At 44.6% G+C, this 60,948-nt stretch overlaps 1 pseudogene; it reads right to left on the bottom strand.

Moving 5' to 3' along the window:
* Positions 1-15,254: 15,254 nt before the first annotated feature.
* On the bottom strand, positions 15,255-15,581 carry LOC125117950 (DNA-directed RNA polymerase III subunit RPC10-like; annotated as a pseudogene).
* Between the last annotated feature and the right edge of the window lie 45,367 nt (positions 15,582-60,948).

The raw sequence follows: 60,948 nt of genomic DNA, 5'->3' as shown, positions 1-60,948 counted from the left end.
CCTCGCGGCACATGCGCACTGAAGAAAGGCTGCGTGAGAACCCCGTGAGGAGCCGACTCTGCACCTCAGCGAGAGGGTTCTCACCAGGACCTCAATCAGCCAGTGGTACCTTGATCATGGATGTCCCAGGCTCCAGAACTGTGAGAAAAGGCCTTTCTGCGAGGTCAAGGCACTCAGTCTGTGGTATTTTGTTACAGCAGCCTGAGCTAAGACAGCGGCCACATGCCAGGAACTTGCCACACATTGTTTCAACCAGTCCTCTGAACCCCTAGGCAAGGTGGCTGTTTCTACCCGGCGAAGAGAACAGAAACAGGGGCGTTAACCACTTGGCCCAACGTCACACAGCCTGTGGGAGAAAAGAATAGAAACACAAGTGCTTAGCATGGTGTCTCGTACAGAATAGACACGTCCTAAAGAATCTCATGACTTAAAACTCATGGTTTTTTTTTTTTCTGTAACGTTCATTCAGGCCCCCCCCTTTGTCCCAGCAGGTCAGCGGTCTCTTAGCCTTTCTCCGCCATGGCTGCCCCCCAACACAGGTTCTGACTCCACTGTGACAGAAGGGAAGCCACTGGTGTTCAGCCAAAGGTGGTTCTGAGCGTGGATGGAGACCCAGCCTCACGGTTCCTTAAAGTTTCTCCTCTGAAGGAAGACGCCTTTGGCCCAGGATCCAGTAGGGGCGGAATGCTAGTCAGGAGCCTGGGGTGTGTGTAGCGGGGGAGACTTTTCTGGAGGCGCTCCTCGCCCAAGGCCCCAGGCAGCATCCTCTCCTGCCGCCCACAGGGCGTCCTTGGAGAGAAGTCCAGGCAGTCAGGGGAGCAGCCAGCTGAGAGGATGGGGCCCACAGAGGAAGCTGGGTTCACAGTGCCAGGGGCCAGGCGCAGACTCCGTGCCCCTCCTTGGAGTCATCCCAATCCCAGACCTCACCGCCAAAGAAGGACCAGAGTACAGGGCCTTTTGTTCCACGTCCCCTTCCGAGGCGCACACATGGGAGGTGTGCACCGAGCGAGGCACGTTGCCCCCAGCTCCATGCCTGGCATTGCTGTCGGTCCCCATCTGCGGTCCAGGGGCAGGGGGGGGGGTGAGGAGGACAGGTGGAAGGGAGGAGGTGAAAGTGGAGAAGCCTCAGGACCTGGGGACAAGTGGAGGAAGAAAGGGTTTCCCAGTAAAAGCAAGAGCCGCTGGAGCCATGGATCCTCCCTCCCTTCCCGGGCTTCCTGCTTCCCTTTGGGGGGTGGGGTGGGGGAGGCTCGATCGCTGCATTTTCACGCACTCATTTGTTAACAGCGATGAACAATTTTAAATAGGTTTTGAGTTTTAGAATCCCTGCAAGACTCTTCCTGCCGTCTTGAAGGAAGAGCTCCGGGGACTGGTTGAGGAGGCACCAAGGAGTCTGCGAAAGCCAGCAGGCAAGAAACAAAGCCCGGGGTTAATAACGAGCAACTTTATCATAGACGTTGTCTGTGAAAACTTCAGAACTAAATGTCCTGGGCAAATTTTCATTTCTCTTTCATGCTAGGGACACGTCAGCTCCTCGCTTCTAATTAGCATTGCTCAAATGCCACAGCAAGATGGGTGATGAGAATCAGGCTTTCATCTCCTGTCACATTTGTCCATGGAGCTGCCATCGCCATCAGCGTCTGCGTAGCTTTATTCCTTCACTTCTTGGTGTTCTCTCTGACAGTAAGAAATTCACTTCCTCCATGGAACAAGTGTCATTCTGTTAAAACTGAATGCCTGTCATCTCTTCCTTGCGAGTAATGTGCATTTGATCAAAGAGTTTGGATGGCTCACACAGATGTCCCACAATGCTCTTCTCCATAGGAAGCCATTTTTCTTTCCTGAGGCTATTAACTGGCTTACAATAAAAACCTTTAAGCACGCCTCTCTTTTGAGAAAATTGCTCCCAGAATCAGTAGGATGGAGCATAGATAATAGAAAGAGACAATAAGATCATCTTGCATGTAACCAAGCTCCCATTTAGACCTTAGTTTGCCTGTCTACCCTGGGAGATGATGGGGTGCCCCATGAACCATTCCTGAGATTTAAGTGGCACAGAGAGAATTTAGCATTGTTGCCTAGTCATTGGTTCTTCTCAGAGGGGGTGATGGATCCAGCCATGTAATAGCCGCAGGCAGGGCAGTGGGTACATCCTTAGGATGAAAGAAGGCTTACTTTGAACTAACACAGAGTTTCTCAAACATGGCTGTTGACACTTTGAACTGGATCATTCTTTGCTACAGGGGCTGTCCCATGCATTATAGGATATTTAGCGGCGTCCCTGGGCTCTACCCACTAGATGCCATCACCCTTCCTCCAGTGGTAACAACCAAAAATGTCTAGACACTGCCAAATATCACATGGGGGAAATACTGCCCTCTGTTGGAAGGCGCTGACCTAAAGCACACACAATTGTTGTAGAAGGCTTTGAACACTTTTCTTTAAAGGTCTGCAGAACTTTAGGGCGCCGCTAGAGGGCGTGCAACTTTAGAAAGGTATCCCTGAGGGACCCGACGGAAGTGTGGGAGAATTGGAAAGGCGGAAGGAACCATTGATGAGAGCAAGGCCTGGGATTCTAAGAGCTTGAAGGAAGCAGCCCCCAGTGAGAACACACTCCTCACCCCAAGAGCTGAGAAGACCCTGCATTGAGAGGTGACTGTCAAATGGCAGGCTCCATCACCCAGGAGGAGTGTTCTATTGTGAGGAGGTGGCAGTCAGCCTCTTCCATCTGCTTGATGCTGTGTCCCTCATGTCGAGAAGGAAGAGATTGTTGGTCTTATTTTGATTTTTCATGAGGAAGAGACAGCATTCGATTCACTGAGCATTTATTTTGTGCTTACTCTTTATTAGGGTCTGTGTTACGGAGCTATTGGTAGATTGCATAAATGGCCATAGACTACTTACCCCCCTGCATCCAGCCTTTGGGTAGTCCCTTCCTACACTGTGAGCTTGGCCATGTGATTTGCTTCGGCCAATGGGTCAACAGCAAATGTGATGCAAGCGGAGACATGAAAAGCTCTTGCTCACTGGGGCTGATCCTCTCTTGAGGCTCTTGGGATTTTGCCACTGCTGCATGATCAGAGACCTGCGGCCCAGGGGCTCCTATGTCCCATCTTAGAGCCAGCTAACTTCCAGCAGCAGAGACATCTAGTGGACCAGCAATTAACCAGCATGGCCCAGCTCAGCAATGCAGAAGACCGGCAAAGAATGACCAACCAAAATGCCCACCCATGGAATTGTGAGTGAGACCGACGGTTGTGGTTTTTAGGTACTTGAGTTTCGAGGTGGTTTATTATGCCTCTGAAGCTAACTGGTAGAGGAATTCCCATCGTGGCTCAGCGGTAACGAACCCAACTAGTATCCATGAGGATACGGGTTCGATCCCTGGCCTTGTTCAGTGGGTTAAGGATCCGGCGTTGCTGTCACAAGCTGCAGGGTAGTTTGCAGATGCGGCTTGGATCTGGCGTTGCTGTGGCTGTGTGTAGGGCGGCGGCTACAACTCCAATTCAACGACTTGCCTGCGAACTTCCATATGCCGTGGGTGTGGCCCTAAAAAAACCAAACCAAACCAACCAACCAAACAGACAAAAGCCTAACTGGTACAGAAATACAGATGAGGAGTTCCCGTCGTGGCGCAGTGGTTAATGAATCCGACTAGGAACCATGAGGTTGCGGGTTCGGTCCCTGCCCTTGCTCAGTGGGTTAACGATCCGGTGTTGGCGTGAGCTGTGGTGTAGGTTGCAGACGCGGCTCGGATCCCGCGTTGCTGTGGCTCTGGCATAGGCCAGTGGCTACGGCTCCGATTCAACCCCTGGCCTGGGAACCTCCATATGCCGCGGGAGCGGCCCAAGAAATAGCAACAACAACAACAACAACAACAAAAAGACAAAAGACAAAAAAAAAGAAAAAAAGAAATACAGATGAATAAGATGTAGTTTTTGCTTTCAGGATTCTGCAGTCTAATAGACCACCAATTTCTCCCAAGGGAGCCTGCTTGTGTAATTGGACTCTTGAAGTCATGGTAGGTGGTACAACCAGCCACTCACATCCTGTCCCCTTGGAATACTCGTTAATAGTGTGAACTCCGACACCAAAGTGCTTGGCTTCAAGTAGCAGCTCCATCACTTACTAGCTGTGTCACCCTGGGTAGATGGCTTCATCTTTGTGCCTCTATTTCCTCATCTCTAAAAAGGAATGAAATATTAACACCTACCTCACAGCGTTGTCAAGAGGATACTATATACAAAGTTCTTCCAACAGGGCCTACTGCTTAGTGTCTTGAAAGTGGTTGGTCTAAAAATAGAATCAGCATTAAAATTTTCTTCCTTTCTTTTTTGTCTTTTCTAGGGCCACTCCCGAGGCATATGGAGATTCCCAGGCCAGGGGTCCAGTCGGAGCTGTAGCTGCCGGCCTATGCCACAGCTACAACAACTCAGGATCAAGCCGCCTCTGCGACCTACACCACAGCTCACGGCAACGCCGGATCCCTAACCCACTGAGCGAGGCCAGGGATCGAACCTGCAACCTCGTGGTTCCTAGTCGGATAGGTTAACCACTGAGCCACGACGAGAACTCCTCTTTGTTTTTTTTAAACAACACTCCCCCTAAATGTAATAGCACGATATGTTCTTTGGGGAAAATTGGAAAAAAAAAAAAGTATAGGAAAAGTATAATGACAGGGACAAATGTCATCCCTTAGATTCTGTGCTGACTTACCAATAACACAAGTTTTTGTCTTTTTAGGGCCATACCCAAGGCATATGGAAGTTCCCAGGCTAGGGCTCGAATTGGAGCTACAGCTGCCGGCCTACACCATAGCAACACCCCATTCAAGCTGTGTCTGCGACCTACACCACAGCTCAAGGCAACGGTGGATCACCAGCCCAGAGAGTGGGGCCAGGAATCGAACCCACATGCTCATCCTCATGGATCCTAGACAGATTCTTTTCCATTGTGCCACACTGGAAATTCCCATGACACGCTTCATTTTAAATTAGGCTGCTGTGATCAGCTGTTGGAGAAAGATCATTCGAGACACTGAGGGAAAACAGAACTCTGAGTCAGAGGGTGCCCTTTATACAGACTTACTCTGTACCCACATCTCCTGTTGGATTGAAGGAGATCAAGAGCTTCTTGGTTCTGCAGCAATGGGGGGATAACTGGCAGATCTCAGTGGCCTAACTGAAACGTAGGGCAAAGTGCAAGAGGAAACCAGCAAGGAAGGTACTGCTAAGCAACTCTGGACCCATTTTTAACTCGACCACATTCTCATACGCTGCCTCTCTTGATGGGCAGGCCTGCTCGGTAAGTTCCAGTGGGCAGTTTTTTTTTTTTTTTTTTCTCTCTCTCTTTTTAAGGCTACACCTGCAACATATGGACGTTGGCAAGCTAGGGGTCGAATCAGAGCTGCAGCTGCCGGCCTACCCCACAGTTCACAGCAACGCCAGATCCGAGCCGCATCCGTGACCTATGCTGCAGCTTGTGGCAACGCCGGATCCTTACCCCACTGATCGAGGCCAAGGATCGAACCGGCATCCTCATGGATAGTAGTCAGGTTCGTACCCCGCTGAGTCACAACGGGAACTCCGGGCACGTATCAGGAAACCTGCTTCTGCAGAAGCAGAAGGTGCACCTTATAATGTGGTCACATGGGAAGTGATAGGTGAGGCTGGGCTCCAGTGCCTTCCTTGCTTCGCTGAAATACCTCATACGGTCTGGAAGCATGGCCTGCTGAGTGCAGAGGACGTGGGGGCCAGCACTCGTTTCAGGGGTTGCTTATGAAGTTGGTATGATTTTGTTAGGGCAGGAAAGTTAAGATCAGAACACGGTGTGGTTTCTGAGACATTTGGACGCCTACAGGGCTCCTGCTAACCAAACTGGGCCACCGCACCAGGGAATCTGGGAGGGGTTCTCCAAACTCTCTTCCAGACAGGCTTTTAAGGCCTTGTAGATGAACTGGCTATTCTAAGTGCAGGCACGGGTGGGGGCAGTTCATTTGGGGTGCAGTGGGAATCCAAGGGCAGGAATCCCGGCTAAGCACCCTGTGGGTGTTTGTTGTGTGGGCACCAGCAACACTCAGGCATTCCAAAGACCCAGAGCCGTGCCTTTCCAAATAAGGAAACAAGCATTTTAATCCGGGACCCAGCGCTTGGGCTTCCTTTTGCAATAGCTTAAGGAATTAGGGAGTTACAGTGCGACAGGTTGATCCACTAAGCTGCAGTTAAATTGCCTCACATGCCAGGTGTGCGTCTGGACATGAGTGGCAAAAGCTTGGATGAGGCGGTGCCCTCAGGGACTTAGGAGTCTAAGGAGGGAAAGACCTCTAGAGATGGAGCAGGTCCAGAGCGCGTGTGTTTGGCGGTGGGGGGTGGGAAGTGGTGACAGAGAAAACTGGTTTGGGGATTTGGGAGGAATAAGACCATCACAGAAAGGTTATGTTTTGTTTTTTCTTTTCTTTTCTTTTTGCCCTTTCTGGGGCTGCTCCCGCGGCATGTGGAGGCTCCTAGGCTAGGGGTTGAATCGGAGCTGTAGCCACCGGCCTGTGCCAGAGCCACATCAGATCTGAGCCGCGTCTGCGACCTACACCACAGCTCATGGCAATGCTGGGTCCTTAACCCACTGAGCAAGGGCAGGGATTGAACCCACAATCTCATGGTTCCTAGTCGGATTCGTTAACCACTGTGCCACGATGGGAACTCCAGATGGGTTATCATGGAGCTAAAGGTTTTCCCCCCCCAGTTTTCCTGAGAAATTGACATATAGGCATTGCTTTGTAAGGTTAAGGCATACAGAGTGATGGTTTCTTTTGAAAAATTGTATTGAAGTGTTGTTGATTGACAAGGCTGTGTTTGATTGACATACATTGTGAGATAGTTTGTTTTTTAAGAAGCCACTTTATGGGGGTTTAATGTCCATACCGTGCTCCAGAATCCCCTGAAGTGTACAGTTCAGTGCATTGTAATGAGTTGACAGCACTGTGCCATCATCACCACCGTGCCATTTCACAATGGCTCCATGGCTAGTGCCCCTTGGTGTCACAGCCCCAGGCAGCCATGACTCGACTCTCTGAGGTTCTGCAAAATCAGTAGGTGCCCAGCTGTCAGGGCGGGGCAAGGAGGTTCAGGAAGGGAGGGTGCAGAGGCACGAATGGACACTGGCCATGAGGTGCTTGGGGCAGGGCCACCGTTTAATAGGGCTGGACCCCAGAGTGTGTGGGGATGATGTGGAGGGCAGTTGGGGAAGGCAGAGGGGCAACTTTCTGAGAAGGGAGAGCTGGAGTGCCATGTAGGGACCAGACCATGGGAAGCCTTGCATTTCCTACTAAAGAACTAGGAGACTTTTTTCGTTTCTCTCTCTCTCTCTCTCTTTTTTTTTTTTTTTGCTTTTTAGGGCCGCACCTGCAGCATGTGGAGATTCTAAGGTTCTAGGGGTCGAATTGGAGCTTAGCCACCGGCCTACACAACAGCCACAGCAACATCCAATCTGAGCCGTGTCTGCGACCTACACCACAGCTCACGGCAATGCCGGATCCTTAACCACTGAGCCAGGCCAGGGACGGAACCTGCAACCTCATGGTTCCTAGTCGGATTCGTCTCTACTGCACCATGACGGGAGATCCTAGGAGGCTTTCTTTATTAGATACTTTTTTTTTTTTCTTTTGCTGTCCATGCAGCACATGGAAGTTCCTGGGCCAGGGATCCAACCCACACTACAGCAGCAACATGAGCTGCTGCAGTGACAACGCTGGATCCTTAACCTGCTGTGCCCCAAGGGAACGCCTATGAAATAATTTTTTTATTTTTTACCAGAGGTATGTACTTTTTAAAATGGAGATATAATTTGTATACAACATACACTGATTTTAAGTGTACAATTTGATGAATTTTGCCACATGGACACCTATAAATGCCCTTCCGGTTAGCACATTTTCATCACCCTTGAGAGTTTCTTTCTACCCCTTCCCAGTAAATGCTTGCCCCCTGCTCCCCCAGGAACCACTGTTTCAGCTGTTCTGGAACTTTATCAGTGGAATCATTTAGTGTGTACTCAGTGGTTTCTGGCTTCTTGCATAATGTTCTTCCATGATGTTAAGTGTCTTTTATTGCCAAGTAGGATTTTTTCTTCTTTAAATTTTTATTTTTTATTGAAGTATAGTTGATTTACAATGTTGTGTAATACACACACACGTACACATTCTTTTGGATTCTTTTCCATTATGATTGATTACAGGATCTTGACTATCTGAATAGGATTTTTTAAACTGAAATAATGCTTATTATATTATTATAGTTACACTTCCCATACAGTTCTGAGTAGGATTTTTTACAAGTTTTAAGTGTCTTTGATTTTTAGAAAATTGCTCAAGCAATTCGTTCACAATATCTTCAACAGCTGTTTGAGCCCCTGCTATGTGAAAGGCGTAATGAGGATATTGGGGCTACACAGGGAGCGAGGGCGTTAAGGGGTCCCCCTGCGTGGAATTTATGATATGGTGGGAGGAGGCTGGGAATATGAAAAGTTTGAAACATTTACAGCAGGCTGTAAACATTCAGGCTGGTGGTTTTTGTTTGTTGGTTTGGTGTTTTGGCTGCAAAAAGCTTTCTTGTTTCGCATCTTGGGAGAGGGCCCCGTGGTGGTTAAAAGGCTGCTTAGTGGCTGCAGAGAGGGGCTTCAGGCAAAAGCCCTCACCTCAGACCTCTAAGGCCACTGGGCTTGGGAGGCTCCTAGTCCTGCTTGAGGGTAGCCTTTGGAAGAGACACCCGCCTGGCTCCACCCAGGGACCAGGCGGGCTGCGGAGGTCGGTCAGGTGGTCACCCATCTTCTCCATGAGCTTCACCTGCTCACCCAGGAAGCTGCTTTGCTTCCCTGGGAAGTGGACAACTGGGGGTCTGTGCTGGCAGAACCGGGCATGTGAGTCCTGAAGCAGGCAGCTTCCAGGGCGTCCTGGGTTTCACCCATGCATCCTGAGATGGCTCTGCACATCCTGGAAGAGGGCACTGCTGGCGAACTAGTTTTGCATTTTCAAGAGTCGCTGGGTGCCCTCACACTTCTCCTTGGCCAATTTGCTGGAGAAGCGGCCCAGGCGCTCCTGAGTCATGTCATCGCAGTGGAAATAAAAGCCCAGACAGAGGTGGGTGTTGGGGGCCAAAGGTGCAGGTTGACCAGGTGGCTGACGATGGCTTCCACCTGGGCGGAATAATTCTGATGAATCTGGGAGTTCATGGTTGACAGGCAATGAGGAGCTAAGCTCAGAAAGTGGGTATTGGCTGGTCCCAGGCTGAAGATGGCTGAGTGGTTGGTCCCAAAGTTTGCAACTGGAAAAAAGGATGCAGGGTGGTCGGAGGTCGCAGGAAGGGGCATCCCCGAGTCTGTTCCGTCCAAACACTGGGAAGTAAGGGACTCATCTGTGGGACCACAGAGCACACTGCCCCAAGTGTAGTTTTCAATTCTTGTGAACATTTTATTTTTCATAAAAATAACTTTATGTAGATACGTATTTTATGCCATAAAATTCACTCATTTTCTGTGTACAATTCAGTAATTTTATACAGTTATGCCATCACCACCATGACCCAATTTTAGACTATTTGCATTGCTCCTAAAAGGTCCCTGTGACCATTTGCAGTCATTGTTCATCCCCATGCCTCACGCAAGGCAACCGCTTATTGACTTTCTGTCTCAATAGATTTTCCTCTTCCAGACATTTCATAAAAATGGAATTAAACAATATGTCCCCTTCTGTGTCTGGCTTTTTTCCCTTAGCGTGATGTTTCTGAGGTTCATCCACGGCTGTCGCATGGATCAGTCCTTTGTTCTTTTTATTGCTGAATGGTATTGCCTGGTATGGATAGACCTCATTTTGTTTATCCTTTTACCAGTCGATGCACATGCTTCTATGAGTCTGTTATGGACATGTGTCTTGTGTAGACATTGCTCTTGAGTAAATACCTGGAAGTGGAATTGTAGAGTCTTACGGTGACTCCGTGGTCAACATTTTAAGAAACCCTCAGGCTGTTTTCCAAAGCAGGTGCACCATTTGGCAGTCGTCCAGCAGAGTATGAGAGTCCCAGTTTCTTCGCATTCTCCTCTACACTGGTTATTGTCTGTTTTTTTTTAATTATAATTATTCTATCGGGTGTGAAGTGGTATCTCATTTTGGTTTTCATTTGCATTCTCCTAAAGACTGTTGAGTATCTTTCATCTGCTTATTGGCCAATTGTATATCTCCTCTGGGGATCATCATTCAAATCTTTCGCCCATTAAAAAATCTGGTTATTTGTCTTCTTTCAAGCTATTTGTTGTATGAAGCTCAACATGTATAAAGGACGGGGAAAGTTCAACGTGTTGGATTTTGAGTACCTGAAGGTGAAATAGGTCTATAGCCTGAGAAGACTGCAGAGGTGGGCAAAGTCCTGACCTTGAGGAGCTGCATTTTCTAATACCGCGGCTCCTAGCCACATGGGGCTGTGGAGCACATGAAATGCCTCTTGTCCAATTCGAGATGCGCTGTGAGCATGAAATACACACCAGAGTTCAAATGCTGAGTAGGAAAAACGAAATGTCATGTGTTTCAGTAATTGTTTAATGTTTTCCTGAGCTTTATTGAGGTATACCTGATACATAGAACATGGTGTAAGTTGAAGGTATACCTTGTGATGGTTTGCTACATAACATGTAGCAAAATAATAACCCACAATAAGGTTCATTAACACATGCATCACCTCACATGACTATGTATTTTTGTAATGATAACATTTAAGATCTACTTGAATTATTGATTACATTTTGAGGTAATATTTTGGATAGATTGACTAAAATTAAATACAGTGGTAAAATTATTGTTACTGTTTTGAAACTTTTTGAAAAAAAATGACTGCTCTAAGATTTAAAATTCAGGAGCTCCCATTGTGGATCAGAGGGTTAAGGACCTGATGTCATCTCTGTGAGGATGTGGGTTCAGTCCCTGGCCTTGCCCAGTGGGTTAGGGACCTGGCATTGCCACAGGCTGCAGTGTAGGTCGCAGATGCAGCTTGGATCTGGTGTTGCCATCACTGTGGTGTATGCCAAAGCCGCAGCTCTGATTCGATCCCTAACCCTGGAGTTAACACATGCTGCAGGTGCAGTTGTAAAAAGAAGTAGAAAAATTGAAAATTCAACACGTGGTTCCCAATGTGTTTTCATTGTATAGCATTGTTTTAGAGCATTGACCATGAGGAATTTGGATCTTCATTTGTAGAGAAATGGAATGTGTTGGTAGATTTTAAGCACAGGGAAATTATGACTTTTTTTTTTTTTGGAAAAAGAATGGGTGTAGTGTGGGGAATAAATTAGGTGGACAGAATAATTAGGGTGGTCAACTTTGCAATAGTCCAGGAGAGACGATCGTTGCTTGATCGCAGTTGGGAAAATCAGCTTTCTGCTCAGTATCTCTAATATAATTACAATTTTGGAAAAAATAGCTTTAAAAAGCATGTAGGAGGGTGTCTTTCTAGGCAAATATCAAAGAGAATGTTCTTCAGAAGGGAGCTAAGACCCTAGGTTCTTCTGTGTCTCAAGCGAAGACCACAGGTTCCTTGGAGCACGTACACTTGTTCAGGGAAGAGTCGGTTAAATGGCAACTCAAGACTATGCAAACTGTGTACTAGAGTGTGATAGAGATTTGGTTTTGACGCTGACTGAGAGGAAACAATGGACTGTTTTGAGCACAGGAATGACATGACCATCAAGTCATTGCTTTAAAAAATTTTTTGTTGTGAAGTTCCTGTTGTGGCTCAGTAGGTTGAGAACCCAACATTGTGTCTGTGAGGATGTGGATTTGATCCCTGGCCTCGCTCAGTGGGTTAAGGATCCAGTGCTGCTGCAAGCTGTGGCGTAGGGCACAGATGCGGCTTGGATCTGCTATTGTTGTGGCAGTGGTGTAGACTGCAGCTGCAGCTCCAATTGGACCTGTAGCCTGGGAACTTCTACATGCCGTAGGTGTGGCCATAAGAAAAAAAGAAAAAAAAATGTTGTTGTTGTTGTTGTTGTTAAGGTATAATTAACATATAGCATTTTATTAGTTTCAGGTGTACAACATAGTGGTTCAGTATTTGTATATACTGTGAAATGATTGCCACAGTAAGTCACATGAATGTTCAAGTCATTGCATTTTGGGGTTCCTGTTGTGGCTCAGTGGAAACAAACCTGACTAGTGTCCATTGCTGCAGCTCTGATGTGAGCCCTAGCCTGGGAACTTCCATATGCTGCCAGTGCAGCCCTAAAAAGCAAAAAAAAAAAAAAAGGGCAAAGCAAAACCGTCATTGCATTTTAGTTTTAAGATGATGTTGGTGCTGTGTTGGGAATTGACTGAAGGGGACAAGTGTAGGAGAAGAAAGACTATTTAAACAATTCGTTATTGATAAGCGTTCACATCGTTTCTAATTTTCTCTGATTTTAAACAACAGAGTAATTCATGTGCAATAACAAAATTAAGATAAAATAAAAGGAATAGCGTAGTTGTATTATATCCTTCCTTTATTAAGACAAATTTGAAGAAATGGAAGTTGTGGTCAATGAGGACATCTCTTGTTGGGGTTTTTGCTGTATATTGCCAAATTGCCTTCCATAAAGTTGGATGCAATTGCTAATGCTGCCAGCCGTGTATAAGAGTGTCTGCTTCCCTCTACTTGTGCTGGCCCTCGGCAGTATTACTCTTTCTTAATCAAACAAGAGCTCCAAGTATGCCTTTAATAACTCTTATATAAATTTGTTATTTTTTTTTAATCTTAGGAAACACCTCTCCCCCATGTTTCCTAGTTCAGCCATTCCATTAAACTTTGGATAAATTGTATAGTCAATCTTTTCTGGCGAGTGCTGACAATGTATTAAATTTTTCTTGTTTCTAAAGGTGGAAGAACCTTGTCAAATTGGTACATTATTTGATTTCCACTTTCATATTTTTAAAGTAATTAAATGACAAACCCAATATAACTTTAGAAAAGGAAGTCTGGGTATTTTTTTAAACTTACTGTTGGATATTAAACTTTTGACGAATTTTTAATCAAGAATCTCATAATTGCTAAAACTCTAAAGAAAACCCATTTCAAGTTGGCTTAATAATGAGGGCAGAATAAATACTACATTTTTTGGTGAAGGCTTTTTCAGAAGTACGTCAAGATTTGACATTAATCCTGGAGTTTTTCAGAAAGGGGCCTCTTTTCCAAAGATTCATTTTTTTTTTTAAGCTGAGAAGCCTTAATAAGCAATCTAGAAACTCTGTTGAGAGAAAAACCATAAAGGTAAATAAACCACGGTGTGTTTATAAATGCATATGCATAGATTTAAGTATAAGTTCTATTTCTCTTTGTTCCCTCGAGAATCACTGGGTGAAATTAATTTTAAGAGACCCATGACCAGGCCCCTCAAAGAATATATTAAATTGAGAAATGCTACTGCCATTGGATTGCGTTTTCATCTTTTTGGATTAGTCATCTAATATAGATTGAAGTCCTATTTTCATGTGTCTGTATAGGTCACCTAAAAGCCTTGTTCGCAATTCTCATTTTTTTCTCTCCCGTGAACAATTTCTCTCAAAAGGCAACCTTTGTATTCTGCGGACATGATCGAGGTGTTTATATAGAAATGGCAAAGGGAAATGGATTCTATTTTGTGACATACCGAGTCGTGAAATAGAATTAGGCTTCCGTACTCAACAGCTGTTCTTTCCTTTTTCCCGCTGTGGAGGGTGAGACGAGGGTTGACCTGCTCTGGTTTGGCGGAGGCGGTGACCACAGGCAATGGTGAAGGTGAGAGCTAGTCAACTACGAAGATTGCTGTCACAGACCTGGCCCTGATGTCTCACATTTCTGACCTCAGCCCATTCCTTGTGTTGAGTTGCTCTTCACTGATGCTTGTAGAATTTTCTTCCTCCCGACTCTGAGCCTCCAGATTGGCACCTCATGGCATCAGACGTTATGGCCTTCTCCGCTCTTGTTGCGGTCATCCCTGGAGGCGCGGGTCACTCTTCTTCCTTGACAAAGTGTATCTTCAGGCTGTGTCTGCTGTTCTTGGGGATGGAAATACAGTCGAGTCTCATTACTGGTGGTGGCGTCCTTCGTAGCTGCCACGGTCCAGGGAAAGCACGTACTTGGCCTGTGGGACGGGCCCTCCTTGTGTCCACAGTTCGAACAATGACACATTCTTCAAAGGTAGGATGGCATTGGGATTAAAGTGTGAGGAAAGGGTTCATTTGAGCCCCAGGCTAGTCCAGGCCTGCTTGTGAGAGTGAAGTGCAGAGTCCTTTGTCTGTGCAGACTGCAGTGAGTGTGGAATATTGTGTCCGTTGTGTTTGTCATGAGGTCTGGGTCTGTGGGACAGCTCCTGGATCCAGACTGGCATGCAGGTGTGGGCTCCATATCCCTGGCACCGTATGAAAGATGGTCGAGAAGCTGAAGCTGCGGCTTCTCTGTGTCCAGGTGACCTAGCCACACCTTGGATGTCGTTCCGGGGTAGCCTTGCATGTCCCGTGTAGGGACGAAAGAAACCGTGCTGTTAACAAACGGCCGAAAACTTGGTGACTTAAAACAACATAAACATGTTACTTGATGGTTTTGTAGGCTAGAAGTCTGACAGGGATGCCTTGGGGCTAGGGTCAAGGCGTCAGCAGGTCTGCGTTCTTTTCTAAGGGCGAGTCCATCTCCTGGTCTTTTCCAGAATCTAGAGGCCACCTGCATTCCTTGGCTTGTGGCCCCTCCTTCCATCTTTCAAGTCAACAGTGGTGGATTGAGTCCTTCTCACATCTGCTTCCAATCTCTCGCACCGCCGTCTTGCATTTGACAGGACTCCTGTGATTGCTTTGGGCCCATCTGGACAATCCAGACTAATTGCCCTATTTTTTTTTTTTTTTTTAATCTCCCTCTTTTAAGGTCAGCTGATGATCAGCCTTAACTGCATCTACAGCTTTAATTCCCTTTCCCTCTCTCTTTTTTTCTTTTAACCGCAAGGTTATTGCGATCTCAGGAATCGAGAACAACCATCATAAACTAAAATCCATGTTATTAGCAGTTTTATAACAAGTTTGGCCCCAAGTAGAATAGTTTTGGAATCCTGTCTGGGGGTTTGATGTCTCCTTAAGGCATTTAAAACATGAGAAGGTGATATTAGACTTAATTTTAATTAAATATTCAGAATAAATCTTGATCAAATAAGGTTGCAAGTACCAGTTAAATACTTAGGGACATCTGAGCAGATGCTGGCGCAGCTGGGCCAGCCTGGCCCTAGTCCCTCCATCCGTGTCCACACTGAGCATTGCAGCCCTGGTAGAAGGTGGTCCTGGGCTCCTCTGCAGAGCGGGTCTGAAGCTGCAGGAAATAGGCAGGAGGATGCCCACATCTGGGACACGGCTCTGCCGTAGAGTCAACATTCTCCCAGGCAGCTGCTCCACCAAGCACAGCATCCACTTCTTTCAGCTTTGGGTGCTTCCCGTGTGTTACCTTGCGGGTGACGCTGTGCGTGTAGGAGCAGGTGTTGCAGGCGACGCGGTGTCAGTGCTGCCCCTCCTCCACGACCGGCCCGTTCCTGCAGCCTGGGCAGAAGAGCAGCATCATGACCGTCCAGCCCGGGGCTCCCGGCAGCTCCCCCTGCACCTCTCCCCCCCCATTTAACGTAAGATATTGACAAGGTTTGGGATTCGGATGTGGACATCTTGGGTGGGGGCTGGGGCGTGAGTCTGCTTCCACATGTTCCTCCTAAATGAAGATGGTCTTTGCTGTTCTCTAGCCTTCGACCAAGCCAGGTAAACGGAGATGGAAACCCGCAACAGATCTTGAATCTAGTTGCCAATTAATTTTTTTATAAAACCTTTTTTTTATTATAGTTTATTTACAGTGTGATTGCCAGTTTAAAACTGCACCCCTTGCTATGTCAGTGCCCATTAGAGCACAATTTTGAGAGGGCAAATTTATTTTATTTGTCTTTTTAGGGCTGCACCTGCGGCTTAGGGAGGTTCCCAGGCAAGGGGTGTAATTGGAGCTACAGCTGCCCGTCTACACCACAGCCACAGCCACGCCAGATCCGAGCCGCGTCTATGACCTATACCACAGCTCACGGCAACACCAGATCCTTAACTCACTGAGCGAGACCAGGGATCGAACCCACGGCCTCATGGATCCTAGTCGGTTTGTTAACCGCTGAGCCACAATGGGAACTCCCAAGAGGGCGAATTTTTACTTGGAAGATTTTCGCATATTCAAGAACAATTTATTAAGTCTGTACAGGAGCCTACCGTTATTCTAAAAATTGACTAATTTCTTAATTGTGTAGCTTCCGGGATATCTTCCCTTTCTAAAACCTTTGAAAAAAGACAGAATACTGGGCCATGGTCTTTGGGACTCAGAGCTATTGAAATCTGCAAAGCTTTAGGACTTTACTTGGCCTACAGAATTGAAAGCTACTGTTTGCTTCTAGAGGGAATTTTTTTTTTTTTAAACCTGTGTGATATACAATTCAAATAAAGCCAACATGCTAAGCTAGATTGCTAAAACATTATTTTCATCATTGAATTTATTGCATCACCCAGATCTTTGGCTCCAAATATACTGTTCTTGTAAAAATCCCCTTTCAGCTGTCACGGTAATCAAAATGGTCCCAGAAGTTTTCCCTGAATACTGAATTGAAAGGAAATAATAAAAAACACTATCAAATGTCAGAGTCTATGGAAGTTCCCAGATATGTGCAGGTTTTGCCTTTTTTTTTTTTCCCCAAAAGTCAATTTCATGAACTTCTTTACTTGGATATGATTTTGAAGAAACTATTCCGGACGTGCATACAATTTCTGAATCAATCAAATGGCTTTCAATCCAGAATCAGATTTGGGAGTACATAATTAAACACACAACGTGCAGAACAATATTTCATTTATTGAACATATTTTTTGATGCCACCGTGTATGTAGTATAATGGGTTTTTTTTTTTGTTTTGTTTTTATGTTGTTGGATTGCAGAAGGAGAGAAATAAAATGATGGCCACTGGATTTCTCTGTTAAAATTGTGATACTGCAGATCTGCGTTTCTAAAACACCACAAGCTGCAGATGGCTGTCAGCTACACGGTGTTGTTATTCTTGATGTTGTGGATGAGACAGATGTTGAGATGAGGATCCAGTTTTTGGAGAGAACTCCGTGAGTAGTCCAAGTGCTGGGCAAAACATTGTTCAAAAGAAGCTTGTATTTTAAAACGTTACCTTGCAGAGTCACAATTAAAAATGAAAACAACCCAAGATCTTAAGTCCCCGTCTTTTTAGAGATACCATGGGGATAAAAATATCAGCTTTGGGAGTTCCCTGGTGGCTCAGTGGGTCAAGGATCTGGCCTGGGAATTTTTATATGCTGTGAGTGCAGCCAAAAAAAAAAAAAAAAAAAAGTAGCAGGTTTGCTGTTGTGTGAGTTTGCTGGTCCAGAGTAGCTGGGGAATGTTTTCATACTCTCCACTTCGGTTCTTCAACAAACGCCTCTGACTCCTGCTGTGTTTGCCCCTCAGAATTCCTTCCTTGGTGCTGATGTGTGCATCCAGCCTTCTATCTAACAGCCTTGTGTGGAGTGCCACCTTGTAAGAAGTTAATTATAGAAGAATCAATGACGTTGGGAATGATATCAATCTGCATTACCTCATCACTCCGATAGGGGGAAAACTTCCGGGAAAAAGTGTAATCGATCCACTCACTCATTTCCAGGGTCTGGGTCCTGCCAACATTCATTCGTGCTGACTCCCTTTATGAGTTGGTCACTGTGGCAGGCCCTGGCCGGGCAGTAAGACAAAGAAGACACCAACTAGCAAGTTGCAAATGGGGCTCCATCAATTGGCATGATGGCGGCGGGGGAGGCTGGGGAGAAGGGGCGTAGACGAAGTTGTGAGGTGGCTGAGATTGTCCATCACTGCTTCGTGTGCCGACTCTCTATTAGTAGCGGCCCCCTCAAATTTCCAGGACATTTTATTGCTCGGTAACTAGTGAGGGGCCCCTTCCCTCCCAAGCCCACTCCCATTCTCCCCTGAAGGACCATGGCTGTTTTCTGTCTCCAATCTCTGGATTCAACCTTTTTGATCTGTCTCCACTACATGTCTTAGGTCCCACTCTGTTATGCCAGAGACTTCTTCTACGGGCCAGCTTCTGCTTGATTAGCCAGATAATGAAGATCTATAAAAGGGGACATTCTCCCTGGAGGCCATACAGCAATGCTAGTGGCTCTCATGGAATGGAGCAGAGAGGCACGGCTTTCACCACCAAACACGTGCCGCAGGTAGGTGGTTACTTTTCGGTAGTCTTAAGAGAAGCTTTTCCAAAATAACTGCTCCCAGTTAGGAACAGCCAGTAAATGGTTCTTGCCCAAGTTGTGCTACCATGGCTAGCAGGAAGCATGCATGAAGCTTTTGCTACAAGCCTCACTGTGGTAGGGGACACTGAATTCAGATCAGGTTGCAAAGAATGGCTTCCATGCCTTTCAGTTCCTCTCATCAAGAGCTGGACTCTATTTCTCTATCCTTGAAACTGAGGCTGGCCGTGGGACTTGGCTTTGATTAGTGACATAAAGTGAGTTCCAAACCAAGGCATCAGAGCTCATGTGGCTTCTCCTTTCATATGTCTTGGGACCTTGTGAGCACTGGATGAAGGAATCAGGGCCATCCTGCTGAATGATGAAAAACACACGGCTCTGTCAGTCCAGAGTGATCCCACCTCAATCATCCAGCCATCAGGTGTCTGCAGCCTGACCCCAGAAGCACACTGAAGCCCAGGAGGGATCTACTGAGCCAGCCCCAATCAGAAGAACAACTAGCTAACACCCAGGACCATGAGCTAAATAAATGGTAGTTGTTTTAATCCACTAGGAACTGATAGGAGCAGTCATAGGAGATGGTTTTGATCCCATTTTTAATTTATTTTCTTTTTTCTATTTAAATTTTTTTTCCCCTGCTTTTTAGGGCTCCACCCACAGCATATGGATGTTCCCAGGCTAGGGGTCGAATTGGAGCTGCAGCTGCCAGCCTACGTCACAGCCCCAGCAATGCAGAATCTGAGCCTCGCCTGCGATCTACACTGCAGCTCATGGCAATGCCAGATCCTTAACCCACTCAGTGAGGCCAGGGATAGAACCCACATCTTCAGGGATGCTAGTTGGGTTTGTAACCCGCTAAGCCACAATGGGAATTCCTTGACCCCATGTTTTAAATGGAGAGAATTGATGGATTCAGCAGCAGAGTGGAGTGAGATCTCTAAAATTCGACTTTGTGGTCTAAAGGGGACAATAAGGGAAGGAGAAAAGGATATGAACACGCATCTATCTACAACTACCCGGACAGCACAAATCTATTGCCAGCATTTGCTCGGAGAAATCCAGAGTATTTGAATGGGTCTGAGCGGCTTACACACACCTAGGTATGAAGGAAGAGAGCCCTGATTCTAGGTGGTACCCAATATTTATGGCATATGTCCTTGTTAAGATAAAACTGAAATTCACAAGTTGGTTGGAACCTGTTTATATGTGCGATATGCCTGACAGCCATGTTTTTCCCCTGAAAAGAGAGGGAGTTCTTTGGTACTTTGTATAACCTGAGTGTAATTAGGGCCCCAGGTGGCTCAGTCTCTGAGCAATGTTGCCTTCAAAGGAACAGTTTTGTGGCAGAAAAACACAATTGACAGTGATTTGCATCTTAGTCTCTTGAGAAGAAAAATGCCAAAGGGGGGAGTTTATTCTTGATGCTAGCAAAGCTTAAAAGAGCATCTTCTTTAGACATCTTTATTGTTTGCCATCTTTCTATAATGCCTTGTAAAGCATGCCTAAGAACTCTGTTTCTGAAAGTGGCTCATGAAAATATAAAATGTTTTCTTCCCGTTTTCTCTTTAGTCTTTGAAAACTCTTCCCTGAAACCAAAAGGCATGGCTTTTTGGTCTCTTTACTATGAGTCCCTGTTCAATTATATAAGCTAAAATCTTTCTCTTGTCCTGTCATCTAGACTTTCCCCTCCCCACTGTGATGCTCCCTCATTGACTTCCTCTCTCTTTTCCCTCCCTATGTTGTTCATACAGAGTGACACCTTCCTAAAGCTAGTGCTCCCCACATCTGACCCTCTGTGATACCTTTGGGCCTCTGGCGTGGGTAATCTGTTTTGATTTGTCTGAGAATCATCTCATTTCCCAGATTCCATACTCCACAGGAGAAACTTGGTGCTTAACTCTGAAGATTCCTTCCCCTTTAGAAATGGAGGGCAAGTGGGAAGGGCTGAAATATTCATATATTGATATAGCCTTATGGGAATTTGGATTATGTAAATATGAAATAATGTGATTAAAATATACTTAGTCTCATTCCTAGAACACAATTTGAAATAGTGTGTACCTCCCCAAATGAGAAAAAAAATCAATAATCACATATTGTTTTAAAAAACAGATCAACTGTATTTAATCATTTTTATTTTGTAATTAAACCAACATAAAAGCATCCTAGGGAGTTCCCATTGTGGTGCAGTGGAAACAAATCCGACTAGGAACCACAAGGTTGCGGGTTCGATCCCTGGCCTCGCTCAGTGGGTTAAGGATCTGGCGTTGCCGTGAGCTGTGGTGTAGATTGCAGATGGGGCTCAGATCCTGCATTGCTGTGGCTGTGGTGTAGGCTGGCAGCTATAGCTCCAATTTGGGAACCTCCATATGCTGTGGGTGCAGCCCTAAAAAAAAAACAAGCAAAAAAAAAAACCCCCAAAAACCCAAAAAACAAACAAGCCAAAAAAGTATCCTAAGAATTAAGCTCAGGATTCTTATGCCTTCTTATTTTTTAACTGTTTTTTTCCCTTTTTAAAAAAATTGTAGGTGATTTACAATGTTGTGCCAATTTCCGCTGTACAGCAAAGTGAAACAGTCATGTTGGTGTGTGTGTACACGCATGTGCACACACACACACACACATTCCCTTTCTTATATTCTCTTCCATCATGGTCTATCCTAAGGGATTGGGTGTAGTTCCCTGTGCTGTACAGTAGGACCTCATTGCTTATCCATCCTAAATGTAACGGTTTGCATCTACTAACCCCAAACTCCCCATCCAGCCTCCTCCCGCTTCCTTGGCAATCACAAGTCTATTCTCTATGTCTGAGTAGTCACATGTGTTTAAAGCTAGTGGGCTGAGTAAATTGAACACTCTATTTATGCCATTGCTACAGTAGCTAATAAACCAAACCACATTATGCTATTCTTGGTCAGTCCTATAGGAAGATAAACCTTGAATTATAGAAGTTTTTTTCTTTTTCTTTTCTGTCTGCCTCATGGCATATGGAGTTCCCAGGCGAGGGACCAGATCCAAGCTACAGTTGCGACCTAAGCTGCAGCTGTGTCAATGCCTGGATCCTTAACCCACTGTGCTGGGCTGGGATCTGACCTGTGTCCCAGTGCTCCCAAGCCGCTGCCCATCCTTTGGTGCCACAGCAGGCACTCCACAATTATAGGAGTTTTAATTGTGAAAGTTAATTAAACACCCTAGTGTAAACTGTTTTCGATGTTCTGTCCTGTTGTTTCTGCTTTTGTGCCTGAGGTGAAAGGAAGGCGATGGGGGAAAATTGGGAAGGGAGGGCCGAATTTTGAATTCTCATAAGGAAGGGAAGAACCAGTCACTGGATGAGCTGCTTCTCGGTCCAGGTAACAAGGGACATCACTGTGAAAGGACAGAAGCTAGTGTCCCCACTTCTCCATGGCACCCAAGGACCACTCTGGCGTTTTCAAAACTGGCAGCTCTGGGACAGGAAGGAGATAGGAGCAAGATTGTTCCAAGATGGCCACCAGCTGTGTCAGCCTTGAGTCTCCCCCTAGTGGCTGCATTAGTAAAGACATCCATGAGGGGAACTATAGGAGAGGGTGGTGAAAACCCACCGGTGCTGACTGTGGCTGACAAGCTGGTCCATGGACACAGGAGAAGCATCTTTTGCAGGCTTTTACTGATATTTTGGGGTGGGAAGACCTTTTTTCTGAAAGGTCCGTGTGAGCAAGAAGATTCAAATACAAGATCTTTGAGATGCTGATAATAACCTGGATTTATGGACAGGCTGCATTAACCTTGGGATTCCTGTGATACCTGTACACACTGGTGTGGTGGCTTTGCCCCGTATTCTCTTTGTGGGCTTCAGTTACTTACTGTACTCCTAAACCTCTGATACCCTGCTTGTAGAACAGAGGCAAATAGTAGCACTTGCTTTATGAGAATTTTGTGAGGATTCAATGAGCTGATGCAGGGAAAGAGCTTAGCACGGCGCCTAGCCTGCATTGTCAGTGCTCAGTAAACAGGAGCGGTCACTGTGTGCTGACCACATCCACAGCCTTGAAGCAATGCTGTCAATTTCATAGAACCTTTGGGGTTGCTAACATGGCTTGCTGACCACCCTATCTTGATATCACTGGTAACTTCAGGGTCATGGATCCATCTTAATCTGTAATGATTGCTGTGACAGGAGGACATAGCCAATGATGCCTTCTTAATCTTGGACCCCCTGTAAAGGGAACTGCCATTGCAGTTGACATTTTCTTATTTTCTGCCACATCTGGGAAAACAGCCACTCCTTACTCAGGAGAGATGATTTTTTACCAGGCAAGATCAAACTATTGTGAGAGGGGAAAAATTTTCCTGTATGTTCTCATTCCCTGACCTTTTGGGAAAGTTATTGCTGTTTGCTCCCCCCCTCCCCTCCTCCCCTCCTTTTTTTTTTTTTTTTTATTAAATGGCAGAAAAATTCTGTAAAAGCAATTAATGGAAGTATTTAATTTTAACTTTATTAAAAGCCTATTTTTCTGTCTCTCTTATAGTCAAAATGGCAGGTCAAATGAATCTTTGAAGGTATGACTGGGGTTTCCATGGCAACCAGGTAGGACTAAGGGAGGACACCAAGTTCTGGACCATAGGTACTTGTCTCCCAGTCATGGGGGACCCTAGAGAATCTGTTGGTGGTTGGCTCTGGGCTGTGGCTCTCGGTGCACCCAGGTCTATAGCTCCAAGTGTCCCCTCTCTGCTCAAGGGGAGGTCAGTGGAGGTTGGGGTGATTCCTCGTAGCAACAGGATCCCCATGAATTACAGCGTCATACACTGGGTTGTGTTTTTCAGCCCAGAAAACATTTTTATTTACATTGTTTTATGTAATCGTGTTTCATGGAATCCAAAGTAAGTGCCCTCCATTCTGAAGGCAGGGCAGGTTCAGAAAGGTGAGGTGGTCTGCAGGGCAGGTTCAGAAAGGTGAGGTGGTCTGTTGGAGTCACGTGACAGAGCCACGGTCTGGATCAGCCAACTCAAAGAACAATGTCCATTCCTTTGGGCCACAGGAGGTGCCAAAACCTCCTTCCCAGGGTCTTCCCTGTGCACTGTGGCGGGTTGCAAGGTGGGAGAGTGAAGCTTTAGTTGTGTCCTCATTGGAGGCTGGGCTGTGATGGAGGATGGGACACAGCTTTGCGTGTTTCCATGACAGGCTCAGGTGCTGTAATAGGAGACCAATACTCTGAAGAAATGCACATTGCCTTTCTTTCATGGTTCCTGCTTCCTTGCCTGCTGGAGTGTGAAGGTTCTCATCCATTGCAGTCCTGAAAGACACACTCTTACTGCATCTCTTAACACAAGCCTGCCGCAGTTTCCTTCTATGACACTGATTATTTCTTATTATGACTTGATTCTTTTCTGAGCTTTTTTTCCTTAAGCTTCTGCAATTTTAGTCCCAATTATTATATTAAGAAGTGGTTCTCCAGGGACACAATGGAATGAATGGGGGTTGTGCCATTTCAGCTTCTCACATAAAGCATCCTCCAATTTTTGTTTGGGACGAAAGTGCTGGTTGTTAATTGAAGCTGGATGGACTGCCTGAGTATCCTAAATCTTAACTTATGATGAGATAATACTGCAATTCTCTTCCAACTTTAGAAGTATCGACCTCCTTTCTGCTTTAAGCCTGCCGCTTAGCATTTTTTCCTCTGGAAACCTTCCTGGCTCTCCCACTTTGTTTTCATTCCCACCATAATCTCATAATAAATCAGTGGGCGTCTTCGATCCCCAGTTCATCCTCTGCCTCCTTTCTGATGTCTTAGTTTCTTGTTGTTATGCCATTGCATCCTGCGACTTCTATTTGCATTAGGTCACTCCCATTCTGAGAAGCCCAGAATAACTCAATAACCTCTTGAATAAAATTAAACCTCCTAATGATATACTCTGAAGTCCTCAGCCTGTAAACTCCCCCACTTAATGTCCCCTGGCCTGCCCTTCTCCACTGGGACATTCAGTACTCCAGCTACATAAGCCCATTGACACGTTTCCACCAACCCATTAACCCGTGCGCCTTTGAGCATCTCATCTCTCCTGTTCACACTGCCTCTTCGCTTCATTTTGCCAGGAATATAATTGGTTTAACTTTGTTTAACCCAGCGTTTCTCCATTTTACCACGGGACACTTGTGCTCACAAGACGGCTGTTAAAACTGTGCTGGATCACTCCTGTCTCGTCTTTGCCCCTCCAGGTCCACCCTCAACCCCCTCTCACTCTGCTGTGTGCTCACTGGGGAAGCTGACCTGTATGAACATATCAACAGGTCCCCGTTGACTTTTGTCATCATCACAGTGAATCTAGGGGTTGCTGTGCAGGTATGTGGTTAAAGTCAGTGCCCTTAAAGAAAAGCGGATTATGCTTCATAACGTGGGTGGGCCTGATCTAATCAGTTGAAGGCCCTGAGAGTAAAGAGTGATGTTTCCTGAGGAAGCAATTCTAGTTCAAGGTTTCGGTCTCAAACACCCCCACCCTATGAGCCAATTCCTTAAAATTAACCTCTGTATATTTTTTTCTCTTTATCAATATTGGCTTTGTTTCCTTGGAAACCCCTGACTGATGAATGCTCTAACTTCTGGGTTGGTTTGGCCATGAGGCTAATCTGCATGTGATGGGAGGGAAGAGGGAGAGTGGGATTAGGGTGTTCTCTGGGTCACACTGCTGGCTCACTTACAGTTGGCTATGTTTGTGATCGGAAATCGCAGCTCCTATCTGGAACCTTCTCCCTGTGACTCCTTCCTTCTTAGCTGTGTAAGTCATTTCACCCTCTTTCCCCTAGGGATGGTCACAGCTCTCTGCTGTTGCTAGGTTTAGGGGTCCTGCACTATCTCCTGTGGTTTTGCTACATTGTGCCCTCATTTCATGAAGAGCCCATTTTCACCTCCCCTCAAGTCATCCAGTTGAAGTGCCATATGTTTCCCAACTTCACCTTGACCAAATGTTCTGAGGGACATTCTTTGGGAAACTATTCTTCAACGTCAACCTTTCTCCTATTAGGGTGGCAATGTTGTAGGGTTCCTTGCTTCCCACAGCAGACGTAGAGGGGTCAGGACAGACTTGATGGAAAAAGAGATTCATTCATGGGTTAGGAGTTGAATCATGGCTAAGTTCCACTGGGCATAGTGACAGAGTGAAAACTAACATTTGTGGTGTTGACAATTAGAAAATCCTTCTGCACGCTTTCTCTCATTTGATCCTCTCAACAATCCCTTGAGGTGGGCAATTATCCCGTGTCACAGATGATGAAGGAGATGAGCCAATGAGCAGGGTGTGCTGGGGGATGCCGGTGCAAGCTGTCTAATTAAAGTGGAGGTTGTTGATGAAAAGTCGGGAAGAATAAGCTTCCTATAGGTCAGGCAGGGCCAAATTATGCACGGTCCTGAGGGTGGAGGTGAGGAGCTGGATTTGATGTAAGAGGCTGCAGAGAGCTTTTGAAGGACTATTTAAAAATTTTTAATTGACTTTATGAATAATACATGTTCATGGGAGAATAGTTAGGAAAGTAGAGCATAAAGAAGAAAGTAAACTTGACCCATAATTTTATCACCAAGTGACGTCCTTGTTTTTTTCCTCGTAAAAGTTGAGATGGATCAACATTTGTAGTTTTATTCGTCTGACAGAGTTTTTCAACTGTGCCACTATTGCCAGAATCATTCTCAGTCATAAGGGGAGGAGGTTGCCTGTGTATTAGAGGATGTTCAGCAGCATCTTTGGCCTCTAGGCACTAGGTGCCAGTAGTGTCCCTACCCCCAGTTGTGACCCCCGTTGTGATGACCTTGGGTAGACAGAATCATTTCTGGCTGAGAATCTCTGTTCTAATTTTATATTCTGATCATTTTCTCCCATATTGTTAATAATCATAGATGAATCCTTGTGGTGGATATACCGTACTTTATTTACTCATGGCTTTTTGCGTTGGATGTTTAGTCTGTTATATAAATATATATTGAAATATGTATATATTGCCATGACGAACAGCACAGTGATGCGTGTCCTTGCATATAAGTCTTGAGTTGAATCTCAGATTATGTCCTTAGGATCAATTCCTGGTCCTGCATTTCTTTTTGTTGTTGTTGTTGTTGTTGCTATTTCTTGGGCCGCTCCCGCGGCATATGGAGGTTCCCAGTCCAGGGGTCGAATCGGAGCTGTAGCCACCGGCCTACGCCAGAGCCACAGCAACGCGGGATCCGAGCCGCGTCTGCAACCTACACCACAGCTCACGGCAACGCCGGATCGTGAACCCACTGAGCAAGGGCAGGGACCGAACCCGCAACCTCATGGTTCCTAGTCGGATTCGTTAACCACTGCGCCACGACGGGAACTCCCTGGTCCTGCATTTCTGACTCAAAGGGCATGAACATTTCAAGCCTCCTGGTCTATTTTTCTGAACAAGTGCCTTCCAGCGTGGTTGTACCGATAGACTCCCCCACTAACCTGTGGTGCACGAGTGTTCTCATCTTACCAACCCTCATCGTCACTGCTGATTATCCTTAGAACCACTCCTGGTGCGTTTACAGGTTAAAAATATTAATATCCTGATACTTTAATTTGCACTTCTTGATCTTTGGTAAAATCTCCTTGTGTGTTGCTTAGACATCTGTTGACTTTCTCTTACCTAACTTGTTAACTTTTTATTTGCTTAGGTTTAAAATTTATTGGCTTCCTCTTAACTCTCTTGTAAAGTACGGAGTGTTTTAATCATTATGAGGGCAGAGTTTAGAAAAACACCAGCTGGCTTGTGTTTAGGGGGATGATACTAGTTTTAACTTCTTTTCCTCACATGTCTTGTTTCCTCAATTTTCAGCTCAGACTGAGTTTCCCGATCAGGTGAGAAAGTCATTCAACTTAGCGAAGAAACTCTGTCTCTTTTCTTAAAAGAGGCTTGGCGAGAAAGAAAGAAAAGAATGCGACTTTCAATGGACTTGCATTTTCTAGTTTACAACTCAACACTGCGCTGTATGCGGTCTTGTCTGCCACTGTTTTCATGTTAGTGCTATAAAGTCGATTGTTACTCACTGTTGTGCTCTCCTGGAGATGTAAAACTAGAACTGGAATCCAGTCTAGCTCTTCCCCCAACCATGTCTGTAATCTTGGGCAAGTTGCTTCATATTTCTTTTTTTTTTTTTAATTTATTTATTTATTTATTTTTATTTTCCCACTGTACAGCAAGGGGGTCAGGTTATCCTTACATGTATACATTACAATTACATTTTCCCCCCACCCTTTCTTCTGTTGCAACATGAGTATCTAGACAAAGTTCTCAATGCTAGTCAGCAGGATCTCCTTGTAAATCTATTCTAAGTTGTGTCAGCTTCATATTTCTGAACCTAAGTCTCCTCATTTGTAAAACGGTGAAAGAAGACATTGTCTTGGGGCCTTGAGAATTCTATATATTTGTGTTCATGTGACAGGAAGAAGAGAAATAACTCAACCAGCAACAACCTGGCAGCCCAGAGTCTTGTTTGGAATGATGAGGGAGGAAGGATGGGGTTCTAATATAATATTTAAAAAATGGCAGACTATAGCACTCGTACTTGTATTCTAATCATGAATGGACTTGACTTTGTTACCTTTGTTATGCTGCAGCCCTTTCATTCACCAATGGAGAGAATTTTCCAGAAGGCCTGAAAGCTAAAAAGGCAGAGGTAGAATGTGGGAAGGTTTATATAGGGCTGGTGCTGAGATAGGAAAAGTCACAAAATTGGCTTTGCCAGTGGTAGAATTTATATCATTGTTCTCTATAGATGTTACAATTAAGATAGATGTAATACACCTATAAATATCATATATAATAAAGTCCACCCATCCGCATATCTGCTTATGGAGTGTCTTCTCCACAGGAATGGAAGTTCTGTGAGGGGAGAGTCTGCCTTGTCCATCACGGGTCCTCAGCTCCTAAGACAGTGCCTATCACTGGTACCTGCTCCATAGGTAAGTGACAGATGGAAGCAAAAATGAATAAATAAGAATGTTTCCAATCACAAAAACAAGAATTAAATATTGATGAGGATATAGAGAAAAGGGACCCCTTGTGCACTGTTGCTGGAAATGTAAACCAGTGTAGCCTCTATGGAAAGCAATATGGAGGTTCTTAAAAAATTAAAAATGGGGAGTTCCCGTTATGGCGCAGTGGTTAACAAATCCGACTAGGAACCATGAGGTTGCGGGTTCGATCCCTGGCCTTGCTCAGCGGGTGAAGGATCCGGCGTTGCCGTGAGCTGTGGTGTAGGTTGTAGACTCGGCTCAGATCCTGCATTGCTGTGGCTCTGGCGTAGGCCGGCAGCTACAGCTCCGATTCGACCCCTAGCTTGGGAACCTCCATATGCTGTGGGAGCGGCCCTAAGAAATGGCAAAAAGACAAAAAAAAAAAAATTAAAAAAAATTAAAAATGGAACTACCACGTGATCCAGTAATCCCAAATGGGCATAAATACGAAGGAAAGCACTATCTCAAAGAGATACCTGCAACCCTATGTTGATTGCAGCATTATTTACAGTAGCTAAGCTATGGAATCAACCTGTATGTCCATCAAAGGATAAGTGGATAAAGAAAATGTGATGTATATATACAATGGAATATTATTAATCCATGAAAAAGAAGGAAATTCTGCCACTTGTAACAACAACGATGAAACTGAAGGGCATTATCCTCAGTGAAATACATTAGACAGAAAGACAAACACTGTATAGTACCACTTGTATGTGGAATCAAAAAAAAAATACTCATGCAAAGACAGTTTATAATCGTGGTTGCCAGAGGCTGGGGGTTGGGGGAAATGGGGAGATAGTGGTCAAACGGTAAAAACTTTAAATCTTAAAACAAATGAATTCTGAGGGTCTCATGTACAGCATAGTGATTATAGTTAATAATTCTTTATTACATACTTGAAATCTAAGAGAGTATATCTTAAGCTTTCTTGAAAAAAACGGGGAGATGGGGGAAGTAACCATGAAAGGTGATAGATGTGCCGATTAACTTGATCGTGTTGATCATTTCACCATATACATGTATATCAAGTCATCATCCATTGTATACTATAAACATTACAATTTTTTGTTAATTATACCTCAATATAGCTGGAAAACATAAATGCATGAATGAACTGGCTATTTGCGCACCACGTACAAATAAAACTCATGAATACATCTTAGTCACAAGAGCTCTCTGCTTGTAGTTGTGTGTCTATGGAGCGTGAACCCTAATCATGTTCCCCAAAATGTCCTTTGAAAAGAACTCTCGGAGTTCCCGTCGTGGCGCAGTGGTTAACGAATCCGACTAGGAACCATGAGGTTGCGGGTTCAGTCCCTGGCCTTGCTCAGTGGGTTAACGATCCGGCGTTGCTGTGAGCTGTGGTGGTAGGTTGCAGACGCGGCTCGGATCCCGCGTTGCTGCGGCTCTGGCGTAGGCTGGTGGCTCCAGCTCCGATTCGACCCCTAGCCTGGGAACCTCCATATGCCGCGGGAGCGGCCCAAGAAATAGCAACAACAACAACAAAAAAGACAAAAAAAAAAAAAAGAAAAGAACTCTCATGGATGCAACTATTTTTCAGCTAGCTATAATGATGGAACCATTCACATTTGTGAATGATGGACTGAAGACATGAACGGAGAGATAAACAAATGAAGGAACAAAGCAGCTAACACACAAGTAAAATGGACTTGGCTAAAAACATAATTTAGTTTGGATTATGCAATTTTCCTTTGCCATCATTTAAATGCTTTTATGAAGACCATTTTGGAAATAAGTTCTACCAGTATGATTACCATTTATTAGGACAGAGATTCTTGAAAGCAGATGCTGTCAATTTTTTTTTAATCACTTAGGATGTAGATGAATGCATGTTCACAAATACATTAACAAGAAGGATGATGAAACTGCAGATGCAGGTTGTCTATCTACCTACCTGTCTATGTCTATCTGTCTGTCCGTCCGTCCATCCACCCATCCAGCCATCCATAGACAGACAGGAGAGGGAGCCTAGTTGGGGAATGCAAAATGATGAGAACTTTTGAGTGCCATTTGCTGCCTCACTTAGAAAATGAGAATGGAAATTCTGTCACAGACGGGGAAGGAACAGCTCTGATTGCAATGATTGCAAGGCATTTGCAAAATACAAATAGATTTTGTGAAATTATCATTGCAATAGCAAGCACTTTCAAACTTATGTGAGAGAACTCCATTTTGCTGTGAAGTTGTAGACAGGCAATTCCAAAGCACACCAGATTTCAACACTATGGAGTTACATGTAAAATTCGTTCCAGAAGTTTGGCAAGGCCTAGGCCTTGGGCCATCACTTTGCCAGTTGTTTTCCAATGGGCAGTCCGGGTATATGGGCCATCAAATAAGTACTCAAAAGTACTTACACCAAGTAAACCAAAGAAGGAACGGTTTGAATCAAACTTTTTTAGTCCCTCAACAAGTTGTGCTACTCCTTTTTAAAGCGAATTAGCAACTCCCCTGGTAATCAAGGGCAATTTTCATCATTTAACAAGCACTCTTAACTAATGCGCATTTGGCAGTGAGCTTATACTTTGTTTTTTCTTCTGAAAGCTTTCCTTCAGCCTGTTTGGAGGTTCTAACAACTACAATGACTCTGTCTAATAGTCATAGATGCAAGTGGGCTGTTGACCACACTTGTTTTCTCTCCGCCTGGACACACAGCTGGACTACATTTCCCAGCATCCCCTGCAGTTAGGGAACGTTAGATACCACTGAGGGCTGGTCTCCTGGAATGGAGGTGAGAGCTATGTGGGTCACTTCCAGGTCTGACTTGTTACCACTTCCCCTGGGATCTTCTACTTAGTCTAAGGTAGCAAAGCCTTAGTCAACCTGAGTCTTGGTGATACTCAGGAGCAGAGACCCAACCCGCATCCCCAGCCTCCAGCTGACTGGGCTTTATTCGAGAGAGCAATCAACTTTGATTGTTTAAGCCACTGAGATTTCTGGGCAACTAGCATTATCCTGACTCACGTACAGGATAGAGAATGGGAACATTCTAGAACAGAAGCAACAGAAACATGGAACAAACAACAGAAACACAAATTGTGATGATCATTACAATTGTAAAAATAGAAACGACCGAAGTATAAAGGCATGCTTGACCTCTCCCATTGTAGTGATCTGAGCCAGTCCATTTTCAAAATATTATGCAGCAGCTGCCCACATGCTGGGAAATAATTGAAGTGGGGCCTCATTAAGAACCAACAAAAATAATAACCTAACAATGTAAAAAATTTTTCAGTTCAAAACCCATTCATTAATGAAGAAGGACACTGCCTTATTTATAATTCAATGACAGAAAGGTTTTAGTGCTTTTTTTGCCTTGCTCTGGTAACTTATTAAAAGTGGTGGGTGTGGGGAGAGGGGGGAGAGAGAAGGCGAAGCTGTAAGGGAATAGCTCTTGGCTTTCTCCAACCGCCTTTTCTGGTTCAGGACTTGATCCAAATAAGGCTGAGTGGCTTGTGCGGGGTGTGACCACTTGGGAAAGGGCACGGTGCTGGCCGAGGGCAAATATCCTAACCTTTGCAAGAAGAGCCCCTGGGGACTCTGGAGTGAGAAACCTGCCTTTGAGCATCATGCAAATGGAATGTAGTGGGAAGGAATGAGAAGTGTAATCCACAGAGTGGCATGACATCAAATCCTGCTTCTAGAAGCTATTAGGCAAAAACGACAGAAAAAAAGAATCTTTTGTGTTGAATGAAAATTCAGCATCTCTTCAACCCTTCTTCTGATAGCATCCAAGCCTCTCCTCTTTTAATACAATTGTACCGGGTCGCCCTGTGGGAACGTAAATCATACGGTTAGAACTAGGGTGGCCATGGAACTGCAGTCCAGACCAGGACACTTCCAAAGTGAAAGGGGAACGGTGTAAAATAAATAACTTACCTATGGTATAACAAAAGAAATAGTTCTTTTTTTGGTGCTTTTTAGGGCTGCACCCGCTGCATATGGAGGTTCCCAGGCTAGGAGGTCTCATCGAGCTACAGCTGACGGCCGCAGCCCCAGCAACACCAGATCCAAGCCACGTCTGTGACCAACACCACAGGTCACCACCATGATGGATCCTTAACCCACTGAGCGAGGGCAGGGATCGAACCCACAACCTCATGGTTCCTAGTCAGATTGCTTCCACTGTGCCACAATGGGAACTCCAAGAAATATTTCTTTATTGACCAATCATTTGGTTTTGTTATACTGATGGACCTAAAAATAGCTTTTTTAGAAATAAAATCTTTGAGTTCCTGTTGTGGCTCAGTGGTAACAAACCGGACTAGTATCCGTGAGGGTGCAGATCCGATCCCTGACCCCGCTCAGTGGGTTAAGGATCCCGTGTCGCCATGAGCTGTGGTGTAGGTCACAGACACTGCTTGGATCTAGTGTGGCTGTGGTGTAGGCCTGCAGCTGCAGCTCCGATTTGATCCCTGGCCTGGTAACTTCGATAGACCACGAGTGTGGCCCTAAAAAGCCAAAAAAAGAAAAGAAATTCTTTCCAAGGTATAAGTAATGTGTGTGTGTATACATTATAGCAAAATGAAAACATTTTTACATTGATAATTTTGACATTAAAAAATGACACATTTTTGTATATATTTATATAAGTATTGTATATATTTACACATACAAAAACAGATATAACTGACATACCACATTATATTACTTTCAGGTATATAAGATAGTGATTCAGTATTTGTAATTTATACATTTTTATTAGTTTATCTGTGTCTCTATTTATTTATTTATTTTTGCCTTTTCTAGGGCTGCCCCCACGGCATATGGAGGTTCCCAGGCTAGGGGTCTCCTCAGAGCTATAGCTGCTGGCCTACGCCAGAGCCACAGCAACACAGGATCCGAGCCGCATCTGCGACCTCCACCACAGCTCATGGCAATGCTGGATCCTTAACCCACTGAGAGAGGCCCGGGATCGAACCCGAAGCCTTATGGTTTCTAGTCGGGTTCATTTCCTCTGCACCACAACGAGCTGCCTCTTCAGGAGGTTTGGTCTTCTAGTTTGCAGGTGGAGAATGACATCATCGTAGGTGGTAAATGTTAAATATTTTGTGAAAATTACAAGTTCATCAATAACCTTTTTTGCTGAAAGGAAATTCAGTCGATTTTCATCAAACAAGTGCTTATTATAAGCTTACTGCTGCAAGGTTGAGGAAAAAAAAGCTTTGCCAAAAAATAAAATTAATAAATGATTGCAATTTGCCCCATACCATACATGCAGGTGCACTATAAAAAGAAAATTGAGAATATGCGCCACATACTCTATGGAAGGATTATTGTCCAGTCTTTATTTCCCACATGTATTTCACATAGTCTTAACCTGTTGTCCTGGGTCTCTACCAGCACCACTAACTGGTGCGCTGACTCGTTTGTGTATTTCTTGGGCTGATAACAGACCGTGTACTCCCAAATGGCCCACCATGTGACTAGCTGGGTTAGCAGTGTCAAATATTCATCCTCTTACCACCCTGTTCAAGAAGGGGTTAGCTGTCTAAAGGAGATTGTTTGCCAAGAAGGCCGTATCTTTGCACTTTGCCCATTAAGAGGTGGAGGCTGCTTCCTCTCCCTTTGAATCTGGGAGAGCTCTGTGATTTGTTGTGACCAATAGAAAGTAGTGGAAGCATCCCTGAGGGATTTCTGATCAAGGCGTCAAGACCTTTCACAGCTTTTTTTTTTTTTTTTTGTCTTTTTGCCATTTCTTGGGCCACTCCCGCGGCATATGGAGATTCCCAGGCTAGGGGTCCAATCGGAGCCGTAGCCACCGGCCCACGCCAGAGCCACAGCAACGCGGGATCCGAGCCACATCTGCGACCTACACCACAGCTCACGGCAACGCCGGATCGTTAACCCACTGAGCGAGGGCAGGGACCGAACCTGCAACCTCATGGGTCCTAGTCGGATTCGTTAACCCCTGCGCCACGACGGGAACTCCTCACAGCTTCTTTTGCTCTCTTTGCTGCCCTGATGGCCAGGTGGGTGAGGGGCCATATAATGAGGGGGGTACCCGGCTGTCAGCAAAGAACAATTTTCAGACCTGTGAACTAGATCATCTCAGGCCAGCAGTTCTCAAAGTGTGGTCTGATGACTCTTGATGGTCCCTGAGGATCTTGCCTGGGGCCATGAGGTCAAAACAGTTTTCATAGTAATATTAAGACATGCCTTCTTTGCTCTTGTTCACCCACAAGTGCGTATTACAACTTTCCAGAGGCTATGTGATATGTGATGATATCATTGCTCTGATGGTTAGTAGAACATGTATGCTTATATGTTCTTGTTTAACAAGTTTTTAGCTATTTTCTAACATGGTGAACATCAATAGCTAGAATTCAGTTAAATGAAAGCTCTTTGTAGTCCGACCATTCAGTGTGTAAAGAGATCCCAAGACCACAATGTTTGGTGACCAGTGTCTAGATCATCGAGTGTTATTTGAGCTGCCACATGACAGCACCCACACCGGTGACCCCAGACTAGCCCAGCTGACGAACCATTCAGCTGAGCCCAGCCACAATCGCTGACCCACAGACTCACGAGCAAACAAAATGGTTAAGCCGCTAAATTTTGGGGTGGTTTGTTAGGCAGTCATAGTTAACAGGTCCCCTGTCCTTAGGTGCTCAAGTTGGAGAGCACTTCGTTTTATCAGTTGGTGGTCTGCATGCTGTTCTTGAAAGGGTGGTGGTGATAAATCTGTGTATGGAAAAGATTAGAAAAGAAGCTATTGTAATGATGTTGTAATATTTAATCAGTTGTTGGAGAGTCTATTTGCTGTTCCAATTAACTTAAATTCATTCAGCTTATAGAAATACATCTTTTAATAGTATTCCTTCTAAAATAGTCGCACTCAGAAGCAGAGTGTAGAGTGGTGGTTGCTGGGAGATGAATGGAGGGAGAAATGGGGTGGATGTTGGTTGAAAGATAGAAAGTTTCACTTATGCAAGGGGAATAAATTCTGGAGATCTAATGTTCAGAATGGTGAGGATAGTTAACAATACCTTTTTGTATACTTGAAATTCGCTAAAAGCATAGATCTTAAATATTCTCAACTCACATACACATACTCACACATGGTCACTATGCAGAGACGATGGATATGTTAATTAGCTCCATGTGGTGATTTTTCCCAAGGTATGTTGATTTGTATTGTATTTTACAGTCCACACGGAAGTGACATCACATGGTATTTGCCTTTCTCTCTTACTTCACTTAGTATGATAATCTCCAGGTCTGTCCAGGTTGTTGCAAATAATATTATTTCATTCTTTTTGATGGCTGAGTAATATTCCTGTGTGCGCGTGCGTGTGTGTGTGTCTGTATTCATTCATCTGTTGATTCACATTTAGGTGGTTCCCTGTCTTGGCTATTGGAATGAGTGCTGCTATGAACACAGTGGTGCATGTATCTTTTTTTTTTTTTTAGGGCTGCACCTACAGCATATGGAGGTTCCCAGGCTGGGGGGGTCACATCGGAGCTACAGCTGCTGGCCTATGCGGTAGACACGGCAACACAGGCTCTGAGCCACGTCTGTGACCTACACCACAGCTCATGGCAACACTGGATCCCCGACCCACTGAGCAAGGCTAGGAATTGAAGCTGCATCCTCACGGATACTAGTCGGATTTGTTTCCGCTGTGGCACCATGGGAACTGCCATCTTGTTGAATTAGACTTTTGTCCAGATAGATGCCCAGGAGTGGGATTGCTGGGTCATAGGGTAACTCTAGTTTCATGAGGAACCTCCATAGTGTTTTCCATAGTAGCTGTACCAATTTACATTCCCACCATCAGTGCAGGAGGGTTCCCTTTTCTCTGCACCCTCTCCAGCATTTGTTATTTATAGATATTTTAACGATGGCTATTCTGACTGGTGTTAGGTGGTACCTCATTGTGGTTTTGATTTGCATTTCTCTACTAATTAGTGATATTGAGCATCTTTTCATGTGCCTGTTAGCCATTCACGTGTCTTCTTTGGAGAAATGTCTAGGTCTTCTGTCTGTTTTTTTGATTGTGTTTTTTTTGCTGTGGAGCTGTATGAGCTGTTTGTGTTATTTTGTAAATTAAGCACTTGTCAGTCACATCATTTGTAAATATTTTCTTCCATTCTGTAGATATTATGGTTTCCTTTGCTGTACAAAAGGTTGTAAGTTTGATTAGGTCCCATTTGTTTATTTTTGTTTTTATTTCTAGTGCCTCAGGAAACTATATCTTGTCCTCAAGCTCTTGAGGTAAGTGTTATTGAAAATAATCTGTGACAGCACTGGACTGGAAAAACCACAGGACACATCCAGCATAACATTTCTCGTAGCTTATGTGTTTTATTTTTTTAGGTTATATCATCCATTAAGCGGTCATGCTGGGCCCTGCCATTAATTTTCGGTTGGTAGGTCATACATACCAACACATTTGGTGAAAATAGCCAACCAAACACAGAATCTATAATCACTAGTCAGGTATACAACCAATGTGGTTTAAGCAAATAGTTAATTAGTATTTTTTTTTTTTTGGCTTTTTGTCATTTCTTGGGCCGCTCCCGCGGCATATGGAGGTTCCCAGGCTAGGGGTTGAATCGGAGCTGTAGCTGCCAGCCTACACCAGAGCCACAGCAACGCGGGATCCGAGCCGCGTCTGCAACCTACACCACAGCTCACGGCAACGCCAGATCGTTAACCCACTGAGCAAGGGCAGGGATCGAACCCGCAACCTCATGGTTCCTAGTCGGATTTGTTAACCACTGCGCCACGACGGGAACTCCTAATTAGTATTTTTCACCTATCAAAGAGTCTGAGGTTGGACAGTCTAGGGCCGGTGGCTTCATATTGACTCCAAGGCTTCAGGCTCCATCACATTGCTGCTCAGGCCAAAGGTGGCTGCTTCTCCCCCTACACTGTGCCCATGTTGCCAGCACAAAGAACGGCAGAGAATACATGGTGGAGGATGCTGTATTCTGGGTCCACCCTGGTGCCGGAGCTCCTTAGAAGCCCCACACAACCTCCTGCTACACTTCACTGGCCTGAAGTGGGTCATCTGGTCAACTCTTGTGCAAGGGCAGCTGGGGAATGAAGTTTTTAGCTGGGCATATTGTCTCTTTCAGAAAAAGCAGAATTCAGTGAGGAAGGAAAAAGGGGGGCTAGCTATTGGATTGTTAAAGGTAGGATGCTTTTTGTTGCCTTTAGGTCTCACTTGCTGTGGTGCCAGGTCTTTGTGAGGCTAGAATTACAAAGCGCATGTCTAATAAACCCACCCCAGCTGACTCTGTTCCATATCACATTTTTCCTTTTCCATCCAGTTGTCTTGAAGTCACGCTGGTACATTCATTAAGGGACTGGAGGAATGTATAAGTACCTGGGAGACCCAGCTCTGACAGTGTTTATTTGAAAGACCATTTAGCCAATTCAAGAGATTGCACTGTGAACAATTCGTCTTCTCAGAGGAGTCAAGCCATAGTGCTCTGTTTTCGAGAATTTGTATCATGCCATCCCTGGATAGATTTTAACACCACAGGCAGGAAATAAAAACAAGATTTCTTCTTCTTCGCAGAGCATTTTAAGGCTGGTAATATCTTTGAGACCAGGTTTGTGTTGGTTTTCTCTGGTTCCTCTGCAACTGTTAACAAAACCCTATTGTGATAACACACAAATATTGTAATAATATGCTGTGAGAAAAATGGCAACACACAGCAGGGTGATTTCCTGTGTGGGAAATCCACCCCTCCACCAAAAAAACCCCTCCAAAGAAAACCCAGTGATAGGATGCCTTCCTCCCCTTCACTTGGGCAGCACGGTGTCCCTCTGTTCTTTGGTCTCACAGTCGCTCTGTCTTCTATTTCTCTACTGTACTACACAGAAATAATCTTAAAGGTCAGAGACTAAGACACCCATCTTTCTACCTCTCCTAGCTTCTCGACCAGCACTGCACAGTAGAAATAGAATGAGTCACTAAATTGTCTTCACGCTAAATGGTCTTGTAGCCGCATGGAAAAGTATAAGCACAAAGCAGTAGATAGTTAATTTTAAGAATATATTTAGCCCAATCTATCCAAAATATCATTTTAACACATAGTCAATGTAACATAATTGTTGAGGTAGTTTACATTTTTTGTTCTTGCTTTTTTTGGTATTAAATGTTTACAAGCCAGTGTGTTTCTCACACTTGACATCTCATTTTCGACTGGGTGCATTTCAAGAGCCTAATAGCCGCTTAGGACTGAAGGCTGCCATATTGGACAGCATAGGTCTAGACAATGCCTTGGGCAGTGAGAGTACATCATAATTACCAGTACAGTCTTACTTAGGCCCCTAAAGAGATTGTTAAATGCTAGGATTTTAGGAGGTATCTTATAGACTAAGATGGTTTACAAAGACCTGACTGATCTCTTGGGAGTTCCCGTCGTGGCTCAGTGGTTAACAAATCTGACTAGGAACCATGAGGTTGCGGGTTCGATCCCTGGCCTTGCTCAGTGGGTTAAAGATCCAGCGTTGCCGTGAGCTGTGGTGTAGGTTGCAGACGCGGCTTGGATCCCCCATTGCTGTGGCTCTGGCGTAGGCCGGTGGCTATAGCTCCGATTCAACCCCTGGCCTGGGAACCTCCATATGCCGAGGGAGCGGCCCTAGAAATGGCAAAAAGACCAAAAAAAAAAAAAAGGACTTGACTGATCTCTTAATCATATGGCCAATTTTATGTTCCCTAAGTAGGCTTAAGAGATGGAGAGTGGGGAGAAATTTTGCTTCTCTGGATTCATATAATAACGTGACCTCAGAGAACATACAGATGGAGGTAGCTATAATTCAGACTGGTTAAGTAAGTTGTCCAAGGTCACAGGTCCAGTAAGTGGCAGAACAGTACTAGGACCCAGTGATTCATGTATTACTTAACGAAGTTATCAAGAGCCTTCTCTGTGCAAGGTACCATGTTAGGTGCTTAGGATACAAAGCTAATAAGACACAATTCTAGTTAAGAGGAGTTGACAGATAAAAGTGGGAGACAAGGAATAGCAACCATGACCTAGAGCATTCTGGGTATTATAAGCCTCGTACAGTGGAGTCCAAAGTGTGGGAAGGCTTGTGTGTCACCTCTATCAGTGCCTCCTAGTTTCTGAATTCAAACTGGCAGACAGCGAGGAGCACTTAAAACCTTAAACAACACAAAAGAAATGTGGAATTTCTTTCCTTTTGAATGTAATTAGGCATTTCCCTCTGACATCTTTGGGTGGCGTGGTTCTCCAAAAGCATACCCTGATACAAGGGCTTGAGAACAGATCGCCTAATTGGGAGGTGACCCTAGAAAACACGAGTGAGGGAGTGGGGAATGAGGCAAGGAAGAGAGAAAGCCTGAGAAAAGTGAGTTCATGTGTGTGTTACAATGGTGGGCAACTGGGACTTGATCTTGCTGGGCCTATTGGAAGACGATGCGGAAGACATCTCAGGATTGTCCCAGCCTGTGAAGGGGAAGCTGGGGCATTTGGCCACTGACTCCTGTCCCTCCTTTGTTGATTTAACCTGGGGGCGTTGAGTCTGGTTTGCCTGGTACACAGGCTGAACAGGCTGAATGCCCTTCTTGGTAGCAGATGGACAAAGGTTGTTGAGGCAGGGAGCTGCCAGAGAGTCCAGGACCATCCACTACAGGTGGCCTCTGAAGGAAGTGGAGATGAAACCAGGCAGGATACCAGCAGTATCTGCCACGGGAGAGGTCTGACCCTTAATCATTCAGAGCCAGTGTTGTCTTATATCTTAAGTAGTCTTGTTTTCTTCTATTGTATCTTCAAATTTACTGTCTGCCCCTGTTGACCTGATTCCTCTTTGCAATGCCTTTTTGCAGAAGCTTGCATCTTTGTCCCCATAGCTGTAATCTTCTCTTCTATCATTTTCATCCTTTTGTTCTTTTCCCTTGTTATTTTTGGGGTGCTTTTCAACTTGGCCTTACACATTTTTTGTTAGCTCCAGTGGACACTTGGGCCTTTGTTTGTAGCTTCCCTAGAGTCTTTGCAATTGTTTCTGGCTCTTACTTCACCTTTGGCTTCTCAGCACCTTCTATTTTCATACCGGCCTTTTGTGCTTTCATTTCATCTCATTGCCTACTTCACAGGGTTCACAGGGTTTTTTTTTTTTTTTCCTATTTTTTTGAGAGCCCAATTTTCTTCTGTTTTCTCGCAATCACATGTTTTGCAGTACGGTACTCATACTGTGGTTTGAGCACCAGCAGCATCCGCATCCCTGGGGAGCTTGTTAAAAATGTAGATCTCCAGCCTTCACTCTAAATGTACTGAATTAGAAGCTGTGTTTTAATAGCCACCCCCCCCCACCCCCCGTGATTTGTTTGTATAATGAACGGTGTGAGGGGTTGAAGAAGTGTTGAGAATCACAATCTGTAATTCTCTGTCAGATGGTTTGGGGCAGTGATTAGGCGCAGAGATCGAATTTCATTTGAATCTCAGCCTTGCCACCCACCAGTCGCAGGACTTGGGGAGATTTAACTGTTCTTTCCAAACTTGAGCCTCCTCACCTCCAGAATGGGAACACTCATTTCTATTTTATGAAGAGAGTCTGAAAATTAAATTAGCTAAGAACATAAAGTGCCGAGCAGAGAGCTTGGACCATGATCATTTAAAAAACAGCTGCTATATGATCAATTTTTAATGTTGCAAAATATTTTTATTGGTCTTTCCATGTTAAATTCTTCTCCCCCCCCCCCCCCCCCAAACAGTTCATCCTTGAAAGAAAGAGACCCAGCCTGTGTTGGGGAAGAAACTTCCCTTTACCCTTCTAGGCTGGTCTTGACATGAGACACATTAACAGGAGAAAATCAAACAAATGTTTAATGACAGATACATATGAGAGAGACCCAGGAAAACTAGTCACTTGCCAACAGGGCCAAAACCCTCATCTTAAATCCCATTGTCAGCTAAAGACAAAAGAGAATAATCCCTGGTAACAATCTGGAACTTTGGGTGGGGGAGGCAGTTGACGGGGAGACGGAAAAGCACAGGTTCTGTAAAGAAATGTTGGCTGGGCTGGGCAGAGACAAGGGGATACAGATGGACTCTGATCTCTAAGCACTTCCTCCATCACATCTAGCACCTATTCTTTGACGGTGTCTCTGGTGATAGGTCTATTCCAGGAACAAGCACATTAAATTCTTGAGGCAGCTAAGGGGGAGGTAGAAAGACTTACTGAGTCTTTTGTTTCTTAAAAATAAGCAACCTAAATTGCCGAGACCAGCTCAGCAGGTGAGGGCTGAAGGACGGCTGCTGTGAAACTTAAGGGGAAAAGTTAACATGAGACAAGACACAGAGACATTTATCTTAATCAAAGGTGGGGGAGTTCCCGTCGTGGCGCAGTGGTTAACGAATCCGACTAGGAACCATGAGGTTGCGGGTTCGGTCCCTGCCCTCGCTCAGTGGGTTAACGATCCGGCGTTGCCGTGAGCTGTGGTGTAGGTTGCAGACGCGGCTCGGATCCCGCGTTGCTGTGGCTCTGGCGTAGGCCGGTGGCTACAGCTCCGATTCAACCCCTAGCCTGGGAACCTCCATATGCCGTGGAAACGGCCCAAGAAATAGCAACAACAACAAAAGAAAAAAAAAAAAAAGGTGGGAACTGGGGGACTCAAGGTCTCAGGGACTGAGGGTGCTGCCTCAAGAAATGGCACTGCTTTTATTGTGCTCTTGAGGATGACGTCCAGTGAGGAGGGGGTTGTAGGTGCAGGATGTAGGTTTTTTAAAATTATTTTAAAAGTCACATAGCCAGTAGCTGGTTAAGCTTTTATTCTGACCTTTAGGCGTTTAACAATCATTAGCGTTGAGGAAGCTTGGCGTAAGCTCTCTATGCATAGAATTCTAGAGAATCACCCATTGTGCTTCTGCAGACCTGCAGACGGCATGCCTATCTGCAGCAACCCCAGTGTGCCTAGGTTTGCACCTCTGTTCTCCTCGCTAATGCATATCCTGCTAATGACCCCTCGTAAACCCCTTGGGGCCATGAGGCTCATCTTCCTCTTATTCTTGAGAGGACATCTCATGCTGTGCAAACAGCGTGCCAATCTGCACAGGTCCGTTGTGCCTATACCAACGCATTCTGTCCTCATTCAGCTGACCCCATGAATAACTTATGCCTTTAGGTCTTTGTTCTTAAGCTTAAGTCATTTGCCAGCACTGCGACTGTTTTTCAAGCAGGAATATGGGGTGAAGTAAAGCAGGCCAAGATGGAGTTTTCAGCATAGAAAATAGAAGCAAAGAGGCTAAGAAAATATTGTAGAAACATGTCTCCCGACACTAAATTCATCCTCATTCCAAAGGCTTGTTTTGGGATGGTAAATTTTGCTCACCTACGCCTCTAAAAGTGAAAGCAATGTTACGGCCCCTGGTTATATTTATGGACCAACTAGAGGTTGTCTTAATTTCTGACTCTGATTTTAACTTGGGGGATGTGTTGATGGGTACGGAGATCCTAGCCAAATTTCTGGTATCTATAATCTTAGATGCCTTGTCCTGCAGAAAACGTGTGGCTCAGACCTGTTCTTTCTGATGCAGGAGTGGATATTGGGGCCAGTTACATCCTACTGCCACCTGCTTCTTCTTTGTCCTGTTGCAAAGGACTAGGAAGGGCTCAGTTTTGTAGTCAGGCTCATCACCCCTAGAACCCTCAGAATTTTTGCCAGAGCGCGGCAAGTCGTTGACGGCTTTGCTCAGCTTCCAAGGTTGCTATCAACTGAAATGCCCCATGCACCAGTGGGCACTCTGCAGGAGCAATGGAAATAGAGAATCACATGCACATACAAACCAACCAACCAACCAATCAAACAAATCACAGTGCTAGCTAGCTACAATCATACTTGGGAATACAAACGTATTTTTCATTGGGGCTGTGCTGACCTTTGTAATTTGACCTTTACCTATCCCACACATTAATCCACTATTCATTGAGAAATCCTTAAACTGTCTTTCCTAAGCCAAATTGAATTTTCATACAACAGGTGATGAATGAGTATTTCAAGCCATCTCCTACTGGGGCTACCTGTCATTCAACGTAATGGAGCAGGACCCTCTGGGGCGTCCTGGGACAGACCCCTCCCCTGCTTCCTCTGCCACAGCTCCACTCTGAAGTACCTAGATGAGAGTGTCTGATGTGTATCTCCTGAGCTGTTTTCACCACCAAATGGAAGGAATTAACTACCGGCTGAGCGTGAGCATGTATCCCCCAGACCTACTGGAGCCTAAAGATTGATATCGTTAGCCCCTGTGACCCTGCCCTATTACCTCACCATCAGCCAATCAGAGAATTGTGCACGAGGAAGTCATGCACCCTGGGCTGCACCCCCACCCCTTCCTTGCTTTTTCGGCACTAGCTGTTTTTTACTCCTTGCCTGGCGCCCCGCAATGAACACTGGACTTTTCTTCGCTGCAACCCAGTGTTGGCAGATGGGCTTTACTGTGCCTGCGCATGCCGGTTAGCAGACCCAAGTTTGGTTGAGTAACATTAACAGTCAGGTTTGGAAGCATCTCTATCTTTGCACAGCAGTGCTTGAGCTATTATTTGAATGTTTTATTACATTTTGCCTTGATTATTTTATAAAAATGTCAGTGAGAGAAGCCTAGATCCCAAATGCAATATAGATCCTTAAACATATTGAAAGCTGATAATCCTTAACTTTACTGGGGTGCGTATCAGACTTAGACATGTAGACTAAGTTAATTGTGACGAAAATGAATAAAAATAAGCAATATCTCCAAAATGCTGAAAAGAGATTATCAGAGAGTGTCAAAATGATTGATGTATTTTGAGTTTTTCTAATATTTTTTTAATATTTCTGGAATTGCAGCCACTTGTAGGGGAGGAAAAAGAACTTTCCCTTCATCCTTCTAGGTTTGTGGCTGAGCCCCCCCCCCCGTAATAAAAGACAGATTAATGGGAGAAAACCAAACAGAAGTTTAATATCATGTGTGCCCCCTGTATACATGAGAGAGACCCAGGAAAACTCCCAAGCCACCCACCTTCAACACTCTCTCCAGCGAAAGACAAAAGATGTTGAGCAAGGGGAGAGCCAGGTTTCCAAGGCAAAGCCCGGTAAACAAAGGTAAGAATATTAACAGATTTAAGTCCAAGCCTAACATCAATAACAGTTTCTAAAGAGCAAGACCTGACCCTTGCATATGATTTCCCTTATGGATCAAGCCAGCACCTTGGCAGTGACCAGAGCTGCTGCAGTCAGGTTCTTAACCCACTGTGCCACAGTGGGAACTCCAAGTTTTGTTTCTTAACATATGTGTGGTGACTGAAACAATTTTTCGGAGCTATTATTGGTGTTAGATAAATGACTGAGGACTATAAGTGTCATTGCCAAGTTATTATTAACCTCGTAGCATTCAGGGAACTACCAAAATAGTTTTACGGCTACCCAGAGGCTAATTCATGATCGAATAGATTTTACAAGTACCACAGCTTATAATTTCCCATTCCATTTGGGAGAAGTTATTTTCAGATTTTAATTCCTGGATGGAGAGTATTTATTTTAGAAAAAAAAGAGTGTTATCATTTTATTGGCTTAGATCTTAAATCCAAGTCTTTTAGCTAAGAACCTATGAAAGTTCCTGGTTTCTAAAAATATTTATTTTTTTGCTTTTTAGGGCCGCTCCCGCGGCATATGGAGGTTCCCAGGCTAGGGGTCCAATCAGAGCTACAGCTGCTGGCCTACACCACAGCCGCAGCAATGTGGGATCCGAGCTATGTCTGTGACCCACACCACAGCTCACAGCAACTCCAGATCCTTAACCCACTGAGCGAGGCCAGGGATTGAACCTGCAACCTCATGGTTCTCGGATTCGTTTCCACTGCGCCCTGATGGGAACTCCCAAAAATACTTTAAAATGTTGAAAAGTGATCAAAGGAATTCTGTTTCTACATTTCGGGGTTACTCGAGGAATGAAACAGATATGATTTTTGCCACAAACCGGCTGTATGTTCTGAGGTCTACTTGATCCATGGGAGTCCCAACTTAATCATATGTAAAGAGGAACCTAATAGGGTTAATTAGGCATTAATCTAACAGGTTGATGAATGAACTAAATCAGTTGCACCTGGTCTATGATGTGCTGCTTTTTTTTTTTTGTCTTTTCTAGGGCTGCACCAGCGGCATATGGAGGTTCCCAAGCTAGGGGTTTAATAGGAGCTGTAGCCACCAGCCTACGCCACAGCCACAACAACACCAGATCCGAGCCGCGTTTGCGACCTACACCACAGCTCATGGCAATGCCATATCCTTAACCCACTGAGCGAGGCCAGGGATCGAACCCGCAACCTCATGGTTCCTAGTCGGATTCGTGAACCACTGAGCCATGATGGGAACTCCTGATGTGCTTCTAACAGTTCTTAGTAGTTAAAGTTTTGACACATGTATTCATAAACTTTGTCATTAATATCATCAATAATGTTATTCTCAGAAAGCATACTTGATGGGTTTAATGACTGAATGTTCGAGAGTGCAGTGATAGGATGTTAATGACTAAATATAGATTGTGGTGGGTATAAGTGGGTTCTGCGAAAAGCCTATCTATGTGCCAGGCCCTGAAGGATACACAATAGTTCAAAATGTTATTCTGTGCTATTTTCTTCAGAATAGATGAAGAGATCTCTTGACATTTTAGGCTATGGATGGACTGTAACTGCTTTCCACATGATTAAGTAAACAGATGCTTAGAAATGTATACAAGTCTCATTTCAGTTCCTACATTTCTACTTCCCTAGGAAGGCTGGAGTGACACTATGAAAACCTTTCTGGATCATTTGTTTGTTGGGAGATAATTCTCCATGGGTGTCACATGTCTGCACATCTTTTGAGCAAAGGTGTCAGCAGACTTGCATTCCAGACTGTCTTTTCAAAGGATGCTTGTATATTGAAAAGCCTTACAAGATAAGAGTGTCTTCCTCCAAAGCAGAGGGCAGACTGGCCTGCCTTCCAAGATAGTAATGAAACTGTCTCTTTCCAGAGTAGATTTTGTAGCCGCCCTCTTATTAAAGCTGGGCATTTCCGGAGTTCCCGCTATGGTGCACCTGAATCAACGGTGTCCCGGCAGCACCAGGATGCAGGTTCTATCCCCGGCCTGGCACAGAGGGTTAAAGTTTCCTGAGTTGCTCCAGTTGTGGCATAAGTCACAACTGTGGCTTGGATCTGATCCCTGGCCTGGGAACTCCATATGCTGTGGGGTGGCCAAAAAAAAAAAAAAAAAAAAAGAGGAAAGATGAGCGTTTCTAAGGCTCAGAGTTGCTCACTGCATGTTTTGGCTTCACCTGGCCCTCAGTGAGTTACCATGTGCGAATGGGGGCCTGGGGTCCCAGTGCAATTGATGTTACTGACATAGAGGATGGGGCTGGTGCCTGAGAGATTTTGTCTAGTTTTCCCCAACCTTTGCGTCCCCTCCCCTCACTCCCCTCTCATTTCCCCCAAGGTTCATCTGAGTATGGCTTTGGTTTTCTCCCAGTTGGTGGATGCTTGCGTCTCCATTGATCTGAGTGGTCATTGGAAAATCAGCCCTAACTGACCCTTGGGGAAACATCCCTAAATGTTTTAAATATAGAGATGATTTCGTACCTACCAGTGTAGTGCATAGTAGAAGGCAATGATAACGGCTGTTAGTGTTGTTTTTCCTCCATCCAAACTCATGTATCTAATATCTTATGCTCTTACTTAGTCCAGCTCATCTCCGCCAGCTGACAATACATAGAGTTTAAAGTTACAGAATTAGAAAATATTAAAGGAGCTTTAAACGTTCAAAACATGGAACATCTCATGCATCTGGCGGGTGGCACGGATGCCATTTTTTCTTGTGTTTATTGCTTTATCTGATTCTGTCAGATAAGCAAGCAAAATGGTGAAGATAAAGACTAAATAATCAGGTTTACTGTTTAATTCGTTATGGAACCTTGCAAGTTTCCTTAACCTGTGTGTTCTTTCTTTCTTTCTTTCGGCCACTTCTATAGCTTATGGAGGTTCCCAGGCTAAGGGTCTAATCGGAGCTGTAGCCACCAGCCTACGCCACAGCAATGTCAGATATGAGCCATGTCTGTGACCTACACCACAGCTCATGGCAATGTTGGATCCTTAACCCACTGAGTGAGGCCAGGGATCGAACCCTCAACCTCATGGTTCCTAGTTGGATTCGTTTCTGCTGCGCCACCATGGGAACTCCGACCTCGGTGTTTTCTTATCTACAAAATGTAGAAAACAATAGTATTGACCTCAAGATATGATAGTGAAGATTAAGTGAATTAGTACTTTTAAAAGTGCTTTTTTCATGGTGAGCATTCAAGAAATGTTGTCTTATGAATATACTATTGACTATGGCTTAGGAAGGCAGGAGCGTGGCTTTGTCATTGGTAGTGTTGACGTTAACAAAAATATATCCCAACAATTCACTGAATTCAGAGCAAAGGAGATAGTGGGGAAACTTGCTTATTTCTTTTGAAATTCATCACTTCCTGTGGTATTGTGTTAAGATTGAATTTGGCTGTAAGGATGGAAGGTGCAACGTTTATGTCTTAAATAACGTTCTATATCTCTGCAGGCAGGAAGCTCCTAGCATTGGTTTGGCAGCTCAACTATATCAAGGCCTGATATGTCTTAATCCCCTAGCCTTTCCCTCATGGTCACAAGATGGTTGCCATAGCTCCAGGCATTGGGCTCTAGTGAGGGCAGACGGGAGGGAAGAGTGGTACTGGCCTTATTTGCCTATTTTATCAGGAAATTAAAACCTTTTATGGAAACCCTTTAAACAAATGGCTATTCTGTCTCATTGACCAGCATTACGTTACATGGCCACCATTGGTGGCAAGGAGAGCTGGGAAAGCAACAAGTGATATGGGTTTGATTGTTGGGTCATCTGAGTAATGGTGTTGCTTTCGGGTAGTGTTTGGACCTTTCTAAAAGTGAGCATTTGATCTAGAAAACTACGGATTCTATTGTAAGAATAGTCTGACAGAGTCTCTGATGATTGAAAACCACAACGTTATTTCTAGGAGGAGCACTTATTCCAACTTTCATTTTAATAATATCTGGCACATTAGGCAGTAAATATTTATTGATTTACTAAAAATAACCTGAGAAATGGAAACATAAAATGGTTCTCCCTACTAGGTAATTGTATTAGTTATCTATTACTGCGTAGCAAGTTATCCCACAATTTAGTGGCTTCAGAGAATAAATACGTAGAGTTGATTTCTTTAATATGCAAAAGAATAGCAGATTTTATTCAAAGGACTATGCAGAAGTTAAACTGGTGACATATTTTTGCATTGTTAGTCTGTAAGGTGTTGTGTTTGGCATATAGTACATTTGAAAGCAGTTGACCTTTGAATAACACAGGTTTGAACTGCACAGGTCCACTAAGATACAGAGTTTTTTCAATATATTTGGCCTTTTGCACCTAGGGGCTCCACATCCACAGATTTACCCAACCGCAGATCATATAGTACATTTGTGTTATCTGTGGTTGGTTGAATGTGCAGATGCAGAACCCATGAATATGGAGGACCGACTATGGGTCTTGAGCATCCATGGATTTTTATTATTTATGGTGGATCCTGAACCCAATCCCCACTGGCTACCAAAGGATGACTGTATTATATCCTAGTTTTTGTGGGTCAGGAATTTAAGAACTACTTAAGCAGTGGTTCTGGCTCAGGATCTCTTATGAGGTTGCAGTCAAATTGTCTGCTGATACCAGTCATCAGAAGGCTTGACTGGAGCTGGAAGATCTCCTTCCAAACTCACTGAAATGATTGTTGGTCACAGACCTCTGTTCCTCACCACATGGGCCAAAGGGGAGACAAACTTTTCCCATCTTCCTTCCTAGGTTCTCTGACTGGTATAATAATTATATTGACCTAAGACACATGAATAGGAGAAAAACAAATTTATCTTTGTATGTGAGCCTCATATAGACATGAGGCGGGTCAAAGACAGGTAAATAAAGCTGATAGGCCATCCTGAGCTAAGGAGAAGTAGGTAGGGGTTTGGGGCTGAAAACACAGGAAGATGAAAAGAGAAGATGCTTGATGAAAAAATGTTAGTCCTGCTGTGCAGTGACAATGGGACATGCAGAGGGCTTTGAGCAAACCTGGCCTGCTCACCTCCTCCCAGCTCACCACACCCAGCCCGTACTCTTGGTAGTTAGCACTGATGAGGGCGCTGTTCCAGGACTAGGCCCTCTATCTGAATTCTTAAATGCAGTTAAGGGGGAGGTAAAAAGCTCTCCTTTAGTCTGTTGGACCTTAACCGTCTTCAGTTCAAGACAATACATAGGCCAAAGTGGCACGTCCTGGGGTGGCTTCTGCTGAAACCCCTCAGGGCCCTGCCATTGGGCTGTTTGAGTGTTATTAGGACAGAGCAATTGACTTCCTTTAGAATGAGTGATGCAAGAGAGAGCCAGGTAGAGAAGCTGCCATGTCTTTTATAATCTAGCCCCAGCAGTGATGAACATTCCTTCCACCATATTCTATCAGTTATGAAGAGCTACCCTGATAGCACGTGGGCGGGGACTACACAGGGCAGGAATACCAGAAGCAAGAGGTCATTGAACACCACCTTGGAGGCTGCCTACCACACTCACAGAGCTCTTTAGCAATGAAACGGGAACTGAAAGCCTAGCTTATCTGATGATCAACCGGTAACCCATGTGACACTCTTCATTTTTTGTATTGTTTTAAAAGTTAGGGGAGTTCCCATTGTGGCACAGTGGTAACGAACCCGACTAGTATCCATGAGGACTCAGGTTCGATCCCTGGCCTCGTTCTGTGGGTTAAGGATCCCATGTTGCGATGAGCTGTGGTGTAGGTTGTAGGTCGCAGACACAGCTCCGATCTGTTGTTGCTGTGGTGTAGACCGCCAGCTGCAGCTCTGATTCAGCCCCTAGCCTGGGAACTTCCATATGCTGCAGATGCAGCCCTAAAAAGCAAAAAAAAAAAAAAAAAGAACTAACAATGAATGAAAAGAAAGTTTTGTTAAAAACAATCACTATTTAAATATTTAAATTAACCCATAGCTTCCTCTTTGTTTTGTATATGCCCATGCAGACATATTGACACACTCACACACACACACACTCACACTCACAGAGGTGTTTTACTATGGTTCAATTTCCATCAGTATTCTTTAGGGAGGACAAAACCCGCAGAGTTCTGGCCTAATGTAGCTAAAACCCACAATTGGAAAATTAAGAGAGCTGTGTCATCAACAGGGTATAGATCCACCATAAGAATTATGCAGTTGGCTTCCTCTTCCATAAGTGAGATGGAAAACATGAAAGAAGAAAAGAAATCATCTCTAAGATAGAAGGAGTGAAGCAAAAGGTAATTGAAACATTTTTAAACGAAAAGAGCAGCTTTTATTTTTTACTGTGGAGCAAACCAGGTTCCTAAGCTATTCTTTCATGTGCTGTGTCTGTACAGAAACACAGATTGGTAGAAAATTGCTTGCTCTAGTTAAGTCCTATTGCGAAAGGAGCCCATGTTGAATTCCAACTTATTATAGCGATTCCATTTTCCAAGTGTGTCTTGAAGTATAAATTTGTTTTCGGAACGTCCAGTCTTTGAGAGGTTGCAGAAATAAGCAGTGTTCATTTTTTATCCATTCTAGTTTTGGAGCTAAAAATCAGAGCAAGCCTTGGCTTTGTTTTAATAGTGTCCTTTTGTGCCTCTTCCTCTGAAGCCCATCAAAGCCACTTGCTAGGTGTCTGTCAATAATTTGACACCTCTTAGAATAGCAAAGCGGGAAGGAACAAAGAAAAGGTATTTTTGGCCTGGCCTTTTTTTTCCTTGTAGAAATGTATATTTCAATTACCTGCTGTTAAAATTGAAATGGGTTCTTTTATGGCTCATATTTATGTTTTTAAAACAAGTGTTCAAATCTAATTGAATACAACTATTGAGTTGGTTGAATCTGAGCATACAAAATGGATCACACTCCAGGGCCATTACAAATTGCTTTTTCTGGGGGTATAGTTGATTTACAGTGTTGTTATCATCTTCAGGTTTACAGCAAAGTGAATCAGCTATACATAGACATGTATCCACTCTTTTTTCTCATATAACATATCACAGAACATTGGGCAGACCTCCCTGCGCTATACAGTAGGTCCTTGTTAGTAGCACCGTTTTAAAATTCATTGAGAATACCAGTTTTTGAGAAAGGAAGGAGACTAACGTTTCTGGAACAGCAAATACAGTGTTAGGGACAGTACCAGGCGATGTTCATATGTTTTCAGTTAGAAACATCTTGATCTAGTGAAGCAGGTTGGGTCCCAATTTATAGCCGAGAGCACCGAGGCTCGGAGAGGGTAACTTTTCCATTCTTTCAATGACCGTTCCTTGAGCTCTTGCTTTAAGCATTACATCTTGCACTGGGTTGTAGAAATACGGTGATAAATGGGACCAGGCCACACAGCGAGTGAGTGGAAAAGGTATGAGGTTTCCAAGTCCAGTGTCCTTGATTCCACCTCTGTGCCCGTACACACAAATAGCCAGGACACAAAGAAGAATGTCTTGTTGGTCATAAAGCAGTACATACCGGGGACACTGGTACCCATTTATTGAGTGCTGATTTTTTGCCAGGCATTATGCAAGCAGTTTGCCATACTTTAATGTGAGAACATTCAAAACTACTCTATAAATTGGGTACTCATATTTCATTAAGCAGGAAAAATGGAGGCATAGAGGGGTTCCGATGGTTGCTTATGGTTGCTCAGCTATTCAAGGGTGGAAAATAATTTGAGCCAAAGAAGGACGGTTTATTTTTCTCAGGAAGGGCAAGACAAAACTTTTATGAAGGAGGGGGATTGATGCTGTGCAAAACATGGCAAAGAGCTGGCATAGATTCCACTACTTTCTCTTTCTGTGGCAATAGCAAACTCCACTCATCAATCAGGGCATCTTTTCCCATCATGCCTGGACATGGTTGCCGAAACTTTCTCAACATACACTCCAGGCAGCCACCACCAATTAATTGGAATTTATACTTGAGCTAAACCATATTTTCCACTTAGAGCAAGCATTAGTTACTGTTTTTTATTCCTCAGCATCTGTCTCACCCTGTCTGCTGTCGTCTGGATTTCTTTTTGGAGGGTACTTTTTCATGCAGTTTAGTCATGGTAGGAGAGCAATTCCAGGTGCCAATAACTTTTTCAGAAGTCAAGAGGCCACACCAGTGTATAACCTAAGCTTGGCTGATTGGAAGCTCTCTCCTGGGACTTTAACTCAAGGGCGGGAAGGAATGGTGTGCTAAACCGACTTTGATCTAGGACTATGGCTGTGGTTTCTGCTTCCTAATCCTCCAGTATTATTAAGGTTCCTGCCCATCCCTAAGACCCGTCATTTCTGTAAGCATTAGTAGTCACCCAGTAAGTTGCCTTAGGTTTAAGCCAGCCAGAGTTGGTTTCTGTTGCTTGCACATATAGAATCCTGAGAGACCATCCTGGATGGTTCATTATTACTGCTGACCCTGGGTAACTGTGACATCATCACCTGAAATTAACAAAACAAAACTCTACTTCTCTGGAAGCACGCTGTTCATTTCACGCTGTCAATTTAATTTTATACTCTTAAGATAATTGCTCAGACAGTCTCAGCTTGGAGAATTAACCTCTACTTTCTGGCTTCTTCCATTTTCTCTCTTTTAGTTTTATGCCTCTACGTATGGACTCAGGCCTTGGAACTCACTGTGGTTATCAATTCACAGGTAGGCTGAGCTTTCTTTTCCAAACCATCAGTGTTATCAAAGAACTGAATCTTTCCTACGTGTCCCATTATTTGCTGCAGGATGCAAGTACTGTACCAGGTGCAAGGTGTCCCTTTGGTTGGCAAGTTCATCTGGGCATCCTGGTCGGGAAGCTTCCATATGGCCCTGCCTGAGTTACACAGAACGGAGGTTCCTCTTTCCCCTGAGGGCATGGCAATGCCTATTCCTCTACTTTTAGGATTATTGCTTTTTATCTCGGCTCTGAGGATCCTGGGGACTCAAGGCTTCAAGTGTGGTACATGAATCAGAAGCATTGGCATCACCTGGGAAAGGCAGCCTCTCGGGCCTCACTCCAGATCTACTTGCTCAGAATCTACCGTTGAACAAAAACCTCAGGTGATTTATCTGCACTTTGAGAAGCACTGCTCTAAAGGAGCACATAAGTTAGGGCTTGGCAGATCTTGTATGCAGCCTATTTACATTCCAACCTATGTCTGCTAAGCTCTGCATCACTGTTCCAACCTTATAGTCTACTTCTGGAGGCTGGAAAGCTAAGAACTCCTATCTGCAGCCTCGTTTCCAACTCATGTTGGACGCATGCTTTAGTCTTGGCTGAGGGAGACACACACAGAATCTGCTCTGCTGCTGCTTCTGTCTCCTCCTTCCTACTGGGAACACCTCTGATGCTTAGGGTGTCAGCCCGCTTGCTAAGAATGAGAGAAACAGAAGGAGCCTTGTTTCCCTTGCCATCTATGAGCTGCTGAACCAGCCCTGGCTCCAACTCCCGGAATTTTCGGTGCCTGAAATAAACACATCTCTATTTGGGTGAAGTACAGCCAGTGGCTTCCCAGGCATGGCTTCTTCAGGTTATCTGATTAAGTAGCAAAGCCCTTCTGAAACATGTTGAAACTTCAGTTTCTTTCTTTGTTTCTTGCTTGCTTGCTTTCTTCCTTTGCTTTTTAGGGCCACACTCATGGCATATGGAGGTTCCCAGGCTAGGGGTCTAATTGGAGTTTTAGCCACTGGCCTACACCACAGCTGTAGCAATGCGGGATCCGACTGAGTCTGCAATCTACACTGTAGCTCAGGGCAACGCCAGATCCCTGACCCACTAAGCAAGGCCAGGGATTGAACTCGGATCCTCAGGGATATTAGTTGGATTCATTTGCGCTGTGTCATGATGGGAACTCCAAAATTTGTTTCTTAACTCAGAAAACAAACCGGGCTGGCTTTTAGCCTTGAGGCTCCAAGCCATTTCCAAAGAAGCAGTGGGGCTTAGTGGTGAGAAGCAAACCAGTGCAGTTGTGCAGGCTCCCAGGCTCAGGAGGGCTTTATGTTTGGTCGAATGTTCTGCTGTTGCTATCTTAAAATATTCTCTATTTTTTTTTTTTAGGGCTGCACCTGTGGCATATGGAAGGTCCCAGGCTAGGGGTTGAATCGGAGCTGCAGCTGCCAGCCTATGTCACAGCCACAGCAACGCCAGAACTGAGCCGTGTCTGTGACCTACACTGCAGCTCACAACAACTCTGGATCCTTAACCCACTGAGTGAGGCGGGGATCAGACTCGAATCCTCACAGAGATAGCGTCAGGTCCTTAACCCGCTGAGTCACAATCGGAACTTCAGAATTCTTAATTCTTGAACAAGGGGTTCATTTTCACTGGGCCTCACAAATTAGGTAGCTGATCTGGGTGACAAAATTACCCTAACCATGTTCCAATTTATCCTAAGAACTGAGATGGGAGAGAATTAGTAGCAGAATTTAGATTTCTTACTGTTTGGCTTAACATAAGTTATAGTTGGATTATAGAAACTGATTTTATTTACTACTATTTCACATTTCAAGAGAGAACTTGCTCTACAAAACTTAGATTTAAGCATAAAAAGGCTATCTACTTACTGGAAATTTGAGATTTAAGGAAAAAATTTACTCTGAGATTGTTGCTGCTGAAGCCAAATATGCATAACATAAAATATAAATATTTTGGAGTTCCTGTCATGGCACAGCGGAAATGAATCCGACTAGGAACCATGGGGTTGTGAGTTCGATCCCTGGCCTCACTCAGTGGGTTAAGGATCTGGCGTTGCCCAGAGCTGTGGTGTAGGCCAGTGTCTGTATCTCTGATTAGATCCCTAGCCTGGGAACCTCCATATGCCGAGGGTGAGGCCCTAAAAAGACCAAAAAATAAATAAAGTATAAATATTTAAAATGTGTACATATATAAATATGTTGGTATTAAATCTGTAAATACAAAAAATAAATAAAAATAATCCTAACAGCTCCAGGGACTTGGAGTCAAAGTTGCTCATCAAAAGAAGTAGGTAGAGTCCCCACTGTGGCTCAGTAGTTAAGAACCCAACATAGCGTCCATGAGGATGCAGGTTTGATCCCTGGCCTTGCTCACTGGGTTAAGGATCCGGTGTTGCCACAAGCTACAGTGCCGGTTGAGGATGTGGCTTGAATCCGGCGCTGCTGTGGCTGTTCTGTAGGCCAGCAGCTATGGCTCTGATTAGACCCCTAGCCTGGGAACCTCCATATGCTGTGGGTGTGGCCCTAAAAAGACCGGAAAAAAAAAAAAAAAAAAAAGGAAGTAGAACTCTCTGAAGTCCCAATGACAGCACCAGGGAGTGTCACGTTACAGAGAATCCCAGCCAGAAAACATCTTGATGCCTGATGGCAGCAGGAAGGCCTGGGGCCAGAAAAAAACATCAGCATAACATAAATGCCTGTAGGTATTTATAACCCTGCTGTCAAACTGATGCTACAGTATTCTGACACCACAAACCTTTGGACCTTGATAGACCAGTTTCCAACGTCTGTGCCTCTGAAATGCTCCATCCTGCACCTGATGACAGTTTCTAGATGGACATTATAGCAATTGGCTTGACTAACCAGAACCTTGGCTCTTGATGGTCACGTCCACTTCCACTAATTTTACTGTATGCGTGATGGCGCCATGTTGGTTTTTCAAAGCCTAAGCAATGCCAGCTTTTGCTAAAGTGCCTCTGAAAATAAAATTGTGAGTTAAGGGCTAACTCTAGAGAGGGGGAAGAGAACAGTGAGATTAAAAGTAGAATTGGGGTGTTATGTGCTTTACTGTTGGAAAGGAAGAGTATGATTTGTCTATTACCTGAGCGCTCTTGCTCTGAGCCATGCTCGTATGCTGAGTGGGGGAGGGAAGCACATCAGCCAAAGTCTACCGGGTACCCTGGCTTTGGGCTGCTGGCCATGGGTGCCCAATGTGAAGGGGAAATGTGGGTTAAGAATGATTGTAGTTGAAGGGCTAGCACACATCCTTAGGAAAAGGAGATGGCTGCATAGAGGAGGGAAGCTCCCCTCCAGACTGGCTACGGGGTCGATCCATGTGGGAGGCAATGAGAGGACGCAAAATGGGAACCCCCTTCTCGCCTTACCTGGGAAGGTAAGACGGCTGCAGGAGTGGCTGATCCAGTGTGTAGGGTGGCGGGAGAGTCCCCTGACCAGGGTTAGCACACAGGACTTGGAGGCTGGTGGGCAGACTTGGGGAGACAACCCCGAGCTCTGTGGTGGGTGGGCTTTTACAGCGATGTGATCCAAGTAGAAGGGATTGGGGCTCAAATGGAAAATGATTTTGCTGCAGAAGCCAAATGGCAGAGGGTAGACAAGAAGCGCAGGGGAAAGGAAGGTTGTATGGGGAACTGTCAGCAGATGGCACAGACTGGACTTGAAAGCTTTAGATCCCTGAGTAAAGGGACATGGTGGTTGGGATTTACCCACTTGGTAAAGGGGTCCAGACCTTGCTCCAAATGAGTTATTTATTTGTTTTCTTTTTTTGGTATAATTCTTATTACTAAAGTATAGTTGATTTACAATGGTTCGTCAAGTTCTATTGTACAACAAAGGATTTAAAAAGTAATTTCCTTCTATATGTTTTATTATGACATAGTTTATACAATTTTTGCAATTTCTTATGAGTCAGAGTTTCCATGTACATTCACCCACTTGCCCCTGTGGTAACCCCTTTAAAAAACCCTTTTCTTCCCACGATCACATCTTGCATGTCTTAGTCCTTCCAGGCTGCGGTATGTATGGCTTATAAACAAAAATTTATTTCTGATAGCTCTGGAGGGTGGAAGTCTGAGATTAGAGTGCCAGCATAGTCAGGTTTGGGTGAAGGCCCTCTGCCACGTTTCAGCTGCTTATTTAGCTTCCTTGCTGTCTTCTCTTAATTATCCATCCATCCATTCATTCATCCATTCATCTATTTATCCATCATCCATCTACCCACCCACCTACCGCTGCCAGAATAACTTTCCTAAAATACTGCCTATATTATGTTCTTCTTGTGCTCAAAAAGCTGTAAAAGCTTTCTCTTGCTTCAAGGAATACCTCAAGATTCCCACTGTTCAGGCAGGTGATCTCTGAAAGGGTGCATTTGATCTAAAGGCAAGTTAAAGCAAGCAGTCTCTAAAGGGATACTCACCTTGACTGATATGCCCTTGAAACTTTGTGCCACATTCAATTCAGTATTTTGTTTTTTTAAATTTTGGTTCCCCAGCAAGTAGACCCAGAGACAAGGATTGAGTGCTAATGGCTGATGTGTGAGGGGGTCCCAGGAAACACCCATGAGGGGAATGGGGAAGTAAGACAGGAAAGGGAGGGTAGTCATTGCAGAGAGCAATGTGTTAGCAAGACATTAAACTAAGAGCAATTGGAGCTTATCTCAGTCTAGGGGCTTCTGGTCGCCAATGTAGATCATGCAACTCAAGAGTCATCCCACCCAGGGAACAAGAGGGCTAGAGTCCTTGTCCACCAGCTCATGTGAGTCAATGGCTGAAGGCTGCTCCTGTATCTCTAGCCTACCGTACCTTCAGCCTGGGCATGGGCAGAGCAAGCTTCAGCAGCTAGAGAAAGTCCCTGGGCAAAAGGCTACAGGCATTCACTGGTGGCATTTGAGCCTGTGTGCACTGAAAAGTAAGAGCCAAGGGGCTATGGCAAGGCATCGACAGCAGTAATTACACTTGAGTTTCTTTACCCAGCATGCATTGGGCAGTGGCTATGGGGAAGACTCTGGGAATTCAAAGATGCTTGAGATGACGTCTGTGTTCCCAGGGAACTCATACCCCAGACATGAAGATTGCAGTAGGGTGTGGCCATGACTGGAGCTGGTGTATACACTGTAAAGGAACAAAGGAAAGTACAGGGACCTGCTGCAGAGCACCGGGCACTCTACTCAGTATTCTGCAAGAATCTATATGGGAAAAGAATCTGAAAGAGAAAGGACGTGTGTATATGTATAACTGAACCACTTTGTTGTACAGCAGGTGATAGCCCAACATTGTAAATCCTTGATACTTCAATAAAACTTTAAAAAATGGGGAAAAAAATAAAGAACAAAGGAAGGTAGAACCAACTCTGCTTGGAATCATTAAGGACCGTCTCATAAAGGAGGAGACATATGAACTGGGGCTTCCTGAGATCAAGGTAAGTAAGATTTTGTCAGGATGCTAGGGGGTGGTGAGGGAGGTGGCGGAGGCAGGAAGAACAACATTCTTGGTGGAGGGAGGAGGCTATGACACAACGAGACGGAGAGTAATAACCTGTTTTGGAAAGGATGGGTCTTCTTTAATAGAGCTTAGAAAGCATGGCAAGGGCAGGGTGTGATGGAAATTAATGCTGAAAGATAAGTTGGAACCAGATTATAGAAGCCGTCTTTGCCATGCCTTTAGTATTAGAGCTTGGGAATCATGTTTTTTTGGGCAAACAGATTTCCAAGAAAAATTTAAAGGAATTCCAGTGTGCGGTGACCAGCAAGAATGATTTCCTTTACGAAAGAGAAATGATTATACATTAAAGTTAAAAAATATTATGGGACTCAGATTCTTTTTTTTTTTTTGTCTTTTTGCTATTTCTTTGGGCCACTCCCGCGGCATATGGAGATTCCCAGGCTAGGGGTCGAATCGGAGCTGTAGTCTCCAGCCTACGCCAGAGCCACAGCAACGCGGGATCCGAGCCGCGTCTGCAACCTACACCACAGCTCATGGCAACGCCGGATCGTTAACCCACTGAGCAAGGGCAGGGACCGAACCCGCAACCTCATGGTTCCTAGTCGGATTCGTTAACCACTGCGCCACGACGGGAACTCCGGGACTCAGGTTCTATATTTAGGCTTATATAGGCAAAATACATATTTTTCCCATAAAAGAATATTATTATTTAGAATTTTTACGTGATACCTTATCTCGCCTAAGCAGATAGCCAGAATTTCTTTTCGTCCTAATTACTAAGACAGTTTGGTACCATTGCCTTTAAAATATTTCAGCCCAAACTCCAGCTTAGGATAATTTCCATGTGTGGATGTTAGCACTGATTTTCAAGTTCCTTCATTTTATTTATTAGTTTGCTAGACCAAAGGTCATCAACTCTCTTCCTGAGATTCAGATAAATCATCTCCGGTGGATCTGCCAGCATCTATTATCCTTTTCTGCCAATCCAAGAAGCGATCTGATTTTTCTTCTTTTTAAGATTTATCCCTTAGAAATCTCTGTCGGCAGCCACTTCACTTGCTACACTTTTCAGATTACATTCATCGCATTCTTGAGTAAAAGTAAACAGCAGTGCTGCATGGTTTATAGAAAGGCAGCCCCAAAGAAGCTTCTTTGTTGATGAGGTTTTATCCATATTAAGGTGTTCCCCAATATAGATAATGTAATCAGCAGCTCAGACTCCAGCTACCTAAGGATGGACTACTTTGTTTTTGCAAGCACTCACCATTTTTTTTTTTATTTCTTAATTTTTGTCTTTTTAGGGTTGCACCTGTGGCATATGGAGGTTCCTAGGCTAAGGGTTGAATTGGAGTCGGAGCTGCCAGCCTACACTGCAGCCACAGCAACCCAGGATCTGAGCTGCATCTGTGACCTGCGCCACAGCTCATGGCAGCGCCTGATTGTTAACCCACTGAGCGAGGCCGGGGATCGAACCTGTGTCCTCATCAATACTAGTCAGACTTGTTTCCACTGAGCTACGACTCGAACTCCATTTTTAGAATTTCACGTTCCATTTAAGGCAATCATCACAGGAAATGCAATGGATTGGATGATTCTGATCTATGTCAGTAAGAAGATGGTTATATTTTTGGTCAAAAGATGGGATTTTTGGAACAGTGTCTCTTTTTTTGCTGCTGCAATACCTCTTAATCAATTGTGCTTATTTGGAGGAATATGTTACAGCCTCAGGAAAGAGCTGACAGAAACCGAGTGTGGGGATATTGCATTTCTTAGTTTGGTGCTTAAGGAAACGGGCTACTTTCTTCTCTCCCTTTCCCCCAAGGGTGTCTAAGTTAGAAATAAATGTGATTCATTTTCAGGAAAAGAGGGATTGGAAGATGCCTTGGGTGTAACAACGTCAGAGCATGTGATAAATGAAGAACACAAAGCCAGCGAAAAATACATCGAGGAGGCCGTTTTGGACTCGATGGGTAAAAATGGACACGTCCTACCTCGAGAGATTGGCTTTGAACCCTGAGGGGAATAGGAAGGGCAAGAGGGAGAAAGTTACGTAGCCAAACCTAGAAGGGACTTGGGTAAGTTTGTGCATTGGGTACAGGTCCTTCCCCAAACGCCCGAGATCTTGTTAGCACATTCGGTCATCCAGCTGGAGGCCCGGCTCAGCAATGCCTCTGGGAAAGCATGACATTGTGACAGGGCAGGACTTTCCATGGGGAAGTGCTCTTTTTCTTTTTTTTTCTTTTTCTTTTTTTCTTTTGGCTGTGTCCATGGCACACAGATGTTCCCAGGCCAGGGGTCGAACCCATGCCCCAGCAGTGACAACATCAGACCCTTAAACCACTGTGTCAACAGGGAACTCCCAGGGTAGTGCATTTATTTTATTTCCTGTTTTTGTCTTTTTAGGGTCGCACCTGTGGCATGTGGAAGTTCCTAGGCTAGGAGT

This window comes from Phacochoerus africanus, chromosome X (assembly GCF_016906955.1).
Source record: "Phacochoerus africanus isolate WHEZ1 chromosome X, ROS_Pafr_v1, whole genome shotgun sequence".
Classification (NCBI taxonomy): Eukaryota; Metazoa; Chordata; class Mammalia; order Artiodactyla; family Suidae; genus Phacochoerus; species Phacochoerus africanus.
This window is presented reverse-complemented; position numbering and strand designations above follow the sequence as displayed.